A 72,089-nucleotide genomic window follows, 5' to 3' on the forward strand; every position below is an offset into this window, starting at 1 on the left:
AGATCACTTGAGTTCAGGAGGTCGAGGCTGCAGTGAGCCATGATCAGGCCACTGCACTCCAGCCTGGGTGACAGAATAAGATGCTGTCTCAATAAATAAATAAGTAACCAAATGAATGAATAGGTGGCCTTTGAGTAAAGTGGATTGCCCTCCATAATGTGGGTAGGCCTCGTTCGGTTAAAGGCCTTAATAGAACGAAAGGCTGACCTCCCCCAACAAGAGGGAATTCTCTAGTAGATGGTCTTCGGGCTTCAACGGCAACATCAACTCTTCCTGGGTCTTCAGCCTGCCAGCCCACCCTATAGATTTTGGACTTGCTAGCCTTTTATAATCATGTGAGGCAATTTCTTAAAAAAAAAAAAATCTCTTTCTATATACACACACATCCTATTGCTTCTGTTTCTCTGGAGAACTCTAACACATTACCTCACCAATTTATACCTTGTCCCATGTTTTCTTAAAATGTAATGCTGAGTCTGAGCACTATGGCTCACACCTATAATCCCAGCACTTTCCAAGGCCAAGGCGGAAGAATTGCTTAACTCAGGAGTTCAAAACCAGCCTGGGCAACATAGTGAGACCTTGTCTCTAAAAAAAAATAAAAAAATTAGCCAGGTACGGTGGTGCAAACCTGTAGTCCCAGCTACTTGGGAGGCTGAGGCAGGAGGACAGCTTGAGCCTGGGAGATCGCGACTGCCGTGCATCATGATTGCAGCACTGCACTCCAGCCTGGGAGACAGAGCAAGACCCTGTCTCAAAAAGAAAAAGAAAATGTAATGTTGACGCTCCTCCTTCAAGTGGTGGCATCTATGATCCCCCCTTTGAATCTGAGCAACCTTGTAATTATCTTAATGGATAAAATGAGAAGGAAATGACACCACTTGACTTCTGAAGCTTGGTCATTGAAGGCCACACGGCCCTGGGGATGCTCACCTTTGGAATAAAGCCACGGCATTATGGAAAAGCCCAGGCTGCAGCTGGCCAACAGTCCCAGCTGGGTCTCATCCCAGCTAGGATGAGCGTTAACTGAGTCATGTGAGTGATGACCTTGTCATGATTCCAGCCCCTGGACAAGGTGAGTATTGTGGAACAGAGATAAGCCATCCCTGCTGCGCCCAGGTTCCTCACCCTTAAAATCTATGAGTGAAGCAAACACATGTTTTAAGACAAAAACATATTGGGGTAATTTGTTATGCAGCCATAGTAACTGGACCACCACCATTCAGATCTACAGTGGAAGCAGCCTTCACAAATTCCCATTTTTATTATTGTATCATAGGAAACAGGCAGTATAAATTCTTATAGTTAGAATTGCTTTTTCCAGGCATTTTGAAGATTCATGACCATCTTTTTTACTACCTGCCCCTCTTTTTCATATGGCAAGTGGTTTTGTTTCAGTCTACTAAAAAAAAAAAAAAGAAGAAAGAAAAAAAAAATCACAGATCTTGTTAACAAGAAAACCTGAGATCAATTTTACAGACAGGAAGGAGGTGCAGCAAAGCAAGGAACCTGGGCGGGAGGCTGAGAAAGCGAGTCTGAGCTCTGTGTGCAGGTGCAAAATGGCTCTGCTGCAGGTGATGGAATTTGGGGATCCTGGCAGATTCTGAGCTGCTGGATTTGGAACATATGTCTGATGTACATTCTGTTCTTAAACACCCATAAGTTCAGACTCCAAATGTGGCACCATCTCCCCTAGGGCTGACAGTGTCACTCACAGGGGCCGATGAACATTCAAGATGGCTGGCATGGGAGACAGGGCCATTCATGCCTGCTGGCCAGTCGGCACCCTACCATGAATTGTGTCCCTGCCTGGCTTGCGTATGCAGAGAGTGAGGCAGTTAGTGAGATCTCTTTTTCTGTTTTACAGTCCCTCTGAAACTCATCCGGGTTGCCCTTTGTCTCCTTCTCCCCATATATCTGGAGTGATGGACTTTATGGCCACTTCTTCAGGGGATACAGAATTATAGATCTCTGGATTTATGTCTGTTTGCCAGGCCCCCTCTGGTCCCTGCACCATAAGGTGAATGCCGGGGCAGTGAGAATGATGTTGCATTCTAATAGATCTAGACCAGTTGCTGACAGCTTATTTTGACAAAAGCATAAAATTCAATGATTGTTGCTCAACTCAGAAGTTACAGGAAATACGGGGCGGGGAAAGGATGTTTAAATGTGAGCCTCCCTGTCTTCAAACTGCTCTGTGAGTCTGGTAAATTGTGAAAAACACAGAAAGCTAAGCCAACAAATTTAATGGCGATGGTGAGTCTAGAAGCAACATAATTTACCCCAGAGAACGTGATATGAACATAGTTTTTCCTGAGACTGAGGGATCACCACCTGCCACGTGAACAAATAAGGGGGTCTGTTAGGGAAGCAGGGATATGGTAGCCAGCCTCTGGGTTGCTTGCCCCGCAAAAGATCCTTGTCTACTGGAATTCACACCTTTGTGTGTATTAGTCCTCTTCCATGCTGAATAGGCCTGTGTGACCACTAAGATATCACAGAAGTGATAGTGTGACTTTGATGGCTATGCCATAAAAGATAATATTCATTCTGCTTTGTTGTCTAGGATGGGTTGCCTTGGTGGGGAAGGGTGAGGGGGCCCCAGCTGCAATATCATGAGAACACTGAAGTGGCCCAGGGAGAGATCTACATGGAGGAAAGCAGAGGCCTCCCACTCACTGCCAGCACAGACAAGGGAGTGACCAAGCTTTAAAAACTGATCTTTCAGCCCTAGCGAAGCCTTGGGATGACTGCAGTCCCAGCTTGCAGCTTGGCTACTACTGTAAGAGTGACGCCAAGTGGAACCTGCCTAGCCAAGCTGCTCCTGAATTCCTGTTCCACAGAAGCTGGGAGTAGTAATAAATGTTTATTGTTTTAAGTTACTAGATTTTGGGGCAACTTGTTTTGTAGCAGTAGATAACTAATGAGAGCATACAAATTAGGATTAGGTTTGGCTGCATGAGAAAGACCGCCCCCATTTCCCCTTCCTGCAAAGAAAGAAGATAGATGTTTATTTCTCTCTCATTTAAGAAATCTAGAGTCACAATTTTTGGCTGCTATGGTGCTCCAAAGGTGTCAGAGATGCAAGCTATTTCTCTCTTATTGTTCTCAATATATGGCTCTCATTTCATGGTCCAAAATGGCTGCTCAAACCCCAGCCATCACATCCTAATTCCATCCAACAGGAAGGAAGAAATGAGGAAGAACACAACACCTCCATTATGGGAATTTCCCAGAAGTCACATTTGACACCTCTGTTTATGTACCACTGGTCAGAACATGGGCATATGGGCAAATCTAGCTACCAGGAAGGCTGGCAAATAGAGTCTTTATTCTGAGCAGCCATATGTCCAGCTAAGTCAGAAATTTAAGGAAAAAGAGAAATAAACATTGGGGAAGCAGGATTTGCTGCAAGTTGCTAGCTTAGCTGAATCTGAATGATAATTAGGAGTTTTCCAAGAAGATGGGTGTTACTATAGGTAGTTATATTGTAAATGCACATACTATGTTATAGAAGATGGTATATTATAAATGGCTGCAAACTCTTTGCTATTTACTGCATTGAATTGTAGAGTCTGTTTCTCCTCCCCATGAAACTGGGCTGGTCATATGACTTGTGTTGGCTGACAGAATGTAATAGAAGTGGCACTGTATTACTTCCAAGGCTGGCTTAAGAGATATACAGCTTTTGCTTTCTACTTTTGAGACACATCTTTGTGGCACTATGTAGGAAGTCTGTCTTTCCTAATACTAATCCTGCTGTGAGAAGGTCCAAGCTGGCCACATGGACAGAGCAAGATCATGTAGAGGAGTAATGGGTGACCACACATGGGAGTGAAGTCTTCTTTGACCTCCCAGCCCAGCCAAGGCACCAGCTGAATGTGACCTAGTGAGTGACCACAGGGAATGCCACATGGAGAAGAAGAACAAGCCAGCTAAGCCCTGCCCAAATTCCTGACCCCCCAAATTATAAGTGAATATATTGGCTGTTGTAGTATGCCTCTAAGTTTTGGTGTAGTTGTTCACAGCAACAGATAGCCAAAACTAAAAAGGGAAAGCTATTCTAGGGAGAGGGAACAGCATTTTAAAAACTATAGTGGTGAGAGGCAATGTGGTGTATGCAAGGAATTCTACACAGTTTGATCTGCTGGAAAGTAAAATTTGTGGAGGAAAGTGGCAGGTAATAAGTCTGGAAGTAAGCAGGAAGCTGGACATGGAAGACCATCCTATAGAGGGTGGATTCAGGAGCCTTATCAACTAAGAGCTGTGTCAAAGGGGAGAGGGTTTATTAATGGAAAGACTGACCATAGCAAGATTCAAGATCCAGTGCAAGTACTCCTGAGTCGTTTTTTTTTCTCCTAACAGGTAGATCTGGGGCAACCTACACAGACAGCATTTATGGAGGGAGAGGGTTACTGTTACTTGTGTGAAATGATGGGCGAGTTTGAATCTTATATTGTGAGGAAGGACTTTGTGAGGGAGGGAGTTTATGTATGATGATATTATGTTTTCTACTCAACTTCTTTTAGATTAAAACAAATTCTCTCTCTAGCTGCTTCCTCCTTCTTGGTGGCAAGATCCTCAGAAACTAAGCAGCTGGCTTTATCTTGTTCCAGAAGGAGCTGGGAATAGGAACTGAGGAGTAGGATGGATGTCAATGAAAGGACAAACTAAACAACCTAATTTGACTTATGTTCCCTAGGCTGGGTTCAGAGTCACATTCTCCCCTGTATATGTCACATTTCACCTTCATTTTCATTGTGAGGAAATGGCCATATATTCAGGGATAATTTTGGATGTTTCCCTCGCAACTCAGGCCAAATGTCTCCTCCTCCTTGTAGACAGAATAGATTGATTATTGCTACATTATGAAACATTCAAAAAATTTTCCTGAAAGATAGATTACACGATGTCCATAACGACATGTGTTTTATTTCCTTTCTTTTCTGTACCTCTTAGCAATGTGTTGGGCTGCAGAAAAAGAAATTTTAAAGTGGCTTAACTGGAACATTCTCAAGCTGCAAGCGAGGTCTAGAGATAGACAGACCTGGGCTTACCATCATTAAAGAGCCAGCCTTTTATTTCTGCTTCAGTTCTTCTTAGTGTGCAGTTTTTGTCTTCAGGACTCATTGCTGACTTTCCAGGCATCATATTAATGTTCCAAAAGGAAAAAGGGTGCAGGCCAGTCAGATCTTTCCCTTTTGAAAAGCATCCCTGGAAGTCCCAACCTGGCACTGCCAGTTATATCTCTCCAGGCAGAGCTGAGTCTCTGAGCTGTCTCTCTACAAAGGAATCTGGAAAGGTGAATGTTTTCTTCTTCTTCCAAGTTGCTTTTTTTGTTTTGCTTTTTCAGAAGGGTCTGGCTCTGTCACCCAGGCTAGAGTGCAGTGGTGTGATCACAGCTAACTGCATCCTCGACCTCCTGGGCTCAAAAATGATCCTTCATCACGAGGTCAGGAGATTGAGACCATCCTGGCTAACACGGTGAAACCTCGTCTCTGCTAAAAATACAAAAAAATTAGCCAGGCATGGTGGCAGGCGCCTGTAGTCCCAGCTACTCAGGAGGCTGAGGCAGGAAAATGGCATCAACCTGGGAGGCAGAGCTTGCAATGAGCCGAGATCACGCCACTGTACTTCAGCCTGGGTGACAGAGTGAGACTCCATCTCAAAAAAAAAAAAAAAAAAATAGATCCACCCCCGGCCAGCTGCCCAAATAGGTGGGACGACCACAGGTGCGTGCCACCATGCTTGGTTAATTTTTTAAAACTTTTGTTAGAGAAAGGGACTCTCTATGTTGCCCAGGATGGTCTCAAACTCTTGGGCTTAAGTGATACTCCCACCTTGTCCTCCAAAAGTGCTGGAACTAAAGGCCTAAGCCACTATGTCCAGCCTTTTTCAGATTTATATAATAAAGAAAGGCAATGGGAAAGGGGACTACTATGGTTTGTACGTTCCCTCCAAACTTCACATGTTGCCAATGTAATGTTAAGAGGGGGGCCTTTAAGAGGTGATTGGCCCATGAAGGTTCTGCTCTCATGAATGGGATTAAAGCCCTTGTAAAAACAGCTTCATGGAGCATTTGGTCTCTTGCCCTTTTACCTTCTGCCATGTAAGGACATAGAGCTCCTCCCTGCTGGAGGACACGGTGTTCAAGGCACCATCTTAAAAGCAGAAACCAAACCCTCACCAGACTACGAACCTACCGCGCCTTAATCTTGGACTTCCCAACCTCCAGAACTGGGGAAAATACTTTTTGTTCCTTATAAATTATCCAGTCTCAGGTATTATAGCAGCACAAATGAGCTAACCTAGGAACTGTATGTGGCTTTTGGGTGGTCCATCTACAGAGGCCTTCACAGGGCCCATCCTCTCTACACTTTCCTAGCTATCTGAAGGCATTTTTTTAGGTCTGCCTTAGTAGTTGCAAAACCATTTGCTCTACAGTGGGATATAATTATAATATAGCTTACTTGAAAATACATAGCATAATATCTTGGGCCCAGGATAATATAGTAAAACTTCCCTATTACATGATTAGCGGGGCCCAAACAACCCAATTACAGAAAATATGGGGTTATTCTGAGGGTAAAAACATAAATATTGGGGGCAAGCCCAGGCTGGGAGGGGTGGGTGTGTGTGTGTGTGTGTGTGTGTTTGAGACAGAGTCTCGCTCTGTCACCTAGGCTGGAGTGCAGTGGCACGATCTCAGGTTCAAGTGATTCTCCTGCCTCAGCCTCCGGAGTAGCTGGGATTACAGGCGCCAACCACCAGGCATGGCCATTTTTTTTTTTTTTTTTTTTTTTTTTTTGTATTTTTAGTAGAGACAGGGTTTCACCATGTTGGTCAGGCTGGTCTCGAACTCCTGACCTCTCGAACTCCTAATCCACCCACCTCAGCCTCCCAAAGTTCTGGGATTATAGGCATGAGACACTGCGCCCAGCCGTATGTGTCTTCTAATTATAATTTCTTAAACAGCTTTATTAAGGTATAATTTAAATACCATAAAATTCACTAAGTATACAATTCAATGATTTACAGAGCTGTGCAACCAGCACCACAATCCAATTGTTGAAGACTTCCATCAACCCCCTTAAATGTCTCACGTCCATTTGTATAAATGGAGACAAATGAACAAAAGCCCAGACTGGGAGTTTTTAGGGTCGAGTCCAATCAGTTCTCGGTTTGGCTACAGTTTGGTGCCACCTGGTGGTGTCTGTCTGGCTTTCTGGGACGAGGCCAGGGTTCCCAGGAATCTCCCAGTTAATAGGCAACCATTTAATCAACCTATTCTTGGGGAGACTAGACCAGCAAAATACCGGACTGAAAGACACCCATCCTCTATCTTTTGGTTTAGTGAAGGACCTGGCTACTGTTTCTCTGCCTGGTGTTATTCTACCTGCTAAGGAGAGGAGTCAATCACATACCCCAATTCACATATCCCAGTTTGCATTACTGAGGGCATTGCAACACACACATACACGTATCTATAATTATTAAAGCAGTATATTAAGTGAGCACAAACAGAAAACATTATCCGTTATCTTGAAATCATCTCTATGGGTTATTTCTTCCCCTGACCTAGATGAAGTCTCTGGCATCTTCCAGAGCTTTTCTGGTCACTCTGAGACAATGAAAAGTTGTCTGGTTACTTTCATCTAATTATACCCTCATTTCTGTAAACTGTCATGTCCAGTATCATGATCAAAATTCACAACTTCAACCAACATTATGGCTTGCTCCTCTCCTGCTTGTCCTATTCCATGCCAGAAGCCTGCAGTGGGATGGGAGGGTGGGGTCAATCTCTTTTCTGCACTCCCATTAGCTGTTGTTTCTGACTCCTGGGAAGGATAAAGTCTAGGGGATGGGGTAGGGGGTGGGTACACACCTTTATCTGGCTGGGGCTATGGTGATCTGATTCTGGTGCTCTCTGGCTTAGACGTGCTCAAGACTGACTGTTTCTCTCAGAGGGAACTTTTTGTGGTATCTTGGAGATTCCCCCTGCTTGCATCCTCCACATGCCACTCCCATAAGACAAGGAATATCTCTTCTCCAGTTTGGAAGGTAAGGATACCACTGTGTTCTTTGGGGGTCTGTGTGCTGAATCATTTAGCTCCTCCAGGCAGTCTCTTGGGCACATTCCCTTTGAAGAAAACTTCCAGTCCACTCTCCACAGATCTATTTATCCCTTGGGGAAAAAATGTCACACAATTCTCCCACAGTCGCTGGAAACACAGTTAGCTCCTGCAGCAGGCTTCTCTCTTCTCTCTGTCTCTTTTTCTGCACTGCCACCTCAGGTCCTCCTAGGGACAGCTTCTCAGAGCGGTCCTTATGCTTCCCAAACTCTCAGATCAAAAGTTCTCAGAGTAGTTTCCTGAAAACGCGTTCTTTTCACAGAAATCTTTTCTCTTAATTTGCATCTTTAATTTTTTCATACTTTATTTCTTCCTTGAGACAGGGTCTTGCTCTGCCACCCAGGCTGCAGTGCAGTGGCACCATCATGGCTCACTGCAGCCTCCATCTCCTAGGCTCAAGAGATCCTCCCACCTTAGCCTCCCAAGTAGCTGAGACTACAGGTGTGCACCATGCTCAGCTAATTTTTAATTTTTTTTTTTTTTTTTTTTTGTAGAGATGGGGGTCTCATTATGTTGCCCAGGCTGCTCTTGAACTCCTGGGCTCAAGTGATCCCCTTGCCTCAGCGTCCCAAGGTGTTGGGATTATAGACATGAGCCATCATGCCCAGCCAATTTTTCATACTTTAAAGGTGGGCATTGGCTAAAGGCACAAAAATTAGATTTCAGATTTCCCTTTGGCAAGTCCTACATAATATGGGTCTTGTATCTCTCCTTGGAATGTGGGGGTACTTGGTATCCACTCAAAATTGCTACATTGCATAACTCTCAGGGTATTATTTAGATAAAATATAACAAGAATAGAGAATATAATGTGATAGTGCCCCCTGGAAGTGTGAAGCTGCAGGGCTGAGTGTATTGTCCTGGACCTTTGGAGCCTCAAGTGAATCCTATTACATGAGTAAACTGAAGAGAGAAGCCTCATGACTTGTTCAAGGTTACACAGCAAGCAAGTGTCGAGCTAGAATCCCAACTCAGAATATGGTTCCCAATTCTGTACTTCTAACCCCATTCTATCTTTTTTTTTTTTTTTTTTTTGAGAGGAGTCTGGCTCTGTGGCCCAGGCTAGAGTGCAGTGGCTCGATCTCAGCTCACTGCAAGCTCCGCCTCCGGGGTTCACGCCATTCTCAGACTCCCCAGTAGCTGGGACTGCAGGCGCCCGCCACCACGCCCTGCTAATTCTTTTGTATTTTTAGTAGAGAGGGGGTTTCACCATGTTAGCCAGGATGGTCTCGATCTCCTGACCTCGTGATCCGCCCGCCTCGGCCTCCCAAAGTGCTGAGATTACAGGAGTGAGACACCGCGCCCAACCATCTTTTTATTTTTTTTCTTTTTTTTTTTTCTTTTTTTTTTTTTTTTTTTTTTTTTTTTTTTTTTTTTTTTTTTGAGGCGGAGTCTCGCTCTGTCGCCCAGGCTGGAGTGCAGTGGCCAGATCTCAGCTCACTGCAAGCTCCGCCTCCTGGGTTTACGCCATTCTCCTGCCTCAGCCTCCCGAGTAGCTGGGACTACAAGCGCCCGCCACCTCGCCCGGCTAGTTTTTTGTATTTTTAGTAGAGACGGGGTTTCACCGTGTTAGCCAGGATGGTCTTGATCTCCTGACCTCGTGATCCGCCCGTCTCGGCCTCCCAATTTGAGACAGACTCTTCCTCTGTCGCCCAGACTGGAGTGCAGTGGCACGATCTCGTCTCACTGCAGCTTTCGCCTCCCAGGTTCAAATGATTCTCATGCTTCAACCTCCCGAGTAGTTGCAACCCTTTTTTATTTTTTATTTATTTTTATCTTTTTTTATTTTCAGTAGAGAAGGGGTTTCACCATGTTAGCTAGGATGGTCTCGACCTCCTGACTTCGTGATCCGCCCGCCTCGGCCTCCCAAAGTGCTGGGATTACAGGTGTGAGCCACCGCGCCCGGCCGCTGCAACCCTATTCTATCTTGCCTGAGGGTTCCGCTTTTCTCTAAGACACTCTGGGGCAGGCTACAGATAGTACAGCACTCGCCCTCGCGTTGGGCAGATGTGACTCAAATCCCACGCTACCATTCGGTAGATGTGTGTCTTTAGATAAGTGACTTAACTTTCCTGAATCTTAGAGTCCTCGTCTAAAGATTCTAATACCTTCCTGACAGAGTGTCTGGTTGGGAGGATTCCTCATTTACTTTCCCCATCTCTTTGCAAAGAGAAAGGAGTGAAAATTGCATGGAAGTCAAACTCGAAATTATAAAAGCGACGTCAAACATGGGTGAAGGGAGACCTAAATCATTACTTATTTCAGTAAAATACAAAAAACAAATACCTACTGGTTGCCAGGCACCCACTAGTGCTCGGAGCAATGAATCCAGTCCATCTCTCCAGGTCATTCATACACCAAGGCCCTGCTCATCTTTGTAAAGTTGGGGGACTGAGTGGGGACGACACGGTGTGGTGTCAGCCTGAGCCCACTGGATGACCCTAATTACCAAATGTCTGCTTCCTTCTCTGTGGCAGTGACCCTGATACCGCATGGTGTGCTCCAAACACATGGTGCCCAGGACGAAGGCGGGGTCCCGAGGCCCTGGGTCCCAGCGGTCCGCTCAGCGGCAGGTGCATAAGGCGGGGCTGGTGCGGGCCTTTCCTTCCATCGGAACCGTTCTCCCGGGGCTGAGTCCCTGCCCGGACTCCGAACGCCAAAGGCCGGGGGCCGGAAGCGCGCGGAGCCACTGCCGCGCTGTGTCAGTCGGGAGGGAGGGAGCGAGCGGGCGAAGCCGCGGAGGACGGGGTGAAGATGGCGGCCTTCTCCGGTGCGTTTGTGGAAGCTCTGGGGGTAGTGGGGCGGCTTGTTGCATGCCTCGACCCTGGGGCGGCCCGCGGGGAGCTAAAGGGATCAGGGAGACCGAAGGGCGCTGTCCGCTGCAGCCCCTGATGGACCCGCGTTGCGGGATCGGGGGCGGCCGTGGCTCGGGTTCGGAGAACAGTTCTTTTCAGGAGCGGGCCAGGACGTCCCTCCCCGTACCCTTTCCCTTCTACCAATCTCCACTTGGCTTTCCTGCCAGTGCACCTTCGGCTGCAAAATCCAGGCGGCGGCGTTGCTCTGGCGGTTCCCAGACGCCTGCACCTCCTGCCTCTTAACGTGGCAGTGACCCTTTGGGAACCCTTTTCTGCCCGCGGCTCATCTGGGCTTGGCCAGGCAGAGAAGCGAGTCGGCGTGGGGTGGAGTGATTGGGGAAAATGACGATCCTGCCTCTGTCCAGTTTTTTCAGGCCCTTCCAAAACGTCCCAGGCATAAACCTGATCTTTATTTGTTAAACGCTATTATATCAACATTAATGTTCAGTGTTGAAGCCAAAGGGAAAGCATTTTGATTAACGTACGCACCAGCCCAACGTAAGTTTGGAAAATTTACATTTATTTGCCGCCTGATACTGTCCTTTATGCCAAACATGATTTGATGTGGCTTATCGAAACCTACAGTTGATATTTTCCCCTCTTAATCATCCTCCTATTAGGGATCCAGTTTTAGGAAGCTGTAATCAGCCTTAAATGTGCTAAACGTGATGCATTTATGTAGCACTTATGTAGCGTTTATTGCTATGTGAATGTATCACGTTAGGCCTGGTGTCCTTTAATGTTCTTAACTTAGTACATTTTATATTATATTTATAACTTAGTAGTATTTTATATTTTTTAGTTTTCTTCTGTAAGAATATTAGGAATTCCAAATCTTCAGTCATGTAAGATTTTTTTTTCTTTTTCTTTTTCTTTTTTTTTTTTTTTTGGCGGGGGGCGGGGGGTGGGAGGTGAGGGATGTAGGCTTACTCTGTCGCCCCAGCTGTAGTGCAGTGGTGTGATATTGGCTCACTGCTGCCTCCATCTCCCAGGTTCAAGCAATTCTCCTGCCTCAGCCTCCTGAGTAGCTGGGATTACAGGCACCTACCACCATGCCCTGCTCATTTTTGTATTATTAGTATAGACAGGGTTTCACTATGTTGGCCAGGCTGGTCTCAAACTCCTGACCTCAGGTGATCCGCCCACCTTGGCCTCCCAAAGTGCAACAGTCATGTAAGATTTCTGACTGTTTCAGTTACATCTTCTAATAGGATTCAGTTGGAAATCTGCTCAGAGTTGTTGCTGTTTTTTGTCTCCCAACATTTTCCTAAAACAGGATTTTAGAGCCAAGGTCTGTAGGATAGTTCTAGGTAGTCATTTTATAGGTACACATCTTTGGGAGTCATACACAAATTTCATGAAAGTTAGAGGTAAATGACTGGAAAAAGAGTCTGTGATATGAAATAAAGACAAAACTGGAATTTCATGAATGTTTCTAATTTTTCCTTAACTGTTAAAAGTATTATACTTAAGGTCTGGTTTCAAAGAAAACTTGCAGGGAACATGACCAGAATGGTACAACAGGTTGTCTGGAATTTACTGAAAGTGATATGTTGTTTCTTGTTGTAAAACAGTTTTGCAAACGGCTTCAGCTTGCAGTATTCCGTATGCAGTAAGAACCCACCACTCCTTTGTTTCAAGCAGTTTGCATTTTAGGAGAGAGAACATAGACTGTAATACAGGTTAATTCTTAGGAAGGTCTGCCTGGATATTCAACTTTAGATCTTCATTAGTTTATCTGTGGATTTTTTTTTTTTTTCTGAGGAGATTAACAGTTAGGAGAGTTGCCAGGCACAGTGGCTCATGCCTGTAATCCCAGCACTTTGGGAGGCCAAAGTGGGCAGATCATGAGGTCAGGAGATTGAGACCATCCCGGCTAACATGGTAAAACCCCGTCTCTACTAAAAATACGCAAAAGAATTAGCCGAGCATGGTGACATGTGCCTGTAGCCCCAGTTACTTGGGAGGCTGAGGCAGGAGAATTGCTTGAATCTGGAAGACGGAGTTTGTAGTGAGCCGAGATCATGCCACTGCACTCCAGCCTGGGTGACAGAACGAGACTCTGTCTCAAAAAAAAAAAAAGAGTTAGGAGAGCCTTCTTTTTTGAAAATGATGATCCTTCTCATCTGATGCAACGAAAAAGCTACATAATTTTATAAATAGTATTTTCAGTCTGTACGTTTGCTTTATGCCTTTTCACAATGGCAAGAAATACAGAATTTCAAAATTGGTATTTCTGGGGCTTGTGAATATTTGACTTTTTTTTTTTATAGGAATACGTATTTTTATAATAAAAGCTATATTTTATAAATACAGACTTAAAAGTCACTTCTCATTTGGAAGGAAATTTTAAGTAATCCAACTACTCCATATGTTAATTACCCTCTAGAGTTCATATGAGAAATGATAAAATGACAAAACCCAGTTAGAAACAACTCATCTCTATTCATTTAGGATGGGTCTTGAAGTAGAATTATTGAAATATGTATACAGTTCAGAGCAGTTCTTCAGCTGACATTTCCAGATGCCCATGTTTTTACCGCTGGCCCCTCCCTCTTCAGTTAGTCAGTTAATCAGGCTGCCAATAAATGCGGGTGCTCTCCACTTGTCTATTCATTTTTCTCTAATTGCTGAAGGTATTCACATGGTCCTGGAGTAGCCAAGGTACATAATATCTAATGTAAAGAGATTATCTCTAAATGCGCACATTATCTCTAAATCATCGCTAAATGCAACAACCCTGTCTACGCTTCGCAGACTTTTCACGAGTCATAAGAGGTAAATAAGCACTATAGTGGCTACAGTTTATTAGGTGACAGCCATGCTCCAGTTGCATTACATTATTATCTCTGGTCTTCATATAGCCCTCCAAGGTAGGCAATATCAGCCCTGTTTTGTGTGGAGAAAACAGATTTATAGCCTTGCCTAAGGTCACTTGCTAATAAGTGAGAACTTAGATTTGAACTCAAGTCTTTCTCCAGAACCTGTGCTCTTTCAACAGTGCCGCGCTCAGTAGATTCGATGTAACTGAGCTATCCTTCAAAATCTTTACCCTGTTTTTGAATAGTAATTTTGAGAGCACTGCAATTTATGATTTCAATTCAGTATATGTGATTTTTAAAATCAATGTTTACTTTCAGAGATGGGTGTTATGCCTGAGATTGCACAAGCTGTGGAAGAGATGGATTGGCTGTAAGTACATAAAGCTTAAATGTACCTGGGAGAGGATGTTTTATAATTTAAACAGTTGTTAGTGATTTTATCCAATATTTTTGTGTCTAGTTGGATAAGTGAAATTCAGTTCTTTTGTGTGATTTTCTAAATTATGGAAAGTTTCCTTTTTTCAACCTTGACGTATTTCTAGTGGAATAGGATGGATCATATTTACCACATAAAATTTTCTTTTAGGCTTAAAGTTTAACATGACTTAATTTGCTTAGGTGATTTTTTTTTCCAATAACTAAAATTCTTCAAATATGATTCTTTTAGCCTCCCAACTGATATCCAGGCTGAATCTATCCCATTGATACTAGGAGGAGGTGATGTACTTATGGTAAGTTTAAATTTGGTGAGGTGATTGGGAGCTGGGGACACACTCTAAGAATTGCATAGGCTTAAATATGATACTTTAACTTTATTCACAAACATTTATGATACATATACTGTATTCAGAGCATTAGGTAAAAGCTTCAAACAGATAAATATTTACCCTTGAGAAGCTTAAACCAACTAGGGCAATAAGACATGTGTAAGAATGAATCTCATATCAGAGAGAATGTGGCTTCTTCATAAGAGATGCAGAGTAGTGCGGAATTTGAGTGGGACTCCAGTTATCCTTTTGCTTTAGGGATCATAGGGACTGCTTAGAGGAAGTAGATTTCTTTTATTTATTTATTTTTTTAAAAAGGCCAAGCTCTGTTGCCCAAGCTGGAGTGCAATGGTGTGTTTATAGTTCACTGCAGCCTCAAACTCCTGGGTTCAAGCAATCTTCCTATTTCGGCCTCCCAATTAGGTGGGACTACAGGTACACACCACCACATCCAGCTAATTTATTGTATTTTTTGTAGAGACAGGGTCTCACTATGTTGCCCAGTCTGTTCTCCAACTCCCAGCCTCAAGCAATCCTCCTGTCTTGACCTTCCAAAGTGCTGGAGTTATAAGCGTGGGCCAGATTTTTGACAAGGCAAGATAAAAGGGAAATGCTTTTTAGATAGAAAGAATACCAACAAAACAGCGAATGGTAGAATGTACGATATGACTCTGGAATACTTCAGTTGGATGGTAGCATAAAATATGTGTCTGAGCAGGGATAAACTTGAAATAAAATGGTAGAGAGATAATGGGTCAGATTATTTGGGCTCTTTCTCAAGTGTCCTGTTAAAGAATTTGAGTATTAAGGCCGGGCGCGGTGGCTCAAGCCTGTAATCCCAGCACTTTGGGAGGCCGAGACGGGCGGATCACGAGGTCAGGAGATCGAGACCATCCTGGTGAACACGGTGAAACCCCGTCTCTACTAAAAAATACAAAAAAACTAGCCGGGCGAGGTGGCGGGCGCCTGTAGTCCCAGCTACTCCGGAGGCTGAGGCAGGAGAATGGTGGGAACCCGGGAGGCGGAGCTTGCAGTGAGCTGAGATCCGGCCACAGCACTCCAGCCTGGGTGACAGAGCAAGACTCCGTCTCAAAAAAAAAAAAAAAAAAAAAGAATTTGAGTATTAGTCTTCCCATGAAGACTAATTTGAGTAGCAGATTGTAGTATAGTTCTGGGATTAGATGTTGTTTGGATACTTTTATAATAATCTAGATTAGAATGATGAGAGCTTCCATTTGAATGATAGCAATGGGAAAGGAAAGGGAAGAGAAGATTCTTAACGGTATGGGAAAGGTAACAAAATGGGCTGTAGTCGGAGTTGACAGAGGAAGCCTGGATAATCTGGAGGCACTGTGAAAACAAAGGTAGCTGGTCAAATGTTAAAGATTTCTACATATTATAGTGTTAATTTGATCTGTTTAATAGACAACTTAATCTGTAAAATCAACTTTTTTCCCCTCATTCAGGCTGCAGAAACAGGAAGTGGCAAAACTGGTGTAAGTAATAAATTATATTTACTTACTCTCTAAAAGTTGAATTTTAAAGTAGCTTTGAATAGTAGTTTTTACTTTGAAGTATTTAATAAAATAGCAACCTCCAAAAGGTAAGAAATTAATTACTTGCCACTGAAAATGATATTTTTGTTGCCAGCTAATTATGAAGAGCTACAAAAAAGTATGACCTTAAGAATATAGTTTTAAATGGGTGTTAGGGAGTTACAGTAACTTTAGTGTTTATACTCACTTCTGAATTTTAATATGATGACACCTAAAATATAAAGGTTACATACAGGAGTTGATCTCCTATTGGCCTAGACTAGAGAAATAATTTGTCGGACTGGATGATATTTTTCCTCTTTAGTGTAGGTTCATTCTGCTGTTCTCCATTGTTTTATCATTTTGTGCTGTTAGCTGCATCCTATTTCCTTCATTCAGTCCACTCTGTTGTCTGACTGGTATTTTTTTTTTTTTTTTGGGCAAATGAAATTGTAGTACCAATCTGGAATATGTATAATTATTTGATGTGCATAACTTTTGTCATTTATGTTGGTTATTAAACTGTTGTTAGTATCTGAATACTAATATAGAAACCTTTTGTTTCTTTGATAGGCTTTTAGTATTCCAGTTATCCAGATAGTTTATGAAACTCTGAAAGACCAACAGGAAGGCAAAAAAGGAAAAACAACAATTAAAACTGGTGCTTCAGGTAATTTTTATAAATTGATATTTCCTTTTATATAAATCATCGATTCTCATCACTGGCAGTTAGGAATGTGAGATTTGGGTATGCAGTTTTAAAATATTGTCAATATCTGAGGGGTGGCATTGGGGTCTGGAACCCTGGAAACCAGGGATGCTAAATGTCATTGAGAGCCTAAACACTGCAAGGTTGTCCCTCCTAAAATACTAGTAGTGTTCCCTTTGAGAAAACACTGGCATTTTGGAGATTACATTTCGATATTTTAGTGTTTTTAACTTTATAACTTTCTATGCTTAATACTAAAGGAAAATAGGTACATATTGCAAAAATATTAAGGAAAGATTTTACAAATAATTTTTGGAGTAAAATCCCATGCTGGTGGGAAGTATTGCCTGAGAGGGAATAGAGGCGTTTTTTTTCCTCTAAGATAAGAAGGGAATCACCTAGGAAGGTAAAATATAAATTTTAAAGTTGTTTCTTATGTGCAATCCTATCTACATGGAAATTGGTCTTTTTATTAGGTTTCTGATACTGTCTCTACCATAAACAATCTTACCGCAGTTTCTTTATCTTTAAATGGTGTTGCTTCTGTTGAATGGTTTCTAAATTTCGTTCTATCTTAATTAATCTTTTGTTTTGTTATAATTTAATCATATTTATTCCATATTTTAAGTCACTCTTGTTTCATTATACAAAACAGGATTCTTACAAAATAGCAAGTTGAAGACCAGTGAACCTGGCATATTAACATATTCTTTTCAGTTGTTTGAGAGTAATGTTATACATAAGATGTATAAAGTAGAATCTATGAACTCCTGTAAATTAATTATGAGATAGATAATTGATGTAACTTTTTACACTATTGGCCTATTCTAAAATAGTTTCAGAACTTGTAACAACTGTGCCATCATTTATGAGAAATGGTGGTAAAACAAAACACTCCTAAAGAAGAATAACCATAGTGATAATGGTTCTAAAAGTCACATCCTGTGAGGAATAAAGAAAGTAGAAAGTTAAACATGGAGAAGAAGTAAAAATGGAGATGGGATAATTGTTAAATTATTGAAGAGAACTAGAGAGAAAATAATTATTCTAGAAAGTAGGACCAGGATCAATTAGAAATAGTTTAGATGAAGATGTCTGTTTAACTTAAAGTACTTCCTAATAGCTACATTGAGCCACAATGCAAGGGAGAACCTCAAAGTTATTTCTCCAATGTTCAAAGTGTTTAAGCTGATGATGGATATCTTTTGACCAGAAATAATTTAGGAAGGATTTCTACCCCGAATGGAAAGTTGGGCTAGAAAGCACGTAGGGCTCTCTTTATTACAATTCTTAGTTTATATATATACATACATCTTAACAGACTATTAAGATGTGTCAGAAAAGGAAAATGCCAATCCTATAAAAGGGAGGATGAAAAAAATGTGTTTCTTTTGAATGTGGTATTGAATTAAGATAAACGACTTGCTTTTCTTTTGATAGTTACAAGATAATTAGATTCTGAAATGTTGATCAGTTATTTCCTTTGTAATTGAAGTCAACTTGTTTAGTTACCTAAACTTCATTTTAGTAGTGACCTAGGAGTAAGGACAGAGATCAGTATCATCTGATACGGAGCACACTGAAGCAAGCAAGTGAGGAAATAAGGTTTTAGGTCCGAATAGACCAGTGATGATTATCTTCAACGTGTCTGATTTTTCAATTGCGTTTTTGCTTTTAATAAAAACAGGTTTTAGGCTGGGCATGGTGGCTCAAGCCTGTAATCCCAGCACTTTGGGAGGCCGAGATGGGCGGATCACGAGGTCAGGAGATCGAGACCATCCTGGCTAACACGGTGAAACCCCGTCTCTACTAAAAAATACAAAAAACTGGCCGGGCGAGGTGGCAGGCGCCTGTGGTCCCGGCTACTCGGGAGGCCGAGGCAGGAGAATGGCGTAAACCCGGGAGGTAGAGCTTGCAGTGAGCAGAGATCCAGCCACTGCACTCCAGCCTGGGCGACAGAGCAAGACTCCGTCTCAAAAAAAAAATAAAAATAAAAACAGGTTTTACGTGTGTATTCTAAATATATAAAACCATATTGAATCTAGAGGAATTAAGGTATATAAAATACTTGCTTTTTTTAATAGAGGATTTTATTTATTTATTTATTTTTTTTTTTTTTTGAGATAGAGTCTCACTCTGTCGCCCAAGCTGGAGTGCAGTGGCACAATCTCGGCTCACTGCAACCTCCGCCTCCTGGGTTCAAGCGATTCTCGTGCCTCAGAATCCTGAGTAGCTGGGATTACAGTCACATGCCACCATGCCTGGCTAATTTTTGTATTTTTTTAGTAGAGGCGAGGTTTCACCATGTTGGCCAGGCTGGTCTTGAACTCCTGACCTCATATGAACCACCCACCTCAGCTTCCCAGAGTGCTGAGATTGCAGGCGTGAGTCAGCGCACCCAGCCAAGCATTTTAAATTTTATGTATCTGGGGGTAACTTTTCTTATTTTAATTTGTTTAGTGCTCAACAAATGGCAGATGAACCCATATGACAGAGGATCTGCTTTCGGTAAGTGGATAGGCTTTCCACCAGCTTATTTGTAATTCAGAAACTTAAAAAAATAATACATGAGAACACCAAGTAAATAAAATTAAGATTTAATTTACCAGATATTAGAATGTAGTCACTATCATTAAACAGTATAGAACTGACATAGGAATAGACAGTGGAATATAATGGAAATAAATCCCAGTATATATGAGAAGTTATATGCAGGAAAAATAATTATATTTCATTTCAATGAGAAAAAAGGATGATTTATTAGGTAAAGGGTGCTGGCACAATTGATGATCCATCTGGCGCAATATAAAATTGACTTCTATCTCATATCATAATTAGAAATTCCATATGTATTTAGGACTTAAATATATATGTATGAATTTGAATACGGAAAACTACATGTATAATTTAGCAGTGGCAAAACTTCCCTAACCCAAATAGAAAATGCAGAAATTATAAAAGAAAGTATTTATAGGGTGGAGTTGGACAGTCCTCCTTCTTGGGGTTAACAGACCTTACAGTGGCTTTTATCCAATCCACCAGGCTGGCTGTTTGCCTGGGAATAACCTCTATCATGCATAGAGCCTTCTGTGGTTGTTCCATAGTGAGCAATGAGACCTGCATCAACCCAAACATGCCCTTCTATTCTGCTGCATTTAAAACCAAAGACACTTTCCTAAAGGAGTTACTCTCAGAGTACATTTTTGTAAAGGCTCCTCAGGAAGCTTATGATACTGATCTACAAAATGAAACAGTTCCTTCACACTATCCCCTCCAATTTCAGAGTTTTTTGGTTTTGCTCTTCCCCACATTGACTGCCTTCTTGGAGACCACAGGTTTTAGAAGTACTTTTTGTTGGCCCTGCATAATTTTTCCCTTGGGGTTCAGCTTTGAAGCTGGTGACCAAAGCTCAGATGGACTGAAATCGGAATGTGGCCTCACATCAAGGGCTGACCCAGCACTCTTTTACTTCATTTTAGCTATTACAGATAATAGCAACCAAAAGACTGTATACTTTTTTCTTTCTTACTTGCATTTTCTTTTCTTTTTTTTTTTTTGAGAAGGATTCTCGCTCTGTCGCCCAGACTGGAGTGCAGTGGCGCGATCTCGGCTCATTGCAAGCTCCACCTCACGGGTTCTTATTTGTGTTTTCTTATGCATCCAGTGAACCAGCTCCTTGGAGTTGGATCCAACTCTAAATTCCACTGATAACTTTTACCATTAGTAACTGAGTGTAGCACAGCTGTGGCTCCATACCGTAGGTGATCTTTTGGCCACCAAGAAACCAAAAGTTCCTCATCCCCTACCCTTTTATCCTTTTCTTTTCAAACCACATTTCTGTGATCCAAGGCAGTTCTAGCAAACCCTGATTCTGACACCAGCTCTGAGAATATAGAGAAATAAATAAACTCCCTTTTTCCCTATATACTCTCACAGCATGCTTCTGACAGCAGATGTGTGGGGTTTTTCCCCACAAGTCAAGCAAGCAGTCAGTGAGAACTGATGGAGTAAGTAACAGACACATGTTTGTTTATTCATGGTTTCCTCTACTTTCCCATTATGGTTTCTTCCAGCTGAGAACTGTAATTCAATTCAATTCTGACACCATCTCCATGAAGACAGCATCATATCCCACAGGTTGAGGGCTCAGTCACATAAGACTGTCCCCCACATCTGATGTCCGGGTTGTGGCTTATGCTTCTAACCGATTGGCTATAAATCAGCGTTCCTACAACTCCTTCCTCAGGTTCAATAAATTTGCTAGAGTGGCTCACAGAACTTGGGAAAATTTGTTTACTGGTTTATTTTTAAAGCTATTACAAAGGTTACTGATGAAGAGATGCATAGGTTGAAGTACCGGAGGGGGCTTGGAGCTTCTCCCCTCCCTGGGCGTGCCACCGTTCGTGAACCCTCATGTGTTCGGCTATCCTGGAAGCTCCTAGATAACTTTTATTTAAAAGTTCAGTTTTACATAATTCAGTACCTATATGGGTAAGAATTCATACTTTGAATAATTTCTGAAAAGTGTAGGAAGATGTGTGTTGAGGTGCTTAACAGTTTGTTCTACTTTCAAGTACAGAATATGAGTTGGAAAGATGAACCAGGACGGAAGTTATAGTTTTTTTCCAGTACAGACAAAAGCTGAATCTTTACTTAAAACCATTTAGCACCTACTATGTGGACATCACTCAGACTGATCGTGATGTATAATATAGAATATACCTCATCTTTTAGAGCCCTTATAATATTAGCAAGTAACAAACATCATGCTTTCCCCTACTTTCCCATTATGGTTTCTTCCATGGATTGAGGAACAAGCTAGAGACAGTTCTGTTATCTTTTAGTTACATAGTCGCTCAAGCTCTAAGTATAAAATCAGGATAACAAATATTGGTGAGGGGTGGTGCATCATCCTTGAGTATGTTTCTTTAAATGACTCTAGAGAATAGTTATCTAAGCACATTTGTATTCATGGTGCAACTACTATTAGTGCACATCAGGTTAAGAGCTGTGTTGAATCCTTTCTAGACTTGCTGTAAAGTCTTACCTTAGTTAACAGATGGCAGCATAGAAAATAGCCCCCAACATAGCCAAGGACACCCAGGGAATGAAATGGCTAATTACACTTGGTAAATACTATCACTCAAGAATCAGTAAGTCTCAGTCTCTGGAACATTGCAACAAGAAAGGAATTATCTTGTTAGGGAGACTGAATGATTTTTTTTTGGTTGGGGGGGCGGGTGGGAATGTATGATTTATAAAACCTTTACTGACGTGTTTTTCTGTATTTTCTTCTCAAATCCAGCAATTGGGTCAGATGGTCTTTGTTGTCAAAGCAGAGAAGTAAAGGAATGGCATGGGTGTAGAGCTACTAAAGGATTAATGAAAGGTATTTGAACAGCGTCTGCACTTGTGTAAACTTTTGAGGCAATGTATTAATACATGAGGGTTTGTTGTTGTTGTTTGTTGGTTGGTTGGTTTTTGAGACAGAGTCTCACACTGTCGCCCGGACTGGAGGGCAATAGCACCATCTTGGCTCACTGCAACCTTCATCTCCTGGGTTCAAGTGATTCTCCTACCGCACCTTCCCGAGTAGCTGGGATTACAGGCGCCCACCACCATGCCTGGCTAATTTTTGTACTTTTAGTAGAGATGGGGCTTCACCCTGTTGGCCAGACTGGTTTTGAACTCCTAACCTCAGGTGATCTGCTTGCCTTGGCCTCCCACAGTACTGGCCACAGGCATGAGCCACTGCGCCTGGCCCATGAGTTTTTAAAAATAGCTTTAAGTCAAGGATCTGGGAAGGTGTTTGATGGTACAAATATACCTATAATTCTTCATTTGGTACATAACAGTGTAATTCAGAAACATTGGGAAGGTGGCTTCATGGTAAATGAATTATGCGTGTGTGATTTATGTAAATCTCAATGTATCCTACCCTTGTAGGGAAACACTACTATGAAGTATCCTGTCATGACCAAGGGTTATGCAGGGTCGGGTGGTCTACCATGCAGGCCTCTTTGGACCTAGGTAAGTGCTTCTAAAATAACTGAATTGATTGAGTTACATTTGGGGGTTAATATTTTATTATTTGGGGAAGCAAAATCATAAATTTAACCATAAAAAGTTTTTATTTTAAAGATATGGAAATAATATTTGTCTGTACCCCACCCTGTCCCAAAAAAGATTTGAAGGAACTTACAAAAAGTACAGATATTATAGCAGTATGAAATGAAGGTTAAGACTGAATGGAGTCAGGGTAAAGTTAGTGTGTGTGAATCTGTACCACACGGTCCCGTATAGATGCTTCACGTTATTGTAAACTTGCATCTGAATTTCTTACTGGCCAAAGCAGAAAGGGATGCAGTATCACTGGTGTCCCTAGTCTCACACAAGCTGTGTGACCTAAGCACTGTTTAGTTTTTTGTAGGATTCAGAAACTTAAGGAATAGTTTTCCTGTGGGTTCATGAAATGGACATACTTTGTGAATAAAATTGCTTCTTTTACAGGTCTTTTAATTTTACATTTTCTCTTGTCAGAAAAGTAAAATATTTTTTAAATTTAGGTACTGACAAGTTTGGATTTGGCTTTGGTGGAACAGGAAAGAAATCCCATAATAAACAGTTTGATAATTATGGAGAGGTAAGCAATTATGTTATCAACTCCAACATAGCATAAGTAAGTTTTCTTGCAAACTTAATCACTCATGACAGAATGAGGGTGTAATCAGCAGATTTTCTGTATATTTTCCACAGAAAGTTTGGATTTGGACTTTAGTGAAGAAATATTGTCAAGCTAGATAAATACGTAGTAGTTATAATTTTTCTTTTATGCCATTTGTTATCCCCTCCAAAATACATTACATTGTCTTCTCTTTTCACCTCATTTTGATTTTGGTTTTGATACCTGTTATTCTCTTTTCTTATTTTTGATCATGATGAATCTAAATATAGTTCATCTGGTGAGCTGAAATCTACAGTAATGTGAATCAGCCTAAATATGTTGATTCTCACAAGCCTGTCAAATGCTTATACTATTGTATTGTCATATGCTCTAATAGGCATTTTTGATTTAAATAATTATTTTGAAACACACATACTTTTGATGCAGCTATATTTTAACTTTATTTAAGAATGTGCTTTCTATTAATAGCATTTGACTTTCCGGTATTCTAGGAATTCACTATGCATGATACCATTGGATGTTACCTAGATATAGATAAAGGACATGTCAAGTTCTCCAAAAATGGTAAGCTCTGTAGGAATCTTAGTAGTGAAAAGATATATGATATTCAATAATTGTAATTTTTAAAAATCCCCCCACCCTCTTTTTCAAATCCCTGTCCCTCCCTCCCTGCCTTCATTTGAACAAATATTTATTGAACATTGACTATGTTTGAGGTACCCTGGTAAGTACTGGAGGCACAGAAGAAAATGGAATAGACATTTGGGGCTTACACACTAGTGGTGAAAGACAGACATATAATACCATGTTAGGTGGTAATAAGTGCTGTGAAGGAGGGTATAAAGCAGGGGAAGGAAGTGGAGAGCCATAGCGGTTTGGGGGTTTGTGCTTTTGTGTAGGGCAGCCAGAAGGCTTGATAAGGTGACATTTAAGTAGAGATCCGAATGAGTTGGGTGGTGGGCCGGGCAGATATCTGCAAAGAACATTTCAGACCGAGGGAATAGTAAATGTGGATGCCCTGAGATGGAAGCGTGCTTGACGTGTCTGAGTCACAGCGAGGAAGCCACTGGATCTGGAGTACTCTGGGGATAAAGGACGGTGGTAGAATGTTAGATCAGTGAGGTGGTGAGGCCAGGCCATGGAGAGCCATATGGGCCATGATCTAAACTTTGGTTTTTATTTTGAGTAAAATGGAAAGCCATGAGGGTTTTGAGCAGAGGAGTGGCATCATCTATCTTTAGTTTAACAGTACTATTCTGGCTACTTTGTTGAAGACACATTGGAGGGTGGGGTGAGATTGCCTAGGGAATGAGGGTAGATAAAGAGAAGAAGAGATCTGAGGCCTGGGTTCCTGTGGTTAGGGATCAGCAAATTGAGGAGAATGCAGCAGAGGGGAATGCGGAGGAAGGCCAGGAGGAGAACCAAGAAAGCATGGGTCCTGCAGTCCCGGTGAAGGAAGTGTTTGAAGGATCAGGGAGCAATCACTGTGTCCAGTGCTGTGGGTGGACCTAGTCTAGCAAGATGAAGAATGTGCATTAACTACTGCATTTGACAAGTGGAAAGCATTAGAGAGCTGTTTTGGTGGAGCGAAGGGGTGAGGGTGGGAGGCCTCCTAATAAGGAGCCAGGTCAATAGAGAATGAGGTGAAAGGAAGTGGATGAAGTGTAAATGGAAATTGGAGTTTCACTACAAAAGGGAGAAGAAAAATGGAAGGTAAATGGAGGGAGAGGTGGATTCAAGGGAGATTTTCTTGTGTATTTTACTGTGAGAGTATGTTTATATGCTTTGGAATGTCTAATGGAAATGATCTTGTAGACAGAGAATAATGAAAAATGTAGAGGGGTAGAGGTGACAGTTTCAGGAGTAAAGTGAAAAAATGAAGAAGCTGGCCTTAGGCAGCACAGTTTATCCATGGTGACAGGAGAGAGGCATGAATGCAGGTAAGCTGGTAGATTTGACAGTGTCAGCATGAGGAAGGTCTTTTCTGATTGTTTCAATCTCTCTCTCTCTCTCTTTTTTTTTTTTTGTTTGTTTTTTAAGGAAAAGATCTTGGTCTGGCATTTGAAATACCACCACATATGAAAAACCAAGCCCTCTTTCCTGCCTGTGTTTTGAAGGTAATTAGGAATCTAGTTAGAAAAAATTTGCTGTGGTTATAAGCTGCTTGCTCTTCATTATTTTGTATACGATGGTTTCAATTAGGGGAAGAATTATAATTTTCTCTTTTATTCAATGCTAGAATGCTGAACTGAAATTTAACTTCGGTGAAGAGGAATTTAAGTTTCCACCAAAAGATGGCTTTGTTGCTCTTTCCAAGGCACCGGATGGTTACATTGTCAAATCGCAGCACTCAGGTATTATACCTGCAAGGGTAAGGATTTCTAGAATAGTGAAAATAATTGGTGAGAACTCCAGTAAGTAAGGCTTCTCATAGTGAGTTACATATACTTTCCTTGCTGGTTTGGTCACATATCTTTTTTTAACTCACCAGTAAAATTCATTTTTAAAACCTAATTCATAAACTCTTAAGTATTCGGTTTCAGTGTAGGCATTTTGGGATCCCAATCATAATGGTAATGATATCTAATATTTATAGAATGTGTGCTTATTCAGTGCCAGGGCACCACGCTAAGTGCTTTACATGGTTTAGTCTTCACAATAACTGTATAAGGTAGTAGTTTTCCCATTTTACAGGCAAAGAACCTAAAGAATAGGGACTTTAAGTGACTTGCCCAAGGTCACAGAGCAAATAAGTGGTAGAACTGAATTCAAATCTAAGCAGTCTGACTTCAAAATTTATACTCTTATCCATTGTATATTTAATATATTTCAATTATTTAAAGTATATTTCATAACCTGTTTACTTTGTCACAAGTGAGTCATTTTTTTTTTAGACATATCAATCAATTAGAATTATTTTAAGTAGATTTTTGTTGTTTTAAGAGAGGGAATCTCACTGTGTCACACAGGCTAGAGTGTAGAGTGCTGTGTCACCATCATAGCTTGCTGCAGCCTTGAATACCTGGGCTTAAGTGATTGTCCCACCTCGGGCTGCCCAAAGTGCTAGGATTACAGGTGTCAGTCACCCCAGTGGCCCAAATAGTTTTAATTTAAAGTAGGCTTCATTTGTTTTAGAAATCCGAGCTTTATTTTGTTTGACTGTCTTCTCTACTTTTTGACAATTATTATTTAAAATGTTGATATTAGAGTATTTGTCCTAATGTTCCGTAAGTAACAGTGTTATAAAGCGTGATTTGAATGTGTTCTTGTCTTTTTTATTCCCTAAGGTAATGCACAGGTGACACAAACAAAGTTTCTCCCCAATGCTCCGAAAGCTCTCATTGTTGAACCTTCCCGGGAGTTAGCCGAACAAACTTTGAATAACATCAAGCAGTTTAAGAAATATATTGATAATCCTAAATTAAGGTAAATCTTCCTTTTGTGCTGAAATGCTTATTGTCTTTTGGTTTGAAGTTTTTTGGAAGAAGAATAAGGTAGAGAAAAATGAAGTAGAAATTCAGTGTGTATACGTAATACACGTGTGTGAGTATGTAAATATACTTTAATAATTTCTGTATAAAACTCCTGTTTATTTGCTAAATGATAAATATGTTTTTTCCCCCGTGTCTCTTATATGAAAAGTCATGGTTACTAAACAGCATTGGAGTAAAAATCTAATTTTTTTTTTTTTCTGAGATGGGGATCTCAGTCTGTCGCCCAGGCTGGAGTGTAGTGATGTGATTGTGGCTCACTGCAACCTTGACCTCCTGGGTTCAAGCACTCCTCCCACCTGAGTAGTTGGGACTGCAGGCACATGCCACCTTTGTAGAGACAGGGTTTCACTATGTTGCTTAGGCTAGTCTCAAACTCCTGGGTGCAAGTGATCCTCCTGCTTCAGCCTCCGAGAGTGCTGGGATTACAGGCATGAGCCACTGCACCTGGCCCTAACAGTTTTTTGAAGAAAGGATTTCATTCAACGTTCAATTTATTTTTGCCCTAAATCTGTATAGAAAGTGTGCCGCTCTATTTCTAGCGTGTTAGTAAACTTGGCGAGGTTTATTCTAGACTGCATCACGGTGGTGGCTTTCTTCCATTTGGGCATTCAGATTGGTCACTGTCTAGTTATAGGACTCTTTCTACCATTGGAAGGATTAAGTGACAAATTCAGGACCTTGCTCAGTAGCACTCCCTTTGACTTTGAAGAAGGCCATACCATATAAGTAAAACACTCTGTTAGTCAATTGGACACTTGATTTTTGTTAATTTTGCCTTTAATTCCTTTTTAAACTTGAAACATTCACACACCATAAAACTCATTATTTGAAGTCTACAATTCAGCCAGCTGCAGTGACTCATTCATGCCTGTATTCCCAATACTTTGCGGGGGCTGAGGTAGGCGGATCACCTGAGGTCAGGAGTTCAAGACCAGCCCAGCCAACACGGTGAAACCCTGTCTCTACTAAAAATACAAAAAGTAGCTGGGCTTGGTGGCAGAGGCCTGTAATCCCGGCTACTCAGGAGGCCGAGGCATGAGAACTGCTTGAACTTGGGAGGCAGAGGTTGCAGTGAGCCAAGATTGCGTCATTGCACTCTAGCCTGGGCAACAGAGCAAGACTCCGCCTCAAAAAAAAAAAAGGGTGTACAATTCACTGGTTTTTAGTATATTCACAAGGTTGTGTAACTCATCACTGTCAAATTTCAGAAGCTTTGAATGTTTCGACATCACAAAAGCCTGTCTTTTTTTTTTTTTAAGTTTTTTTTTGAGATGAAGTCTCACTATGTTGCCCAGGCTGAAGTGAATGGCTGTTCATGGTGCGATCTTCCTACACTGTAGCCTTGAACTCCTAGACTCAAGGAATTCTGTCTCTCAGCCTCCTGAGTAGCTAAGACTACAGGCATGTGCCACTGTGCCAGGCAGGCCTGTCTTTTTAATATTGATCTTATTTACAGGTTGAACAAACTTACTTAGGGATAAATTATACAAGGTAAAATAATTTATAATTTAGTTTTGAGGATTGATGCATGTTCCTCATTCAGCAAATGTTCATCTACCTTCTATGTGTGACGTTTTAGGCTGGGCGGGCTTCAACAATGAGAATCAATCTTCCTTTCACAGAATGAAGTGTGAAAGTGTGGGGTTAGTATGGAGGGGAGAGAAGCAAAACAAATACGATAAATGCCTTGAGCATACCATGTAACCAGGGCATCTGCTTAGTATAAGACACTCAGGGACCTCTTTATAAAAGGATTTGGGAAGAATGTAAAATGCTAGTGTGAATTGATTTTTGTGCTGTGATTATGTATAAAAATGAACATGATTATAGACAAAAGTTAGAGGGGAAGATGAATAATAAAATCAATTTATTGGTTAAGATGGTGAAGTCATGGGCTACTCGTTTGGTATTCGGTACAAATGCACATTTTCCTTCTTAAAACCCAGCTGAAGTCGTGATCTTTGAATGAAGCTAAGCTAACTGTCCCAGCCCAGCCCTCTGCCCCTCCTCTGATACACTGACTGTACATGCCTTTCCCTGATCCTTACATACTGTCATGTGTTAGTTTTTCTTACTTTTTAATTTTCTTAATTTTTATTCCTTTTTAAAGCTATATTTGCTTTAAGTTTCTTGCTTTGAATATGCAAAACTTTTCTCTTTCTAACTCAGTTTTACATTCCTTAGAGCAGGAGTGGTTCTTTTATATTCCTCAACCCTATAGTGCTTTGCATACGAGCATAAATTATCATGTATATGTGTGTTTACTTCTGCCAAGTTTATAGGGATAAATATATTTGATTATAAATGTGGATAAAAGTAGAAGTATTAGTACAATAGTCCAAACCTAGGAACTTGAGGACCTTATTTAAAAATATAAAATGTATTGGTTCCCTCCCCTGGATATACTGAATCAGAGTTTCCAGAGAATAGGAATTAGAATCTTTTTTTAATTTGTTTGTTTTTTTAAGAAAAGCAACTCCTCCAGGTGATTTTTTTGGTTTTGGTTTTATTTTTAAGATGAGGGCTCATGGTGTCATCTAGGCTGGAGTATGGTGGTGCCTCATAGCTCACTGCAGCCTCAAACTCTCAGGCTCAAGCAGTCCTCCCACCTCAGCCTCCAGACTAGCTGGGACTGTAAGCAAGTGCCACAGTGCTTGGCTAATTTTAGTTTGTGTGGAGACATGGTCTTGCTATGTTGTGCAGGCTGGTCTCGAACTCCTGGCCTCAAGCAATCCTTGTGTCTCAGTCTCCCAAAGTGCTGGATTATAGGTGTGAGCTACTGCGTCTGGCCTTTACTCTCCTGATACTATCCTTTGGAAGTCTTAATTTTGATGAAATCCAATTTATCTATTTTTCTCTTTTGTCATGGTGTTTTGATGTTGTAGTTAAGGTAGACTAGGCCTAACCCAAGGTCATGAACATTTTATTTTGTGTTGTCTTCTGAGTTTTATGATTTTAGGTTCTACATTTAGGTCTGTGATACATTTAGAGTTAATTTCTGTGTGTGGCATGAGGAAGGGTTTTAACTTCAGTCTTTTGCATGTGCATTTCCATGTGTCCCAGTGCCAGTGGGCCAGTTGTTGAAATGAGAAACATTCAAACACAAAAGGGTACTGTGAAAAGTGAGTCTTCTTTCACTCCATTCCCCAATTTCTAGTTATCCTTTCTGGAGGCAACGTTTTAAATTGATTTTTGCATTACGTTTTAAATTGATTTTCCTTCAGGGCATTTTATATACATACAAGTATATATGTCTGAAAACGCAGATTGAAACCAGGTTTTAAAAGACCTTGAATTATCTTAATATAGAAGAATATGTAGATGAGGATTAATTTTTTCCACGTTACAAGCTCACACATTGTCTTTCGTGACTTTACCACACTTCAGCAATGGATACAGCTATGGAGATTTAACTGCTTTGTTTCCCACCTTCCCCAGACTTGTTTTATTGTAGGCTTTTTTCCTCAGTTCCTTTCTCAGCCTTAATTTCCACCTAAAATAAGTGGATGCAGATCAAACAATGAAAAGCAGACTTTAATTTTTTTTTTCTTACATTATCATCTTAATATTTATTTCAGGGAGCTTCTGATAATTGGAGGTGTTGCGGCCCGGGATCAGCTCTCTGTTTTGGAAAATGGAGTAAGTTGTAGTTTTAATTTTTAAAACATAATGTCATGGGCTGTTGTTTTGGCAATACAGCTCTATTTTGTTTCAAGAAAATTTAAGTGAGGCTGAAATTAGTGCAAGATCAGAAGAGTATATTTGTTCAAAGACATCTTGCAAGTGTGCCTTTTCTTCTCCCAGAAGTATACAAAGCAGTAGTCTCTCCCAAACCTCTCAGGCAAAATTCCAGCATACATGATTTTTTGTTGTTTACCCTCTGAACGTTTGAGAATTTCTTTCCGGCCTTCATGGGTAAAGAGTCATTCTTTTTGGGGAGATAAGTGAAAAAGAAGAAACTGGAGTTAAGAACAAAAGAAGAGGTAAAATAGATTGCAGATAAGGATAGAAGTTCCTGCAGTGGCCCTTGGGAAGGATGAATAACGATAAGACAGTGGGTAGTAGTTCCAGTGAGGAGAGAGATGAGTTCAGTTATGTGTAAGGGGAAGGCGCAAAGGCTGTGCTCAGGCATGCCATTGTGAAGGACAAAGCTAAGAGGATGTAATCTCCAGTGATCTCCACTATTGGAGAAGAAGTTTAGGATTTTTTTTTGAGAAGAGTTTCACTCTTGTCACCCAGGCTGGAGTGCCATGGCACGTTCTTGGCTCACTGCAATCTCTGCCTCTTGGGTTCAAGCAATTCTCCTGCCTCAGCCTCCTGTGTAGCTGGGATTACAGGCATCCACCACCACACTCACTAATTTTTTTGTATTTTTAGTAGAGACAGGGTTTCACCATGTTGGCCAGGCTGGTCTTGAACTCCTGACCTCAGGTGATCCGCCTGCCCTAGCCTCCCAAAGTGCTGGGATTACAGGAGTGAACCACCGTGCCCGACTGAAGTTTGGGAAATTTTTAACCGTTTATCAATTCTGTGAAGGTAGGACTTCATGAAATATTTTTCGTATGTGAAATAACTTACAGCTTATAAATTTCTCTTTTATTTCCTTTCCTAAATATTTAATCATTTAAGCTAAACCATCCAATATTGAGTCATGACAAGCAATTATGTCCTTTCTCCAATTTCATTGGTGCTCCTGTCAATCTAAATTTTGTGCCACATGGACTTTACATTTGACCTGGTATGCCATATTAAGAGCAAGGAATCATATTACCATACTTGTTAATACTATTCTGAGTAATATTGCTTTGATACGTTTTTATTTAGTGCTATGGTTTTAATGTCCCCACCAAAACTCATGTTGAAATTTAATTGCCAATGTAATAGTATTGGAAGGTGGGGGCCTTTAAGAGATGATTAGACCGTGCGGGCTTTGTCCTCATGACTGGGTTAATGCCTTTGCTGTAGGAGCGGGTTAGTTATTGCAGAAGTTTGGGCCTGTTTCTTTCTTGCTCCCTTCTGCCATGGGATGACCCTCACTAGTTGCTGCTGACACTATGCTCTTGAACTTGCCAAGCCTCCAGAAATGTGAGAAATATTCTTTTCTTTATAAGTTATCTACTTTGTGATATTCTTTTAAAGCAACAGAAGATAAGCTGAAACATTTAGTGTGTTTTATTTTGTTTTAGTGGTTGTAAGAGAGATTTAAAAAGTTTATTCTCAATCTTGCTTCCTCAAACCCATTTTTCCCATAAGATAATATGTTTCTCAATTCCTATTTTCCTAAAGCTTATAGAGTTTTTAGGGAATTAAATCTGCTTTCATCAGGATGTCTTAAAATTTGGTACTAACTTGAAGCAATTGGAAAGGCAGTGTTATTCCAGAGCATTCTTCGCAGAATTCAATTCTACTCTACTTCTTAGCGGATCTAATATGATCTTTTTCTGTTCTTCTATCTTACATTCTCTGCTTCTATTATCTTCCACCACGCTCTGATTCAGCCTTAGCCCTGTGTTGGGTATTATGCTGGGGCAGAAGTCAGCTTGGCAGTGAGAGAGTGGAAGCATTTTAGTTTTCTAATCTTTTAGACTTGCAATATTATGCAAGATGTGCCATTGAGGCCTGATAAAGGTAGGTAGTGGTATCATAAAAATGATATAAATGAAGATGTCTCACAGGCTTTTCTGATCTAACTGACTTAAAACAAAACCCTGAGAGGCCTTGTCTGTTTTCATGCCCACTTTACCTGCTGAAATTAGGAAGGAGGAAACTCACATGGTTAGAATACTGTACTAAACTGATGTCATAGAACCAGATGGTATTTTGTTCACTGCTGTGTACAGCACCTGTCTCAGTGCTTGGCACATAGTAGATTCTTAATACATTGGACAGATTTTATCTTCACGTTTTCAGACAATATTTTCTAGGTTGAACTTGCTTGTAATTATCAGTGCAGATGAAACAATAGCGTCAGAAATGTCTGCTTTATTTTTCATGGGATAGTAAGTGTCTCCTATTGGATCAAGTTAAAAGTTCATTCAGCACAATGTTCTGTTTATTTGAGGAGTGAGATATTGAAGTAATGGAACTAGAGGAATAACTTTGCTAATAGAAACCAATATTTTTAGTACAGGGTGGAGAAAACAGGTAAAAAAGAATGGAAGTGTTGTTTTTTAATGCCTGTCAATTAAAGAGTAGAGGTTTTGAATTGCCTAATTTACTGAATGATCTTATGTAATACCTTATTTGTGCTCACATGAATACATCATATACACACTTTGTTTATTTTTATTTATTTTTTTATTTCTGGAGATAGAGTCTTGTTCTGTCACCCAGGCTGGAGAGCAGTGGTGTGATCTCGGCTCACTGCAATGTCTGCCTCCTGGGTTCAAGCAATTCTGCCTCAGCCTCCTGAGTAGCTGGGACTACAGGCACAGGCCGCCATGCCTGGCTAGTTCTTTTGTGTGTGTGTTTTAGTAGAGACGGGGTTTCACCATTTTGCCCAGCCTGGTCTCAAACTCCTGAGCTCAGGCAATCTGCCTGCCTCAGCCTCCCAAAGTGCTAGGATTACAGGCATAAGCCACTGCGCTGGCCCATATACACACTTGAAAAATACCTTATCTTGCCAGGCGCAGTGGCTCACGCCTGTAATCCCAGCACTTTGGGAGGCCAAGGCGGGCGGATCACGAGGTCAGGGGATCGAGACCATCCTGGCTAATATGGTGAAACCCCGTCTCTACTAAAAATACAAAACAATTAGCCGGGCATGGTGGCAGGCGCCTGTAGTCCCAGCTACTTGGGAGGCTGAGGCAGGGGAATGGTGTGAACCCAGGAGGTGGAAATCACACCACTGCACTCCAACCTGGGCATCAGAACGACACTCCATCTCAAAAAAAAAAAAAAAAACAACACTTCATCTTTATTGACTGCTTTCTAGAAATGGGTCAGGCACTGTACTAAAACCATAACATGTTCTTACTCAGTACTTACAATAATCCTCTGAGATGGTACTCTTCCCTATTTTTGAAGAGGGCTTATATCAAATATTAAGTTGCCTAAGATCGTATAACTCAGAACTTTACTCTGAAACCTATGTGTCTAATCACCATACCTATGGACTTGACTACAAGATATGTGTGGGAGAATGCAAAATGTTAATTGTTTGGGTACTGGCACCGAGGCTCACTGTTCTCTTCTATGTATGTTTGAAAATATTTAGTATTCTAAACTTCCGTTTTCTCATTGAATAGGAATAATTATAGTAGTATTTACCTTAGTGGTAACATGAAATAAAACGTGTACTTGTAAAACATTTCACAGAGTGCCGGTTCATTATAAGCACTTGACAAATAGTAACTATTACTGTTTTCCTGGACAGTCTGATCACCATTACTATTAACTATAACCAAATTTATTGAGCACCTGGGACACTCTGCATCTGGTGCCTTACGCATCTTATCTCTTAATTATCACAACCATGTTGAAAAGGAGAAGGTATTTCCCCAATTCAAAAATGGAAAAATTGGTACTAGAGGAGATTAAGTAAATTAAGGTCACAGAGCAGAGTAATGGTGGAACTAGGACTTGAGTTCTAGGTTCCATTGAGTTCCAGTAAATTCATCTGATTTTTGCTTGGAAAATATAAATTTTATACATTAGAATGTATATCAGTTAAGGATGTCAAAATCAATTTTGGTCAAAATACCAAAATCTTCACATTAATTTCAAACCAATTATCAGTTTAACATATGCCATTATCTGTAACTCCTTTTTTTTTTTAAATAAATTTAGAGTTGACATATGCATGTTTTTATTTAAAAGTAGACAGTTATTGGTTGCTATTTTAAGGTAATTATACTGTTTCTTTAGTTTTCATTAAGTAGTTGTTTTGCTATTTTTCAGGTAGATATAGTTGTAGGTACTCCGGGAAGACTAGATGACTTGGTGTCAACTGGAAAGCTGAACTTATCTCAAGTTAGATTCCTGGTCCTGGATGAAGCTGTATGTTGAAAGATAAGCATGCTTTTTTAAAAGTTTATTTACATTTTTTGAGATAAAATATATAAAATGAAGAAGAAATATAATTCAGTCATGATCCTACTACCTAATCATTGTTATCAGTTTGGTATATTTTCATATACTCTTTTTATTTATATATTATTTCGTGGAGTTGAAATCAAGATATGAGGAATCTGGGAAAATTTTTTAAAATTTTATGTAATATCATAAGTATTTCCTGTAATTGTTTGTAAATACTTTATAAATGCTGTCTAGTGGTCTATCATATGGCTACTTCAGGTCTATTATATAGCTACTTCATGGTATATTTAATTACTCTTATTACTAGGTATGTAGGTAGGTATGATTTTTACTCCAAATAATCAGCTTTGTTTATACATACATTTTCTACATACTATAAATTTGTTCCTTGTGTCAGAGATATAAAATGTAGACCATCTGGAAGGACGTAAATGTGTTTGAGGCTCTTAGACATACTTCCAAATCATTTTCAAGTTGGGTTTAACTAGTTCCTCAGCACTGAGGGTTTTTAATTTTTTATATGAAAAGTCTGTTGAAGGATATATGTTAGAAGCTGTTGACTGGCATTTTCATTCTAGATTATTAGATTATGGTTTTGGATTATTTGTTGTCACCTCTTCATATTTTAGTCACAAGGAACTTAAAATTGAATTTATAATTTATCTTTAAATATCCAACAAAATAGTTTTGAAAATATAGGACTATGTATATATATGAATTAGTTTCCTTATATTTTGTTTGATTTAGCAAAAAATATTTTTGATACTGATTAAAACTTATTTTCTATACTGATTAAAAATTTAATTTATTCTTTGCTTCTCATACAGGATGGGCTTCTTACTCAAGGTTATTCTGATTTTATAAATAGGATGCACAATCAGATTCCTCAGGTTACCTCTGATGGAAAAAGACTTCAGGTATAAAATTATCAATGCATCTTAAAATACATGTAAACAATTGTTATGTATTAACGTTACGGGATCCTAGGGGGTGTTGATTTTCTGGCTGGAAACCTCTGCAGCCAGTGGTGCCTTAGGCCGAGTTTTACTCAGTTCCGCCCACTTGGCCTGGCAGGCTGTGCTCAGCTCTCACTACCAGCCTGGACCCCATGCCTCCCAAGGGTGAGCCAGGCGCAGAGTGGCGAGGGATGTATGAGCGAACGTGGGGTCTGGCCACTGCGCACAGCCAGGTACACTGGGTAGCTCCAGGCATTGGCATGGGCACCGGCTCTCTGTGGGACTGGTGGCCTGGCCCCCGGGCTTCAGGACTTCCCCAGTTTGAAGGTGGGGCTTCACCAGGGACTAGCCCCCTTCCACCCAGGAGCCTGTCTGCCTCCTGCCGCTGTTGATGGTGCCCAGGCTGTTCATGCCAAGGGGCATCTGTAGGCCAGCACTGGGCTGTCCTCAGCCTGCCTTGGCCATGCTCCCATGTTCGCTGTTACTCAAAGGCTGGAGGCAGCCAGGGTGGCAGTGGGTTGGTGTATCAGTGCTGCCTCAAGTGTGCACACCCAGCTGGGTTGTGACAGCGCCCAAGCTCGGCCTTAACTTTGTTCTGTCATCAGAGTGGGTGTTGACAGCAGAGAGAGGCCAGGCAGCGGGAGCAGACATCTCTGAACCTATTGGGGCAAGGGAGGGCCTTTTAGGGGCCCCCGAGTGCAGAGATGCCTGGGTCCGCAGCTACAACTTGGGCGGCTGCAGCCATGCCTGGGATGGTGGGGCTCCTGCATGCTCCTGGCTCCCACCACTACTCTGGGCCCAGCTCCATCTCAGGGCTCCTCTCTGTCTGCCCCTCTGTGCCCAACCTCGCTGCTCCCCCTGTGGCAGGCGACTCGGCCCAGCCCCATTGAGGTGACTCCCAGGGCAGCGGGCTCCAGGGCCCTACCAGGGGTGGACTCTGGGGACTGTCCTCCTCCTCTCTGTGCCCTCCCCGCAGCAGTGGCAGGCAAGAACGGCAACACAGGGCCCGGGTCCAGAGTGGTGGAGACTCTGGGCCTGGGAGTGAGTCCTGCCCAGCTTCGCGAAGGTTGGGGTGGCCCAGTCAGCTGCCTTGGGGATGTGGGGCACAGGGGACCCACCGCCACCACTGCAGCTTCCACAGCCGCTCTTGCTGCCACTGCTCGTGGCGCCCCACTGCAGCCAACATGATGGCAGCAGCCACTTCTGATGACCTGCCACTGCCATCATTAATGCTTATGAGCAGGGTCAAAGCGTTTTTGTTTGGTGCCCTCTCGTGAAGTTTATTACTATGTAAAATGTTTTCTTTTTGTTACTGGATGAAATAGTATACTCAAAGGTAACATTCTTAAAAGCTGCTTTTAGAAATAGAAGGAAATCTGTTGGGTGTTGCAGAAAACTGTAAGTATAAATTCTTAGTTATTTTGTCCTATAGAACATTTAGGGTTTGTATTCCAGATCATTAGTACTGCTTCCTGTTCGAAGGAAAAATAACTTCAGCTATTGAAAAATTGTTATCTTCTCTTAGTTATATCCTTCTTTCTTAGGAAATGTTTAAGAAGGACAAGCTTTTGAGAGAAGGGGACTGATAGTAATATAGGATTTTTGGTTTACAAAAACATCTCATTTTACTCAGTTTTGTAGGAACTTGAGGAAGAGATGGCATGATTTCTATGTGACAGTGAGGGGACTGAACCTCAGAGATATCAACCCGCCCAAAGTCATACCTCCAGTTGTCGCTGCATAGAGTAAAGTGTTGAACTTATCTTTGGAGTCCAGGCTAGCACACTTTGTGTTTCATATCAGTGTTTGTGTGATTTAATAATTATTATAAAAGTTCATCTCAATTTGGGGTTTCCTCTTCTTAGGTGATTGTTTGCTCTGCCACTTTGCATTCTTTCGATGTAAAGAAACTGTCGGAGAAGATAATGCATTTTCCTACCTGGGTTGACTTAAAAGGAGAAGACTCTGTTCCAGATACTGTACACCATGTCGTTGTCCCAGTAAATCCCAAAACTGACAGACTCTGGGAAAGGCTTGGAAAGAACCACATTAGAGTAAGTGATTTATAATATTAACATTTATGTAGAATAAAACAATTTATAAACTAGTTTAGCCTTGGGCTCTTAGTGATGCTTAAGGCAGTCAGTTATTGTATCAAAGAAAAGTCCAATACATTGTAGACCCTTAGACCTTTAAAAAGCACTGAATAAGTGATGGACTCCATCTTTTATTTTTCTCTCTTCATAATATTGCTTTTGTGATCAGCTTCCTTGATATAATTTTTATAAGTAAATAACATATATATACCTAATTTCAGATACAGTGATTTCCATTTTTAGTAGTATTTTAGTAGGAGCCCTCATAGGTGTCCTCTTGATGTACTTTTTTCTAAAAACCAATTTCATGTGGTCATCTTGTCACTTTCTTCACTGTGATTAGATTTGCCTTTATATAGTAAGGTTATGTTTATTATAAATATGCGATATTTTAGAAACCACATTTTCAATATTATTATTACCTTTAAAAGTGAACTTAGACCTATAGTTAATGAAGGGTTTTTCCAAATCTGAAGAATGATTTTGCCTACAGATTGTGTTATAAAGACATATATCTGAAATGCAGTGTAAAGACAAATATAATTCTCCCTTTTAAAAAATGACATCTATTCTGAATCATTATTTAACGACTCCTCTATCCTGTTTTTATTCTTTGTTTTTGATAGACTGACGATGTACATGCAAAAGATAACACAAGACCTGGTGCTAATAGTCCAGGTGAGTTAAAAAGAGTCAAACGTGTTGAAAGATTTTGAAAATGAAATTTATACCTTACCTATTCTCATGAAGAATGTGAGGTGACCTGCAAAATTAGAACAGGAAATTTGGAAATAAAGACAATAAAAATGATAAAAAAGAAATGGGAAAAAAGCTGATACTAGTCAACTTAGAGGAATATGAATCATTGAATTTATTTATTTTTTGTTTTTTAATTTTTTGAGACAGAGTCTCGCTCTTGTCACCCAGGCTGGAGTGTAATGGCACGACCTCAGCTCAAGGTAACCTCCTCCACCTGGGTTCAAGTAGTTCTCGTGCCTCAGTCTCCCAAGTAGCTGGGATCTCCTGCCACCACGCCTGGCTAATTTTTTTGTATTTTTAATAGAGCTGGGGTTTCACCATGTTGGCCAGGCTGGTCTTGAACTCCTGACCTCAGGTGATCCTCCCACCTCGATCTCCCAAAATGCTGGGATTACAGGTATGAGCCACTGTGCCTGGCCTTAATCATTGAATTTAGATATTAGTCTCCTGGCATCTAAATCACAATTTTTTTTTTTTTTTTTGAGAGAGAGTCTCACTCTGTCACCCAGACTAGAGTGCAGTGGTGCGATCTCGGCTCGCCGCAACCTCTGCCTCCCAGGCTTAAGCAGTTCTCCTGCCTCAGCTTCCCGAGTAGCTGGGATTACAGGCATGCGGCACTACCACCCGGCTAATTGTATTTTTAGTAGAGACAAGGTTTCACCATGTTGGCCAGGCTGGTCTTGAACTCCTGACCTCAAATGATCTACCCGCCTTGGCCTCCCAAAGTGCTGCGATTACAGGCATGAGCCACTGCATCCAGCCACAAATATTTTTGATTATCTAAATCTCATTGATCATAGGAAACCAGCAAATTTTTCTAGAGAGATTATTTTATACTGACCCTGAATTCAAGAAGAAATAATCATGTAAGTTTCTCATATCAGTGATATTGCATAACAAAGAAAAATTTCTTTAGCTACAGCTTTGCAAAAGATACTGAAATGATTTTGAAATAGTTGTTTGTGGACTTTTTTGTGTGGTAGAATATACATAACATAAAACTTTGCATTTTAACTATTAGTGTACAGTTCATTGGCATTAAGTACATTTGTATTGTTGTACAATCATCACCACTATCCATCTCCAGAACTTTTTCATCTTCTTAAACTGCAAATCTGTACCATTAAATATTTGGCAATTTTTAAAAAGCCTAACATTAAATTCTGCCTCAATGAAGATTCTTCTGTGCAGAGCTGAGACACGCTGTTTCAGGTTAAATAGTGTTTTGAAAGTATAGGAAGGTACATCATGATACAAGGATGGTGCTTAGAAAACTTGGAAGAATGAATCTTAAACCCATTAGGCTGCATGTCTGACATCAGATGTTTCAGGTGGATCATTCATTGGTGAGGGTCAGACTCTGTTTGCTTCATGGTTGAATTCACGGGCAGGTTTTCAACTATATCAAAAAGGTGAATTATCTGAAATCTTGATTAAAGATTTGAACTCAGGTTTATGTGTAGCTCTAAATTAACTGGACACATACTTAGTTATCCTTATTGTTGGAGAAGAACAGAGACAGTATTTGAAAATCTGTCATCCCACTGTTTGAGAATGCATTTTATAAAATTCCAGTTTTTATTCCTTCTTATATTTTTCTTGCAAAAGTTTTGCTTAGTTTAGACTACAATTAGAGATGATCAGAGAGACCTTAGAAATACTTTGGGTCACAGAATTAACGTCTTAACATTCAGTGGTTGAGGAATAACAATTGTAGCACAGCTTCACACTGAAAAATAGAGTTGGAGGATGGTGACGAAGAAATTACTAGATTTTTGTGTTGAGGTTTTTACTGCGTAGAGTGAAGTATGAACTTTCTGGTATTTAGATTGATTTAGAAAGTACCTTATTTTTAAAAGGAGTTAAAATAATTGTATAAAGCATTTATTGAGCATTTAGGGAAGTTCATGCAAGGCAGAGTATGACTTGTTCTTCATGAGGGATGAGAACAGTGTTGCTGTGAGTATGTATTTCTGTTAATTTGTACATATGTGTGAGTATGTTCCCTCATAAGAGGTATGGTTATAGATGTTTGTATACTACATAAAGTAGCACAAAAATATTAACAGAAACAAAAATAAATGAATGAATGGATTAACTTACTGTTTTACTCTATCTTTACTTCTTGTCTTTGTCTATATATAATACTTTTATTAGAACAGGTATTCTTTTTTAGGAAAATTAAGCAGTCAGTCTATGACTATAATTATGTGTATTCATGACAAATTCAGATTGAAATTCTGTTGGTTTTTGTTGTTGTTATGGTATTCAAGAGATGTGGTCTGAAGCTATTAAAATCCTGAAGGGGGAGTATGCTGTCCGGGCAATCAAGGAACATAAGATGGATCAAGCAATTATCTTCTGTAGAACCAAAATTGACTGTGATAACTTGGAGCAGTACTTTATGCAACAAGGAGGAGGTAATTTTTTCTCACTTGAAATAAATTATGTTTATTTCCTCTTGTGATAGATTATTAATCTCATGTTGATGCAATCTAGAATACATGTACAGAATTTAAAGCAGTGATGGCATATTTTAAGTATCTATGCTTATTCAGTACTTTTCCCTGTGATAAGCCCTAGAAAAAACAAGAGAGAATTTTCCACATAGGTACATTTTCATTACAGTGAACTTGAATCACAGCATTCTAAGGGTTTTATATCATTTGGAAGAAGGATAAAGTTGTTTATTAGTCTTAAAATTTAAAATGTAATCACTGAAATAATAGAATGTATGTCTTTTAAACCAGTAGATGGGGAAAAGCGAATGAGGAAAAAATCCTAATCTAAGCAAGAGCAAGAAAGGAAGGGGAATAAAATGAGAAAAATTATGGTTAGAAATTATAGAATAAGATCAATGTTGGAAAAATCTGAATGTATGAGTAAACACTGTAAGTATCAGTGGACAAAGTCTTCTCTTACAAGGCATGGATTGTTGGACTGGATGAAATCTAGCAATATGCTGTTTACATGGAGCATACCCAAAATCTGAGGACACGGAAAGATGGAAAGGAAAAGGAATGAAAAAATATTGTGCATGTGTCAGCTAAAATATTAACCAAAAGAAAGCCAGTTTAGCTATATTATTAAGAGATGCAGTAGACTTTAAGACAAATATTACTAGAAATAAAGAGTCACTATGTAATAAAATATTCAAGCTATAATGAAACTGTAAGGGTTCAGATTTTATGCTTCTTATAACTTCGAGTGTGTAAACTGTATTAGTGTGTTCTTACGCTGCTATGAAGAACTGCCTGAGACTAGGTAATTTGTAAAGGAAAGAGGTTTAATTGACTCACAGTTCTGCAGAGCTGGGGAAGCAAACATGTCCTTCTTCACATGGCAGCAGGAAGGAAAAGTGCTGAGCAAAGTAGGAAAAGCCCCTTATAAAACCATCAGATTTCATGAGAACTCAGTCACTATCATGAGAACAGCATGAGGGTAACCACTCTCATGATTCCATTATCTCCCACCATTCCATTACCTCCCACATATGCGGGTTATGGGAACTACAATTCAAGATGAGATTTGGGTGGAGACCCAGCCAAATTACATCATAAACCAACATGGAAAAATTCTCAATCAGTTGTTATGGAAATGCAAAATAAAATGACAGTATAATACCATTGTACATGCTAAACTAAAAATACAACACCGAATTTTGGCTATGGAGCAACTGCATACAGTTGGTGAGAATAGATTGTTGATGAGAATATAAAATGGTATAAGCACTTTAGCAAAGGGTCTTGCAGTCTTTTGTAAAACTAAAAATGTTGTCTTATGGCCTAGCAATTAAACTCCTAGATGTTTACCCAGGATAAATGAAAACACATATTGACAAAAAGGTGCTAGAATGGCCATAGCAGCTTTATTTATAATATTCTAAAACTGAAAACACACTAAGTGTCCATCAGTAGGAGAATGGATAAACAAAGTGTGAAATACAATGGAATACTACTCAGCAGTGAAAAGGAACAGACTTTTCCTTGCTGAGTAGACACAGCAACCATGGATGAATCTCAGAAACGTTATGCCAAATTGAAGAATTCTTACACAAGAATATATACTGTATGAATCTATTTATATGACATTTTTTAAAAGTCAAAACTAATCTATGATAGAAAAAATATCAGAACAGTAGTAGTCCCCACAAGGGTGGCAGCAGGGAAGGCTGGGAAAGGATATGAGGGTATTCTTTGGTGTGATAATGATGTTCTGTATCCTAATGGGACTTCCTCAGCAAATCTACTTAAGATTTGTAGATTTTCTTGAATACAGCTTTTACCTCAAAAGAAAAAACTAAACAAATATTGAATTCTAGTTAATTATATGCATGCTGAACTGTGTACTGATGTCTGCAATTTACATTGAAATGTACAAAAATATAAAGATGAATTGATGGATGGACACAGGTATAGGTAGATATGTGGTTAAAGCAAGTATAGTAAAATGTTAATTGTTGAATCTAGGTGGTGGGTATACAACTGTTCATCGTTAAAATTATTTCAATGTCACTACATGTTTGAAAATATAAATGTTGGAAAAATGTAAAAAGTAAAAATTGGCAGATATACAAGGTAACATACAAATCCCATTGTACTGAGGAAAGATTAACACATCTTGTTATAACTGATGTACATCAAGGAGATAGAAAACTCAAGAAGGATATAGAATATTTGAACTAATAGTCATATAAAGAACACATTACACTGTTCATTATAGTGAGCACTTAAGTAACACTTTTTTTTTTTTTTTCCAAGTCCTGGCAAACAGACTTGCTTGGTTGTTATAGTGACTGTTTTGTAATACTTATTTTCTTCCTATCAATGTTTTGAATGGAGGAGTTGATTACGTAGTAAGGAGTACTGTTGATTAAGTAGTAATATCCCTTAGTTACTTTGATCCTCCTTCCCTAAATATTCTGGATGTGGATGTTACTTCTGCCTAGAAAACAAGTTTACCACACCATCACTAACACTCAAACACAATATATACCAGATTATAGGGGTTTAAAAGAAGGGATTAAAGCATCCGTGTCCCCTTCACACATACCCTAACCAGAGAGTTGCAGTGTGTATTTGATACTTCCCTAAACCACTTGAATTCAGGATGCAATAAAATCTCAGGTGTATGCCTCTAGAAGTTCTGGTTAGCTGTTATTTCACTCTGCATAATTGATTTTTGTGTTATTCATTTTGAATAGATATCTTTCAAAAGGTATTGTTTCCTTGAATTTTCAGTATACTTACTGAACTTAATTTACCTTGGAGAACAGTTAAGTGGCATAATTGTTATTTTGTTACCTCCCAGTGGTTACTCTTTTTGTTACTGTGTCTATTTGAAGAGTTTTCTTTTGGGGGGTTGGCTACCACTGCACCTGCCTCTAAAATAGCACCTCTCCATCTTTACAGTTTGCTGCTTTGAATCTTCTGTGGCCATGAAACTAGATAACTATGTTGCTTAAAACACCTTGAGAAGAGAGCAGGCTTATGGGCATGGCCTTTTAGGAAGCACATTAACTTGATGAAGCTTAATTTTGGTTCCTCCAAGAATGATCTCTTTTCCCTACTTTTTGAGTCTTAGTTTTATGGAGGATAGTGAGGTTCCTGGTATACACATCGGCATTTTAGTTGGCACACTGCTTGATCCACTCCTCCTACAGATTGCGAAGGGTAACTTAAGATGCCCTTAAAAGCAGGACGACTTTAACGCTCCATAGAGTTCCTTTTAATGGTACTTCATTTGTGACAGAAATTGTGTTAACCATGGTTTATAGCAAGTTGGGGCATAGATTTTTATGGAATTGTGTGACACTATTGTAGTCTCAATTTTATTGGTTTTTTTACATAGTCTTAGGCAGAAGATTTTCCAAGGTTAAATGCTTAATATGCTTTTCACTAGGACCTGATAAAAAAGGACACCAGTTCTCATGTGTTTGTCTTCATGGTGACAGAAAACCTCATGAGAGAAAGCAAAACTTGGAAAGATTTAAGGTACTGATATATATAGTTGATTGTTTCCTTAATACTTAAGAGGGGCATTATATCTAGTTTTAAGTAGTTCCAGTTAATATTATTAAAGCAGTTATTGTCCTAGAAATTTCAAAATGTTTCTACCCTAACTAATGCGTCATCATCATGACAGGGATTAGTGATTGTTGACACTCAAATGGTAAATTACACATTCTCTATCAGCACAACACTACTATAACAAGAATTTTCAATTTTAGAAATTTTAGTTAAATTATTTCAGGTAGCTATGTTTAGGAGAAGTATCATTGGATAGCTAAGCCATGTCTATAAGCCTTAAAAATAGTCTCCAGCAATAGCCATAAGGAACTCAATTTGTAAATTAATTAAGACAGGTATCAGAATATGGTTATGTAGAATTAAAGTTATTTTGATACTGTTTGGGGCAGACCTTTCCGGTTATGTGCTTGCAGCACGTGAACGGGTCATACAGCTCTTGGTGTAGGTGGGTGGGGCTTGAGCCATTTAGAACTAAAGGTCAGTAACCTCTCTACATCCAAGCAGTCTCATTAATTTAATAGACCCCAGTGTATAGTACAAGTATCATTTTCTAAGAAAAAAGATTGGAAGTATTGGGTTGAAGAACTTTGACTTATGTTTCCATGCTGGGTGTAATCGATGCAGATGTGAAAACACATCACATGGCCTCGTTTGAATGTGTGCTACCCTTCTCGACCTTAGGCATTTTTCCGGACCATAAGTCAGTATACCCTTTTTCCACCCCCCAGATCTCTAATTTTGCTGTGTCTTGAGGCACAAATGACATCGAAAGGCTAATTTGTATTTCTTGGTGAGCACCAGGGGCCTACCCTCATTTTCCTCCCCTTGAGAATTTTGTCTGTTACAAAAAGTGTAGCCTCCAGGTAAAATATCTAGTATTCTGGGTTTATTTGAATGCAAGAGTAAGATAATGCTTATGTCTGTACATTGTGTTCTGTTTTATCTTTCTCTTCAATTTCTGAAGATATTTCTAAAGATTAAGCCAAGTTTTAGCAATGGTTTAATATCTTTGAGTAGAAAAAGAAAAGCAAAATGAACCCAATCTCTGATTTAATCACCTTAAATGTCATGTTTCAGCAGATCATGACATACAACTTCAAGACTTGGTCCAGTAAATTAGGAGTATGTGGACCTCTAATCCGATAGTAACACTTGAGTTTTTAGAGGTCTCATTTAGTGGAAGGATAGCATTTATTTTTATTGTTTAGTATATGTGCTAACAAACTCCTTTCTCTCTTCTCTGTTCTCTTTAGAAAGGAGATGTAAGATTCTTGATTTGCACAGATGTAGCTGCTAGAGGAATTGATATCCATGGTGTTCCTTATGGTAAAAAGCAACTTTTTATGCTTGCAGTGTGATTGTTATGGAATCTAAAGTAAAGCCTTCTAATATGTTTGAAAAATTTAGAAACTAATGGCAATTGTTAAGAATTGTTTTTATTTACAGTTATAAATGTCACTCTGCCCGATGAAAAGCAAAACTACGTACATCGAATTGGCAGAGTAGGAAGAGCTGAAAGGTACTTCTGTAATTTTTTCTCCGCCATTTTTAAGCTTGTACGCTTTAGGAATAAAGTCTAATAGAATGCTTTTATCATCTTTCAGGATGGGTCTGGCAATTTCCCTGGTGGCAACAGAAAAAGAAAAGGTAATCTTTGTAGGGCTCTATTATATTCATTGTGTGCGTTATGATTTCAGATGTTGGAAATAAAAACAGTTTGATTTTCCTATTTAAATTTAATTCAGCTGCATGTGGAATACAAATGAACTTTTTAATGGCATTTTTTTCTGTATTCAAGAATGGACAAATAATAGGGTGAAATTTAGAAAGGAAATATGCAAAATACAATTTTTCCTACTAGCTTTATTGTAGTCATTTCCACCAAAAACTATTTAAACATCGTCTGACATGGTGCCATGGAAGACTTTTCATGGTGAGGGCAGATTGATTTTGATATAATTGCTAATTTATAGAAAAGTTGTAGTCATAAGGAGCTCCCATATACTCTGCATATGGGAGTTTTATACACTGCAAAAATTTACTAGTTGTACATTTTGCGTTATTTGCTTTATTATTCTATTATATAAAACATTTGAACTTATTTTTCTTTTGAACTTTATTTTTTATGTTAATCTTGACATAGTATGCCTTAATATTTACTTTTTCATCCTACTTTGAGAATTCCTTTTGATACCTGACACCCATTTTAGGAAAACTTTTGGATTATTCTCAAAAAGAACTTTTTCAGAAGACCTATTTATTTAATGAGCTACTGAATAGTAGTAGTCATACTACAATAGTAGTAGTCAAGTAGTAGTCACTTCACCTATAATCTATTTTTCTAGTGCCTTGAGGACAGAAAATACTTAAAAACAAATTTAGAATAAGATATTTAGTATGTCTCTATCTCCATGCCTGTTAATATTTTTTCCTTTTTAAATTTAGGTTTGGTACCACGTATGTAGCAGCCGTGGAAAAGGGTGTTATAACACAAGACTCAAGGAAGATGGAGGCTGTACCATATGGTACAATGAGATGCAAGTAAGACTTGGAGTCAGGCTCACAAATAATGTATTAAAATGGTAAAATAGACAGCATTTATCTTCAAAAATTATATCTGGAAATTTTGTCTCCCTTACTTAGTTACTATCTGAGATAGAAGAACACCTGAACTGTACCATTTCTCAGGTTGAGCCGGATATAAAGGTACCAGTGGATGAATTTGATGGGAAAGTTACCTACGGTCAAAAAAGGGCTGCTGGTGGTAAGCTTTGAATTATTTTAAATACTATTTTAAATGTAAATGTACCTGTTTTGAACTTCAGTTTGGGAAGGCAGTAGTTTCATTTCATTAGGGTAAGAGTATATTTTTAACATGTTAATCGTTCCCTTGTTACCCTCATAGTACTTTGTCCATACCTGCCTGGTAGCATTTTTTAATTGTGTCATCTTTATGTGAATGAAAGACTTCAGCTTAGCTCTTTCTCTTGAAGTGTTAATATCATAAGAGTAGTTGAACATTTTGTGGAATTATTAGGAAACAAGAGCATAATAGGTGATTTTGAACAAGGAATTAGAAGCCTTTGACTTAATTCAGGTGATAATTCAGCATATTATTTCCTCTGCCTGGGATGCCCTTTTGTTAGCTTGTTCCTGGAAAATTTTAAGACTCAGGCCTAACTAGTTGTTTCCAAGCCAAGGGTGGGTAGGGGTATTGGGACAGCTGTTAGTGAGGCCTAATTATTTATTTATATTGAAATAATTGATTTAACATTTTTTAAAGTCAAAGTTCTGGAGATAACTTGCCCAGTAGTACATTTTATTGCTACAAGCAATGTTTAAAGTGATATAATTGAGCCAAAGTATTGCTGACAAGTTATTTCAAGCATGTCATTTACATTACTTTGTTATTTGTGTGTGATGCAGGTGGAAGCTATAAAGGCCATGTGGATATTTTGGCACCTACCGTTCAAGAGTTGGCTGCCCTTGAAAAGGAGGCGCAGACATCTTTCCTGCATCTTGGCTACCTTCCTAACCAGCTGTTCAGAACCTTCTGATTTTTACATTTACTGAATAAGATTTGAGTAATGAAAGTCTGTAGTCTTAAAACTCTAAAACAGTTGTACTGCTTCCAAGCAGCAGTATTTATAGTAACGTAAGCTATTAATGCTAACTCTTGCATGTCAGGAAACATTAGTCTTAGGAATTCTTCAAAAAATGGCATCCCAATGAAAATAAATTTGATGACTATATTTTCATGAAGGTTTGTGTCTTATTTTAAAGTTATATTGATACTTTTTTTCTGTTTCTTTTTTAAGAACAGTATGGGCTTATGAAGTAGAATTTATGGGTATGTGAATCTGGCAGAGGACTTACATGGAACCACTAGGGAATATTCTAAAAGTAGGTTTTCAGATGGTTAAGGTTGTCTATGTGTATATTGAAGCTAGAGGAGAGTTGGAACATGAAGGAAAATTGGATGATCCCAACGTAGAAGAACTGCTTGTTAGTTTGGAAGCTTGGAAGTTTTGAGGGAGTCAGTAAAGGTTCTGTGTCTAAGGATTGATGACTGATGTGATGGTGACAGTGAAGATGTATCTTCTTTTTATGAACCTTTCTTTCCAGATGATGCATACCCATTGAAGTAGAACTAATCTGCTGTCCCTCCAGGTCTTAAAATCAAACTCAAACTCAGGTTTTTGTTTGTTTTTATTATTTTAATTTTAATTTTATTTTTTATTTTTATTTTATTTTTTATTTTTTTTGAGACGGGGTCTTGCTTTGTCACCTAGGCTGGAGTCCAGTGGTGTGAACACAGCTCACTGCAACCTCAACCTCCCAGGCTCAAGCAATCCTCTTGCCTCAGCCCCCCAGGTAGCTGGGACTACAGGCGCACACCACCATGCCTGGCTAATTTTTTTGTATTTATTTTGTAGAGACAGGGTTTCACCATGTTGCCCAGGGTGCTCTCGAACTCCTGAGCTCAAGTGATCTACTCACCTTGGCCTCTGAAAGTGTGGGGATTATAGACATCAGCCACCATGCCTGGCCCTGGAATATATTTTCTTAAACACTGGCTCTTGCCTAAAATATCAGAAGGAAAGGGAAAAATGTGAATACATATAATTGAATTGTTCCTTTGTGCCTTTTGACTCTTAGTCTATAAGGTAGTTTTTTGGGGGAAATTATTCTTGTCCGAGAGTTTCCTTAAGAGCACAGGGTGTTATAATTTCTTATACAATGGTTTTCAAACCTTTTAGCATTGAAAAACCTTGAGTGAAACTATATATAAACAGAAAAGCTGTAGTGAGATAATCATTATCTCATGTATTTGAGTTTATAGTTTGTGTGAAATGATTATGAGGATACCATGCTTTCACTTATCTCTAGACCACTTGCTTTGGAGATGTCCTAGAACTTCTATAACCAATCTCAGAGCTATGTGATGACCGCTCTGTGCAGTCTTCACACATTAATCACTGGTTTAGGAATTAACTTTTAATTGATGTGATAGCAAAGACAAGACTGAATTTCAGACATTTAAATGTTAGAATGGAGGGGATCTTTCTAATTACCTTGTTCATGCCCTTGTTTTATGAGAGAGAAAGCTGAGTTTAGAGGAATGCGCATTCGCATGGCCTGGTAGGTAGAACTGGAAATAGAACTTGCGTTTCTTCAGTTTCAGCTTTTACTCTTTGGGCTGGCTACCTTTGGAGGATGACTCTCAGGTCCAAATTGCGAGGCCAGAGAGGAATGCTGGATAGAGCTTAGCAATGGTAAGGATGTTGTTTTTTCTCTTTAATTACTTACTGTTCAACTGGAATTACCCAGGGAACAAGAGTTTTCAAAGGAAGAAGCCACATGCAACCAGACCAGCAGAGGAGTTGCTTGGAGATCTGACTTGCTCTTTTTTCCTACTCATATCACCATTAATTCTTCCCTTTACTCTCAGTCTTGCTTCCAGATGCTAAGTCCTTCAGGTCATCGTATTGATGCCACGAATGCAAGTAACTGTTAAAAGTCGGGTTAAGACGTGGTCACTGGGCCTGAGAGATGCTAATTGCCTGCCTCCTTCAGGACTGCCTTTCCCAGGTTCTGGTTACAACAGGGTATGATTCAAAATGATGTGTACAACTTCTGGGCCTTGTCCTGCCCACCCTGTCCCTCTTCTCTCAGACTGGAACTTGAATGTGGTATTAGTGAGCCTATTGCCACCATTAGAAAAGTGTAATACTTGGGGAATGGCAGAACAAGACAGAGGAACCTGGTGGCCTTGGGAAAGACAGATGCCCACCCTCTCCAAACTGCCCATTATAATAACTTGATGTTATCTGAGCTGCTCATGTTTAGGGCTCTTTGTTATAGAACTTTAGCCTCTACCTCAACTAATATATAAAACAGTAGAGGCCCTTCAAAGTCCAGAAAATGCTAAATATTAACCTTCATATGATAGTATTTGTGATTCAGAGCTTCCACTTGTCCATTCTTTAGTGCAGGAATTTTTAAGTGTACTCACAGATCTGGTGTCTGTAGTTGTATGTCAGTCTTAGAACCTCTGTAAACAGAAATGTCAAGACTTGCCCCAACTTCAACACATGATAGACATGGCTTGAGATCTTAGGAGCCTCGGCGCATTCCTTCTTACTCACAATCTAGTCTTTTCCCTGCTCATTCTCTTCAAAGCTACCTTCAAGCTTTGATTGCTTCAAGCTTTGATTGCTAGAACTTGACTTTCATAGTGACTGAAGTGGTTTAGCGGAAAGGCTGTTTCAAATCTTAATAAACTGAAGTGTTCTGCTCTAACTCAGGTTTATGTCTTTATTACTAATTTGAGTCCCTTACTAGGACAGACTCATTTAAGCACAAGTTATATTTCATTTAAGAGAGCATAGAAAACCAAATAAAGGGACCAAATGCTTTCATTGCCTCGGGATGTTTGCCTTAAGATAATTGATTCTAAAGGATTCTAACTAGTGGTCTCAGTTATGAGATTGCTAAAACCTTTCTGTACCTTGTTCTTCTTTTTTTTTCTTTTGTTTTGCTTTTTGAGACAGGGTCTCACTCTGTTGCCCAGACTGGAATGCAGTGGCATGATCTCAGCTCACTGCAATTTCTGCCTCCTGGCCTCAAGCTATCCTCCCACCTCAGCCTCCTGAGTAGCTGGGACTACAGGCATGCACCACCACGCGTGGCTAATTTATACCTCATTCTTAACATATCTTTTCCTGTTAGATACGTGGAAATTTCAGACTAGAGTAATCCCCACTCCTCCTTACTTTTTATTTATCGTCCGACTTCCAGAGAAAGTCATCGCTAACATTTTGGTTCATTTCTTTTTTCTGTAAATGTTTTGGTCTATGTATGATTCTGTATTTTTATTTAATATAAGCATTTTTCTTAAAAATACTTTAGTGGCTACATAATGCATTGAATGTACTATTATTTGTGGAGCCATTGCACTCTTACTACTCACGAGCATTGAGGGGAGTTGGAAAGGATGTGAACTTTATAATATTAGTCTTGGATTTGAATCTGGCTCTAACTCATACTAGAAATACGACAGAAGGCAAGGTCCGTTAAGCTTTGATTTCTTTATGAAAACGGTGAAGATAATTCACATCATTCAGGATCATGTTCAGCATTCAGCAAAATATCTAGTAGATGAGGGTGGCATGTGTACTGTATAGTTACATTTTTTGTGTTACACAGAATAAACATCTTCTGTCTTTTGAAATATCTTAAACTAGATTCCTAGAAATTGGATTATTGAATTAAAGAGTCTAAATGTTATGAACATTTTTCAGAGTCATCATATTGCTTTCTGAAAGGGTTGAGCTGGTTGACGTTAACACTAACAATATAGGAGGAAGGCTGTACAATTTATTTTACAAACTGAAATAAGCTTGTTGCGCTCACAGTTTACTTTCCTGATGTCTCTTCATATGGTGTGTCAATTAGTGTGGTGAGTAGAGGTAGTCTCACATCTTACATGCAACTTCTTGCCTCCCATGGGCTCCCACTCCTGGTCCCACCATCATCAGATAAACAGGGACCTAGACTAGACTTGTTTTAAATAAGGTTGCAGGCTTTTTTTTTTCATTTCCCAATTTTTGTCTTTAAAGGTAGAAGTGCATGTGGCAATGACTGTGAACTGCCCAGATTAAAAAAAAAAAAAAATCTTAGTTCCTGGCCAATTCCAAATGGGCAAAGCTATTTAATCACATTCCTCTCCTTGTTCTGACTTAAAAGGGAACTACATACTTTATTTCGTTTGAATGAGATGTGTAAAATATCAAAAAAATATAGATAAATATAAAATGAGATCCCTGGTAGGTTCTCTTGCAGTAATTTTATCATTTCTCTATAGATGTGGACAGTTTCTAAAGTACTACCAGGAATTTTGTCTAAGTGACCTTATTTGGGAGGAAAAAGGAATATGTGTCAGAAGGGAAAAAATGTAGTGGAACAGGAAGGAAAGGGAGGGATGCTATTTTGCTACTCCAAAGTAATTGATAGAGGATTCCTTTGGAGGGAGGAGTGGAGGGGGAATTTTTGCAGTTGTTTTCCATTCTACTGCTTTAAATCTTTACCTTTCATTTAAACTCATTTAAATGTCTACTGTTTTCTGATAGATTCCACTCTTTCTGGTCAAAAGTATTGAGGGAAATTTGAAAGACAAGTCATCAGGTAGGCCTGGATTTGATCCCGACAATAGTTACTGACTTCTAGAGCTAAATCGCATGCAGAAATCATTAGGTATAAGGTGGGAACCAGGAATCTGCATTTTAACACATTCCTCAAATAATTGTGCTTATGCAGATGGACCTTGAACCACAATTCAAGACACACTGTTATAAGAGAAATGGCTCTTAGAGCTTTTATTCTCGCTGCAATCTTTTACTTGAGGATTTGGATAAGATCGAAAATGACATCTGAAAGACAGATGCTTGCTGTGTTAGAATCATGTCTCCTAGTCCACTGCCTTTGGACCCAGGATGTCCACCTCGAGTTCTGCTTCCTTAGCTTAGTGGTTCTCAACCCCAGCTGCACATTAAGGTCACCTAGGGCACTTTCAGAGAAAATACCAGTGTCTGCACTTCACCTCCAGAAATTCTGACTTCATTGTTCTGGAGTGGGGCCTGGGTGGCCTCAGTGATGTTAATGTGCTTCCAGTCTTGGGAGCAGCTGCCTTAAACTGAGTCTGACTCTAGATGTTTCTTAGTCCTGTTGCAAATCCTTGTGTCGTCTGCACCCACCCAAGCTAATGTGTCTTAAGGTTACATATAGTTAGACTCAAGCTGGAGCCCTTGCTGAAATATTATGTGGTGAGGATTATTGTAGAGAAATGATAGAAATTGTAACATACGTCATTTTTCAAGAAACTGGTAAGATTACCCACCACCTGTAGCCTACTCAGAGGCTACTCACCTGTAGCCAAGTGAGTTTAATTCCCTTCAAAATAGTTGCTTTGGGGGTTGAGGCAAGTCTTTTTAAGGATGCTTCAATTTTTCAAAATCCATTTGGCCTTTTCTCTCTTTTTGTTTTAGACGTTGCTACTTTGTTTTTATTTAAAGCATTGCCATTGCTTTAGACAGGACCAGTTTATACTCTAAAAATCACTGGTTTTACCCAGTATTTTACCTCACATCTTGTTCTCCAGCTGGGTAACTCATTCTGTTCACCAGAAAAGACTCTGGTTGGTTGCTAGTTTTGTGTTTCCTTGAATTGAATCCCAATCTAAGGATAAATATTTGCTGCTGCCGAAGTAGGACTTTGAAGAGGCAGCCAGAGGATGTTTCTCTGCAGGGCAATAATTGGGTGTGAAGGGCTTCCAGTTTTTTGTGGTGGATTAGAGTCTCGGGGAAGACACTCGGAGATAGAAAATCCTGATCAGAACAGGGGGTTGGAGTCAAGAGAGAGAGGCCAGTAGGGACAGGGTCAGTTGAATGTTGGAGCAATGATGTTTGATAATGAGTTTCAATTTTCCTTTTCTACATCGTGATTTTCTTAATACCTTCAGATGTTTGCTACCAAGGTCGGCAAGCAGGTCTGTCAGTATGACTTGGGTATGAAAAGGAAAGCTCTTTCTGTGTTTAGACAAAGTAATGCTAGGAACAGAGTGTGGGAACTGGTTAGGATCCTGTTCTGTGGGAAATTGTTCCCTAATGGTAAGGGGACCAGCAACTTCTCTGGAGTAGTAGTCGAAAGCTCAGAAGAGTGACAGTCTTCGTGGCAATCAGGCTTTGTAAGCATTCTCAAGAATCCTTAGATGTGTTGGGGAGAGAACTGGCTAACTTACAGACACACAGGCTGAAAGCTTGAGGTATTTTGTTTGGCTCTTAGAGGCTAGCAATTTGGAGACATTGGCTTATACCCATATCATGAAATTCTGTTCACTTAAAATATTGATGTTAATTCTATTGGTTGTAATAAAGTCTACCGTATACTTCTATCCATAAATTATTAATCGTTTTCCCACTGTTGCACCAAGAGAATACTTACAAAATAACGCAAACGCTTGGGGCCCTCAACGCCAGCCTTCATGGGGTGGTGATTCATTATTTCCCAGTTGAGTGCACCAGGTGGCGCCGGTGTCACAGGAATACCCACAAAGAACACGGTCCTGGTGTATTTTTACCACTTGGGGTCACTTAAGGACTACCCGACTTCCTTTTTTTTTTCATCTGAGCAAATCACAGATTCAAAGGAATTATTTCCCATTTCATTTGACAGAGGCTGTGGTCTTTTTTTTCCTGGATCCTGAAGGCCAAGAAATGAGCATGAGGGTTTTGTTTTCCTGTGAGTTGGCCCCATGCAGTTTGTGCTCCAGTGTGTTCTCCTGTCACAAAGCACTTGCACATCCACCACACCAGCTTGCTCCTGGGTTCAGCACTGGGGACTTCTCTGTACAAAGAACGTCCACACTTGTCAAAATTGCCTTTATGCTAATTGCTGTGCTCATTAACATCTCCAGAACTTGGAATGCTTTTTCTCAGTCATTTCCTTTGATTCTGCCTGTCTCTGAAAGCCCAGATTGAATGAAATCAGGTGGAGGATCATGTCAACAAATCGCTGCTGCCTGCTAGTCTTTCTGCCACTTACACAGTGGATCAGGCATTACGGCATTGCCCTTCAAGAGCATGTTGGAGATTTGTGGAATGGTCTTCAACTGACTTTGCCTGCTTGGGGGTGGGTTTGGGTGGGGGGTGAGGGCAGGATGTGTGGGCTTAGATCAAATAATGAACCCCATCACTTCAAGTAGTAGCTCATGGCTGCTTATTTGAAAAGCATAAGTGATGATTGGACATCCCAAGTGATAGTCTGCCACAATCTCCCCGCTAGCCAAACAGGGAGATTTGGGATTTTGGATTAAGAGATACTAAGTGGAAAAACAGCCAGACGTGATCTGTCCTTCTGCCTTCTGCTTTTCTCCAAAAAATAGCTTCTTGGGTGGGAGCAGGAGAAGACTTGAGTCACTGTTCAAGAGCAGCCTCTTCTGGTATAATTTATCCCTATGACAGGAGCCCATTTGGCCTCTACCATTTAAGATTTGTTATTAATCCATGTCAACCCCCATTCAAGAGCCTGTGATGGGCCTGGACTGTGTTTAAGTCCAGACTAATTTGGGCACTCAGGGCCCTCTAAAATCTAGTCCCAGCCTTCCTATTCCTATTTCCCATATTCCTCAGTTCATATCAAATCTGGACTCCTTACTCCCCTCCATATATAACAATGGATAAAATGTATTACCCTTTGCTATATCAGGTACTGTTCTAAGTGTTTACCCATCCTAACTCAATCCTCACACCAACCCCAGAAGACAAATTTTATTGGTGTTCCCATTTTCATAGATAAGGAAACTGATGCACCAAGAAATTAGTGATTTGCTAAAGATCACGTGACTAGGAAGCAGTGGAGCCTGAATTAGAATCCCGGCACTTGTCCACTACTCCCTGCTCAGTCCTGCTGTTGCTCAAAGACCTCCCTGCCTTCTCCTGCCTGTCGAAATTTCACCCATCCTTAGGGACCTGAGTCACTGCCACCTTCCTTGTGGGGGCATGAGAACATCATGCTTTTGAGTAGCAGCCACAAGCCAGATATTTTGTATTTTGTCTCATGTAAGAGCCAATGCTATCATTTTTTGCAGATAAGGAATCCAAGGCCCAGAGTAGTTAAGTCTAAGAACCCCAGGTTGAGGGGTTTTTTTGTTTTGTTTTGTTTTGTTTTGAGACGGAGTTTTCCTCTTGTTGCCCAGGCTAAAGTATAATGGCATGATCTCGGCTCACTGCAACCTCTGCCTCCTGGGTTCAAACTGTTCTCCTGCCTTAGCCTCCCGAGTAGCTGGGATTACAGTCATGTGCCACCATGCCCAGCTAATTTTTTGTATTTTTAGTAGAGATGGGGTTTCACTATGTTGGCCAGGCTGGTCTCGAATTCCTGACCTCAGGTGATCCATCCTCCTCGGCTTCCCAAAGTATAGGGATTACAGGTGTGAGCCACCATGCCTGGCCCTAGGTTGAGTTTTTTAGGCCCCAGAGCCTGTGTGTTTCTGCTCTGTTGCTCTCTCTCTAGGAAAGCCTTCTAGTACATCACCCTTTGTCTCATCATTATACTTTATAATGCAACTTTTAATTTTTTTCATTTTTCTTTTTCTTTTTTTTTTTTTTTTTTTTTTTGAGATGGTGTCTCACTCTGTTGCTCAGACTGGAGTGCAGTGGTGAGATCATGGCTCACTGCAGCCTGGACTTCCTGGGCTCAAGTGACCCTCCCACCACAGCCTCCCAAGTAGCTAGGACTACAGGTGCATGCCACCGCACCCAGACTAATTTTTAAAATTTTTGGTAGAGACAGGGTCTCTCTATGTTGCCCAGGCTGGTCTCAAACTCCTGGAGGCTCAAGTGATTCTCCTGCCTTGGCCTCTCAAAGTGTTGGGATTATAGGTGTGAGCCACTGTGCCCAGCCTGCAGCTCTTCATTTTTAAAAACCACTGTATGACTTCCCCCCTACCCACCACCGTGTTTCCAGGTGGGTTAAATGCTGCTTCGGTGAAGGGTTTCTGAGTGGGCTTCTTTTTCTCTCCCTACAGTGTGCACAGTGGGTGTACAACAAATGCTATGATTAGCTTTTCATAAAATGGGGAGGGTCTATCAACTTAACCTGGAAGAAATGAAAGTTCCTATGTGGATGCTGAGACCTAAAACAGAAAAACACCTGGTGACTTTTAACCCTGAGCAGGAATCACTATTCCATGGTCCTATCCAGGACAGGATGGAAGACCAGGATGACTTTCAATGGGAAAATACAGGTTTTGGCTTCTTCAAGAAAACCTTGACCAAAGCCTGAGCCTGATTTTGAGCATATGGGCCCAAAGCTCCAGTTTGCTATGACTGAGTATTCAGTGTTATGGTGGACCGACACTTGCACAGAAATATGTGAATTCATCATGGTTATTTTTGCAGCATTGGAATTGGCAAACTTCCAAGTCAAGAACTTTCTGCCTTTGCAGCTCTTGGTTATTTGAGGCTGGATGACTCACTTTGTGTAACATCCTCTTGTTTTCCTCCTTTTCCTCCCCGGGGCCCCCTCCTACCTGAGGAGATCGACAGGGGCAGGGAGGGTTGTGGAACTCAAGCCACTGTTGGCGGCTTCTTTTCAGTTAACATTTTTCGGGGAAGCCATCTTCACCCTCCTCTTGCTCCTACCAGGCAGGTCACTTCCCTCTTCTGTATCCTCAGAACCTTTTGTTCCTCCTTTTGTTAGAGTGTTTATCTTCCGATATTTTATTTAACTGCTTAAATAATAAATAACAAATACATAATAAAATTTCCCTCAGTGTCTCTTTCTGGATAGAGTAGGGTGTTTAGGACAGGTCTGGTTTCAGTATCCTCAGTACCTGGGGCAGATCTGGCTGAGAAAAGGTGATTTGGTAAATGTTTGTTGAGTTGGAAGGAAGTTTAGATGAGTTGACAGGTAAATTACCACCAGAAACTTTTGTGAAGGGATTTTAGACACCAGCCAGCATAATTAGGGTAAGAAGTTATGATTTGTTAGGTAGTTAATTTTTCTTTTTTGGGCAGGAGATCTGCACATCCTGAAAATTAGGCCACAGAAGTAGACAGGTTCTAAGCCTTGTCTTTCTCTTTAAGCAGGGTTTGTGTTTTTCAGGCTGAAGTAATGCTGGCTTAAGCCAGGACAACCTGGTTACTTTAGAAGGAAATCTCCTCACCACCACGGTCCTGCACTCTCGTCAATTCATTCTGAGACACAGTAGTAGCAGCACCCACAGGTGGAAGGCTGTGCCTCGGGGCTTTGCGCTCTTCATCTCCTCTGTAAGTCAGGAATATTTATTTTACTTGATGGAAACAGATTCAAAGAGATGAGGTAACAATTGAATAGTAATACTTGGAGACTTCAATACACTGCTTTCAATAATGGATAGAACAACCAGATGGAAGATCAGTAAGAAAAGAGAAGACGTGACCAACTCTATGGACTGACTAGACCTAACAGACATCTATAGAACACACCACCCAGGAGCAGCAGAACACATATCCTTCCCAAGTGTACATGGAACATTCTCCAGATAGACCCTATGTATAGAAGTCAATAACAGAAAGAACTTTGGGAAATTTACAAATATGTGAAAACTAACAGCATACTACTAAACAACCAGTGAGTCAAAGAAGAAATCACAAGGGAAATTAGGAAATACTTTCAGATAAATGAAAAGGGAAACACAACATAGGAAATCTTATGGGAAGTAGGTAAAGCAGTGCTTAGAGGGAAATGTATAGCTATGAATGACTATATTACAAAGAAAGAAAGATCCCAAATCAATAACCTAACCTTCTGCCTTAAAGCATTGGGGGAAAGAAAAAAGAACAAACTAAACCCAAAGCAAGCAGAAGGAAGGAAATAATAAAGATTAGAGCAAACATTAATGCAATAGAGAATAGAAAAACAGTTGAGAAAATCAACAGAACCAAAGGTTGGTATGTTGAGAAGATCAACAAAGCTGACAAACCTTTAGCTAGAAAGAGGTGAGGTAATTTTCCCAAGGTGACTCCAATAGCAAATGGCAGAGCCAAGATTCCAAAGCAGGACTGTCTGATGTCAAATCTGGGGTTGTAGCTTTGTCTCCCACCTGGACTAGGAGTGTCTCGAGGATCAGGAGCTTGTCTTACTCATCTGTACATCCCCTGTGCTTTGCTCTGTGCCTGGCACACGTAGGGGCTCAGGAAATATTTGCTGAAGTAAAATGAAAAGTAAACCTCCTCCCCACCCTTAGCAACCATCTGTGTGAGATGATAAATTATGCTTCCAATGCAGATCGAGCTGAATTGCACTATTTCTGATGAGAAAAGCTGAAAACAGCAAACTGCTTGTCCTTAAAAATAAACCCTTCAGCTTCAGAAATTTGGCCCAGAAATGAACCGTGTTATAGCTCAAGCCCTGAGAATGAGTTTATTACCCTGGAGCCAGGGGTGATGGAGTTTGTGACTGGAGAGAGAAACTCGATCACCTCGACCTGGCCCCTGGATGCACAGTGCAGGCTGGTCTGCCCTTGTTCCCCGTCCTGGGCCCCGGAGGCTGAACACCACTCACGGGAGGGTAAGCGGTGTTTCATATCATAACCACTCACCCTCTGACTCCGCTCAGAGGGACAGCTGATCCCACAGAGCTCAAGACACTGAATCTTGTCCACAGACCGATAGAACAAGGGTTCAGCGATGGCTTCCCAGCTGAGTCAGACCAAGCCAGACCACATGGAGCCTAGCTTCCTGATATTTCATAAGGGGTGAAATGTAAAGAATGTTGACTTTCGTTAACCCAAGGACATGTCGATATGTCCTGAAAGGCTGGGAGGAGAAGGTGATCCCAGGTAGATTCTAGAGCAGGATGCTACCACATGTTCAGGCTGGAGTGACATGGTCAGCTGTCCTGGGGGGCAGGGGAGGACACAGACCCTTCACCAAACGCCATCTCTTCTTGACCTCACAATGGCTCTGTGAGGAAGGCAGGGTGCAGGCGGCTTGCCCATTTTTCAGAAGGACAAGATGAGGCCCTTAAAAGTTGCCCTACTCACAGCTGGTAGAAAAACGAATCCAGTTTTTTGGACTCCAGCATCTTTCTGCCCCCTCCCCACCCGCCTCCCACCTCTTTGGAGGCTTACGGGGCTTTGTATACGTTTCCCACAAAAAATCTGGGCTGCTGGGTGGGACGCGGGTGCTGTTCACATTTGTGTGTGGTTTTCCCCGGCTTATATGCAACAGCTTCTTTTTCTCTTTTCTTAATTTAAAGGTGACTCTTCTGGAAGCCCCCAAAGAGGAATTGACCCTAAATTGAAAAGAAGATCTTTCTAGGGCAAGAGCTTTGTTCTTGTGAATTTTCTGCCTCACCAACCATGGGGAATGTGAGCTAGGGGGGAAAGTCTGTTAAAGCTGGTCATTCATTTCAGGGGGCCGAGGAGCTGTTCTGAAGGAGCAAAGTCTCCTCATGCTCTTGGCCTTTTGATCTACTCAGGTTCTGTGGCAGGAAGACAGGCAGGGATCCCTGATCACCCACAGCCCTCCCTGCTGCTGTTGAGGCAGCATGATGATGCGGGGTGGAGCTGGAATTAAAAATAAAAAAAATATAAGCTTGAATTCTACTTTAACATGAACAACCTCTAATATCATAAAATGAGTAAAATAATATTTTTTCCCATAGAAAGTGATGAACTGCCACATGTACTTTAACCAGTTGTAAAATCTCTTCTTCCCTGTATATGTGTCTCCAGCTGTATGCTGCCACAATATCTGGCACACCTGCACTGTTCCAAATGTTGGGTTTAAAAATTTCATTTTATGATTAGAATAAAATAGAGAAATATTATCAGTGAATATTAATATAGCATTTAGTGACACAGCAGTTAGGATTAAGTTCAGTTACATACAGCAGTGCACTCAAAATATGGTGGCTCAAATACAAAGGATTTATTTTCTTCTTGATATATAAAAGGTGTATTTGGGAGTTTTCAGATAGGGTATAAACAAAAAGAAAAAAGAAAAAGAAGGTGTAGAGGCAGGCAGTCTGGAGCTAGGAGCTAGTAACGTCAGCCCTCCATCATCAGAGATCCCAGCTCCTGGCTTTCCACTTTTCCATGCTTAGCTCATGAGGTCCATCCTCAGAGATGCCGCATGATCTCGCTTGCTGCTGGAGCACGAGCCATCACATCTGCATTAAGGACAGCAGAAAAGAGGAAAAAAGAGAAAGCCAAAAAGGAGCTCCCTTTCTGGTTGTCTTCCTTTTAAAAAGTCTTCCCAGAAGTCTGATGCGACAACTTCTATATACAGCTCGTTAGCTAGAACTTGGGGCCACATCTCCTCAAGAGAGGCTAGAATATGTAGGGGTTTTTGTTTTGTTTGTTTTAAGTCTGGGAAGATTGGGGTTCTGTGTCTAAGCCAGAACAGAAAGTTGGATGTTGAGGAGGCAACTAAAGGTCTCTGCAGCATACACGTTACGTAAATATGTGATGATGCGTTTGCATGAATCTCATGTCCAGGCATGTGCATTTTTCTCACCAAATTTGTTCATTCATTAGTCATTTACTCTTCATGGAATCTGCTTGCAAAGCACTGGACTGGGTGCCATGCACACATAAATGAAATGAATACCAGGCCCCTTTCTCTCTAGTGCATGGGAGCAGATGGGAGAGAGGGTGCAAGTAAGAGTCGCAAGTGCAGTGACAGAACGAACACAGAGGACCCAGAGCTCCTGGCCCAGCCTGGGGGTTCAGGGAAGGCTTCTAGGTAGAGGTGACAATGGTGAGCCTTGAACGATGAGTAGGAGTTAGTATCTAGAGATAGGAATGCTGGCATAATTAAGCAGGTGTGTGTCAACTAATCCGCTTTGCTAGCATGCACCGTGACAAAAAAAATTCTCAGAAAGACCCTCCGAGCAATTCCTGCTTCACTAAGTTGGTACGAAGAGTAAATGAGAGACTTTGATTTGCATCAATCTAGGGACCTTCTGATTACAAATGACAGAAACTTCAATTCTGTCTTAGGCAAAAAGGGAATGTATTTGCTCACATAATGGAAAAGCCCAGACTCAGGCCTCAGATGGCATTTAATCCAGGGTGTCACGTGGTGACAATGTAGCTTGGTTTTGCTGCCTTCGGGATTCCCTAGTCCACTGCTCTCTGTGTTGGCTTTATTCTAAGTCTCAGGCTCAGAACTTTTGAGTCCAGCAAAAACTGAGAGCTGCTCTTGTAGAAGACCCAGGGTATACTATGACAGTTTGAAGAGTTGGATCATATGCCCAGTCATGATCAATCACTCTGGCTGGGGGAATTAGGTGTGCAATTGGCCAGACCTAGGTCAGATGCTCACTCTGTCTGTAGAGCTGGGAGCCCACTGGAAACTAAAAGAATGAGGCTGGAAGATGGTCCCTGAAAGGGATTTGGAGAGCTGTGGTTAGAGGAAAGGGGTGTGGAGACTGGGTGGCCAAACAACACATATCCACTGCTACTAGATATTGGTCGGTATGGAAGGTATTGGTGTGGACATTTACAGATGAAGATGATAAGGTTCAAAGAGGTTAGATAACCAGCATCCACAGCACTGAGTGGCAAGTGATGACTGGACCCCTGGTTTCTTTGACTGCAAATCTTATGCTCTTGCTACCCACTGCTACCTCCCAGCATCACACTGTTGGATCCCATGCAGTTCCATGACTTGGTGGTAGGGGCTGACCTGCCTGGATTCAACTGAGTTATTTGCCAGGGCAGCCATGGTCAGCCAACTCCTGGCGTGAAATAGACACTTGAGGGCCAGGTGCGGTGGTTCATGCCTATAATCCTAGCACTTTGGGAGGCCAAGGAAGGCGGACAATCAGCCTGGGCAACATGGCGAAAACCCATCTCTACAAAAAATTAGCTGGGGGTGTGAGTGTGGTTGCCCACGCCTGTAGTCCCAGCAGGGCTGAGGTGGGAGAATCACCTGAGCCCGGGAAGTCAAGGCTGAAGTGAGCTATGATCATGCCACTGCCCTTCAGCCTGGGTGATGGAGTGAGACCCTGTCTCAAAAGAGAAAAAGGAAAAAAAGACACTTGATACATCATTTCGGAAGGAATAAATGACTCTGTCCTCAGTCTGTGCTGGAAACTGTAGTACAGAGTGTGGGGCTGAAAATCACGAGCTTGTTTGAATTCCATAACGTCACAAGAGAAACAGGAAAAGTGAAATTTGCCCTTCTTTTCAAGAACAATGGCCATTGCTTGACATTCTTTGAACTGTCAGCAATGCCACTTCACCTCCTTTCTGGGGTGCATTTTGCATGTGCTGCTCAGCAGGGCCACGGTGGCTGCCGATGAGGAGCTGTCGACAAGGGGACTAGCACAACTGGAAACTCCTTTGCATATTTCCATGTCCTGGGCTCTGGCCTTCACGTGGTTGTCACTGGACTTTATTTATAAGACAGCATGAGACAAGCGGCCCTCCCATGCTCACACAGCTGCTAGAGTCCCAGCTCAAATGTGGCATTTGAGACTCTGATCTAGCCCCCGCTAAACTGTCAACTGCCATTCACTCGGTCATTCTGATTTTTTTTTTTTTTTTTTTTTTTTGAGATGGAGTCTTGCTCTGTCACCCAGGCTGGAGTGCAGTGGCACGATCTCCACTCACTACAAGCTCCGCCTCCCGGGTTCACGCCATTCTCCTGCTTCAGCCTGCTGAGTAGCTGGGACTACAGGCACCCACCACCATGCCTGGCTAAGTTTTGTTTTTTTTTTTTTTTTTTGTATTTTTAGTAGAGACAGGGTTTCACCGTGTTAGCCAGGATGGTCTTGATATCTTGACCTTGTGATCCACCCACCTCAGCCTCCCAAAGTGCTGAGATTACAGGTGTAAGCCACTGCACCCAGTCATCTTTTTTTGTTTTGTTTTGTTTTGTTTTGTTTTGAGAGACAGAGTCTTACTCTGTCACCCAGGCTGGAGTGCAGTGGCGTCATCTCGGCTCACTGCAACCTCCGCCTCCCGGGTTCAAGCGATTCTCCTGCCTCAGCCTCCTGAGTAGCTGGGACTACAGACCCGTGCCACCACGCCAGTTAACATTTGTATTTTTAGTAGAGAAGGGGTTTCACCATATTGTCCAGACTGGTCTTGAACTCCTGAGCCCAAGTGATCTGCTTGCCTCGGCCTCCCAAAGTACTGGGATTACAGGTGTGAGCCACTGTGCCCCGCCAGTAAATACTTTTTAAAACTCTAGTGTGTATTCAGCAATTCCATTTCTGGATCTCTAACCAAATGAATTGAAAGCAGAGACTCAAACAGATACATGTCCGCTGATGTTCATGACTTTATTCACAATAGCCAAAATATGGAAACAACCCAAATGTCCATTAATGGGTGAATCGATAAACAAAATGTGGTATATTTATACAGTGGAATAATATTCAGCCTTAAACAGGAATTAAATTCTGATGCAGGCTACAACACAGGCGAACCTTGAGGACATTGTGCCATGTGAAATAAGACAGACACAAAAGGACACATATTGCAGATTCTGATTACAGGAGGTACTGTGGTCAAACTTAGAAGGTAGAATAGAAGTTTCAGGGGCTAGGGGCAGGGGGGACGGGGGCTTGATGCTTAATGAGTACAGAATTTCTGCATGGGAAGATAAAAATGTTCTGGAGATGGACATTGGTGATGGTTGCACAACACTGTGAATGTATTTAATGCCACGGAATTGTACTTAAAAATGGCTGCAATGGTTTTGTTTTATTTTATTTTATTTATTTATTTTGAGATGGAGTCTCGCTCTGTCACCCAGGCTGGAGTGCAGTGATATGATCTCGGCTCACTGCAACCTCTCCCTCCCAGGTTCAAGTGATTCTCCTGCCTCTGTCTCCTGAGTAGCTGGGACTACAGGTGTGCGCCACGACACCCAGATAATTTTTTGTATCTTTAGTAGAGAAGGGGTTTCACCACATTGGCCAGGCTGGTCTCGAACTCCTGACCTCAGGTGATCCACCTGCCTTGGCCTCCCAAAGTGCTGGGACTACAGGAGTGAGCCACCATGCCCGGCTGTCTACAATGGTTTTTAAAAAGAAGTTCTAAGAATGAAACGAAAGTTTAAAACAAATCAAAAAACAATCATTGTGATGAAAATATTCCAGTATTGATGGTGGTGACAGTGGCTCTGGGTCTCCATGGTGTCAAAGTCATTCCCAGCTGATCCTAGACACAGAGTCGCCTTCCCCACAGCGGCATCATCCAGCTTGTCCCGGACGGGCAGGGCTCGTCTTTCTTCACTTCTCACCAGCACTAGCCCCGGGACAGCTCTCAGGCTGAGGGTGCGATAGCTCCCGGGTGTCATATGTGCTATCTAGTGGGCATTTCCAGGTCAGATACGGTATCTGTGAATTCACTAAAAACTGCTGAGCTGCACATTTGAGATGGTGAATTGTGTGGTGTATAAATTATATCTCATTAAAACTGTTGCTGGAAAACCCCTGTGTGCTAGGCCCCTTGCCCGGTGGTGGTTAGCTAGACCAGCACCCTGGCTTCTTCTGAGACTTGGAATTTTAAGGCAGTCCTTCTGACCTGAAAATACCCGCTAGGTGGCAAATAGAACACCCAGGAGCAACTGCACCCTCAGCGCCGGGAGCCATCCTGGGGGCTAGTGCTGGTGGGAAGTGAAGAAAGACGAGCCCGGCGCCCTGGGACAAGCTGGATGCTACTGCGGGGAAGGTGACAGGGAAGGCAACTCCATCTCTGGGAACAGACAGGAATGACTTTGACATTGTGGAGACCTGGAGCCATTGAAATGGGCTCTAATGTCAAAGGCAGTGGTTCACACCTGTAATCTCAGCACTTTGGGAGGCTGAGACGGAAGGATCGCTTGAGTTCAGGGGCTTCAGACCAGCATGGGCAACATGACAAGACTCTATCTCTACAAAAAATACAAAAATTATCCAGGCGTGGTGGTGTATGCCTGTGGTCCCGGCTACTTGGGAGGCTGAGGCAGGAGGATCACTTGAACCTGGGAGGCAGAGGTTGCAGTGAGCTGAGATCACGCCACTGCACTCTAGCCTGGGCAACAGAAAAGAAAGAAAGAGAGAAAGAGACAGAGAGAGAGAGGGAGGAAGGGAAAGGGAAAGGGAAAGGGAAAGGGAAGGGAAGGAAGGAAGGAAAAGAAATGGGCTTTCGAGCCTAGAGAATATAGACAATGGAAAAGCTACCTTGACCAGTGCCTCACTTTCCCCACTGAACAAAATTATCTGAACACTGTTACCCACTTTTAGGGCATTTGTGTGTGTGTGTGTGTGTGTGTGTGTTTTGTAATTTTGGTCAGTTCAAGGCCTGTGGCCAGTCAGACCACACATCATGTCCTCAGGTGCTACACTCCCTGAACTCAGCGCTAACAGAACACCAGTTCTTCCTTCAGAAAGGGACTCCAGTGTTGACAAGGCCAACCCGGTGCAGTCCGTTTGGCTTCCTGCTGCTGCTTGCAGACAGCTGTCTGTTTCTCCGTCTGGGGAGAGACACCCTTCCCTGGCCCAGGAACTGAGCCACCTCCACAGACTCCACAGTGCTTCTGAGAGAGCCTGTGTCACCAGCTGCCCTGTAGGGCCCTCCACAGGATTGTGTGGCCTGGCACAGAGGAGTGCTGCGGGAAGTTTCCAGGGCAGCAGTGAACACACCAGGAAAGGGCTTTGTAGCCAGGCATGGTGGTGTGCACCTGTAGTCCCAGCTACCCGGGAGGCTGAGGTGGGAGGATCACTCAAACCCCAGTGGCAGAGGTTGCCGTGAGCCAAGATGGCACCATTGCACTCCAGCCTGGGCAATGGAGCGAGACCCTGTCTCAAAAAAGGGGTTGGGGGCTTTTATAAAATAAGTAGCTGAGGAGGAAGGAGGTGGTGACAAGAGGGCAGGTGACCTTCTCTGGAATCCCACGCCACACCCTGTGCCCTGCTCATCTTTGGAGTATGGGCTGCACCTCCTACTGTTTCCAGAAGCGCTGCACCCCAGGTTGTCCTCAGCGCTGTGCTCCCACTTCCCTGGCTCCCCAGCTTTTCCAAGCACCACTGTTTCTGTGGCCAGCACCAGGGTTCAGAAGCTGAGCAGCCCCCTGCTAGGCTCCAGCAGCCCCGGGGACCACCACAGGATGCCCTGGCAGAGCAGAAACAGGATACCCAGCCAGGGACCCCTGAGAGGAGACCAGGGCCAGGAAATGCTTCTTCCTGCTGCAGGGACAGCTCAGTGACCTGGAAAGGTGTGGGCCGGAATGCTCGTGTTTCCACAGTGACATCACCGCTGGTGGAAATCGAAGGATCAGCACCTTGGATTTACCCGACATGCACAGTCCATGTTGTCCCCAGGGAGACCCCAGCAGCCAACGTTTCCTTAATCTGGAGAGGCTCGTATTGTATTGCTGCCATGTGTGGTTGCACCACTGGCCGAGTTCACATAAACTTGGAATCTCACAGACCCAGAAGAAAAACGAGGGCGTGAACCCTAGACGCCATGCAACACACCCTTTCCAGCCTCCAAGCGGTGCAGGCTCCTCCTGAGCGCACACTCCCAGGGATGAGAGGCTCACTTTGTGTGAGGCCACGATTCCACAGCTGGGCTGACTCTAACACCAGGGACTCCTGTCTTTCTCCACGGTGCCTCATCCCCCGCCCCCCCAGATCAGATAAGTCTCTCAGTGCTCCATGAAGTCCTTCAGAAATATGTCCATCTGGGCTTCTCTCCTGCAGACCAAAAAGCCAGCACCCCTTCAACTCTGCCCCTTTAACATGACTTAAAGACTCTCATCCTCTTGGTCTCTATTCTGTGATTATATTCAAATGGATAAAAGGTGGAAGCCAGGACCGACCCAATGCTTTAAGCAGTAAGTAGGGTCTGGCTGGTGTGGGATGGAGCAGGGTCCTCACCTTCCCACACTTGGACCTTCTCCTTCAATTAATGCAGCCTTCAGTGGCTTTAAGTATGGGCAGCTGCCAAGGCTTAACAGAAGCTCAGCTTCTGTTAAGTCCCACTTCCACGTACCCACCTTCCCAGCTATTCAGCTATCGTGTTCTTAAACAAGAATTGCCTTCTTCATCTGAAATCTGTGCTTACCCTGTGAAAGATTACCTTGCTAGTTCCAGTGCATCAGAGTCTCTGCAGCTCTGATTCTGTCCTTCTTCTCAATGTTTTGTTTTCAACTCATGAAGAACAATGGTTCTCCTAACCCCTACCCCAGTTTCTGACCACCTGATTTTTAGGCGAACACCTCGTCTTTCCTGGGAGATGCCGGCACTTGTGGGCCCTGAGCAGTGGCTGCAGAGCCACACCTGGCAGCTTCCCGCAGGTCACCGCAGCCTCTCTCTTTCCATCCTGCCCCTCGGAGCATGGTGTCACCTTCTTGTGCCCACGTAGGAGGTGAATTCACCTCTCTCATGCTATTCTCTCTCTCTTCTTTATATTTTAGCTCTCTCTCTCCAGGCTCGGTTCCCCATTCACTTCTGTTCTCACCAAGCACTGTCCTTGTGCAGGCCACTCTGCTAGTCCTTGACTAGCTGGATCCCTGCTTCACTCTGTCATCTCCAAGGACTCACCACATAGAAGGAGACATGGAGACATCAGCAACTCATGGGAAAGCACAGAGAGCTGGACCGTCCCTCCTGGAAGGGCCAGGAGGGATGCTCCAGCCCTGTCTCACCTCTGGTGAGAGGGAGCTGAGGGCCAGCTCAGGTTTTGACACACGCTCGGCTATGAACGAGTGCAACAGGAACTCAACTCAGGACCGATGTGCTCTCTTGTGCTGTGTGCCCTGTCCCAGTGCCTGGCCAGGGAGGTGCAGGTGGGAGCAGGTTCCTCCTGCAGAGACGAGTGTCTTCTAATGTTCTCCAAATGGGTAGAAGGGCCCCATTCTCTCTCATCCAATTCAGTGGGTGCTGATTTGATTGTTTGTGGTAGTTTCATGGTACCTACTTTGCCAGAGCTGTTATGCTTTTGCCTTTTTCGTTTTTTTTGAGATGAAGTCTCACTCTGTCACCCAGGCTGGAGTGCAGTGGCACGATCTCAGCTCACTGCAACCTCCACCTCCCAAGTTCAAGTGATTCACCTGCCTCAGCCTCCTCTGTAGCTGGGACTACAGGTGTGTGCACCACACACGGCTAATTTTTTTGTACTTTTAGTAGAGATGGGGTTTCACTATGTTGTCCAGGCTGGTCTCGAATTCCTGACCTCAGGTGATCCGCTTGCCTCGACCTCCCAAAGTGTTGGGATTACAGGCATGAACCACTGTACTCAGCCTTTTTTTCCTTTTTTTTTTTTTTTTTTTTTGAGATGGAGTCCCGCTCTGTTGCCCAGCCTAGAGTGCAGTGGCGCGATCTCGGCTCACTAAGCTCCGCCTCCCAGGTTAGCGCTATTCTCCTGCCTCAGCCTCCCGAGTAGCTGGGACTACAGGCCCCCGCCACCACGCCCGGCTAATTTTTTGTATTTTTAGTAGAGACGGGGTTTCACTGTGTTAGCCAGGATGGTCTCGATCTCCTGACCTCGTGATCCACCTGCCTCAGCCTCCCAAAGTGCTGGGATTACAGGTGTGAGTCACCATGCTTGGCCCTTTTTTTAAAAAAAAATAAAATAAAAAAACTTCCCAGGCAGTTTCCCTGCCAGTTTTCCAGCTTTCCTTGGTGAAGTTGTGCTCCTGTAAATGACTCACATGGGGTATTAAATAAATGCTGATTGTTGAGAACTCTCACATGGGGAGACCAGTGCTCAGACCAGAAGAGTCTCCCTCCAGCCTGAGGTTTGAGGGGCTCCATCTGATTCCTCTTCTTTCCTTCCTTGTCCACCTTCCTGCCTCCGTGCCTCGGCTCAGATGGTTACGTTGTACAGCAGCTGGGAGACAGACTTGGAACCACGAGTTCTCCAGACCCCAACGTGGGTTCTCCCTGCAGCCCCTCCTCCCATCCTGGCTGGCTGGTACAGTTCTAAGTACTGGGACTCGCAGGTCGCCACCTGGAAGAAAAACCCCTGAAGCCCCATTTCATTTAAACAGCGCAAACCTGAAGCACAGGCTGATGTTCAGGGATTGGGCTTTGTCAGAGGCCAGTTTTCCCGACTAAATAACAAAAATTCTAGGCACATTTTATTGAGTGCTCTTTCTACCCCAGGTAGCTCTGGACTCATTATCTGCTTGTATCCTCCCCAAATCTCTTCGAGGTAGGCTACACCACCTCCACTTTACCAATCAGGAAATGGAGGCTCAGAGAAGTTACATAAAATGTCCCAGAGTCTCACAGCTGGTCCATATCACGGGCCTGGGATTCGAACTTTGACACCTGTGACTCAGAGCTCATGTTCTTTCTGCTCCACTGCTCTGCCTCCTTAGAAATAATACTGATGAGCATCCTTCCTCCTCCCAGCTTGGGCCCTCTGCCTGCCCAGTACAGCCATAAGTCAGGCCCCGTCCCAAGGTCCAGCCCGGTCAGGCCACACTAGCCACGGGCTGGTAATGGGACCCCTGTGGGTGGGGGAGGGATGGATGCACTAATGCACTCAGCCCTCAGGCTGGAGATCAAATGGCCCAGCAGAGAGAGATGTAAATCACCCCTCAAAGAGCAGCAGTTCCAAGTGACCAGTGAACTCAAAGATTCCCACAGACACCCAATACCCGCCTCCAAGCCTCCCTGCTGCCCCGTGGGTGGGGGCTTAGCACACCCTGGGAACCCAGGTCCACCGAGGCCTCACAGGCCTCACAGGCCTCACCTCTCCACTTAGGATTCTTCTGTGGCCAACCCCAGGACTGGGGTCCCTGTAGTAATTAACATGCTCACCTTTGTGAAATGGTGTAGAGTAAGCCGATCCCAGATTCAAAATCTCCAGCCACTTCCTGCCTGGGTGATGTGAGGCAAGTGATTTAACCCTGAGTGGTTCTTCATTGATAGCATAGGGAATGAGAAAAACAACCTCGCACTGTTGTTGGGAGACAGACAGATGGCGTGTGAAACCACTGGTGTCTGGTTGACACTAGAAGGTGCTAGCTCCCTTCCTCACTGTAGCCCTCTGCAAAATGTTTTACAACTTGTACCTCATTTAAACATCATAACCTTCAGCAAAATGGGTATTATCATCTCTGGCCTTTGAGGAATTAGAGAGGTTCCATCTTAAGCCAAGAGCACTTGGCCAGTGTCAGGACATGAACCCAGCTCCACCTGACGCCAGTTTCCTCTTCTCTTCCCTACTTGTTTTGAGACACTGGAGACCACATAGTTTTGTAAAAATGCTCTGCCGAGGTGAAGCGTGTCCTTGAAAGGAGACGGCGCCCCTGACAGCCGACAGCCTCAGTGCCCGTGCTGGGTCCCTCTGACAGCGTGGGCAGAAGGTGGTGCTGGCCCTGCACCTTCTCCAGCCCTTTGGTGAAGCACCTGTGGTTGCACATTGGGCGGCCAGGGGTTGCAGCCTTCTCTGGGCTCCCAAGTGGAGGCGACTGAGCAGATAAGCCTAAAGCCTGGGGAGCCCCGGCCCCTTCCGTGGCCTTCACACCTCCCGGCACTGCCCCAGCAGCCTGAGCCCCTGAGCTTGGTGGGAACTGAAGCCCTGGGCCCTGCCCCCGGGGAAGCCTGTGTCTCCAGCAGACCCCGCCTCACCCCAGGGCCTGCTTCTCATCTCCCAGCGCCATGGGCAGGATCCTGCTATCCTGTGAAAGCCGAGGAGGGAGGAATGTCCCATGA

At 41.7% G+C, this 72,089-nt stretch overlaps 1 protein-coding gene across 3 annotated transcripts; it reads left to right on the forward strand.

Moving 5' to 3' along the window:
* The first annotated feature begins 10,163 nt into the window (after positions 1–10,163).
* Positions 10,164–48,638, forward strand: DDX1 (DEAD-box helicase 1). Of its 3 annotated transcripts, XM_025355101.1 has the most exons (27): positions 10,164–10,259; positions 10,610–10,902; positions 14,128–14,179; positions 14,477–14,540; positions 16,043–16,072; positions 16,685–16,781; positions 19,281–19,328; positions 22,126–22,209; positions 22,767–22,850; positions 23,387–23,463; positions 23,997–24,069; positions 25,546–25,622; positions 25,745–25,859; positions 26,793–26,931; positions 30,578–30,638; positions 34,899–34,997; positions 35,864–35,953; positions 37,858–38,046; positions 38,715–38,766; positions 41,121–41,267; positions 44,749–44,840; positions 46,130–46,202; positions 46,323–46,395; positions 46,481–46,523; positions 47,322–47,417; positions 47,520–47,640; positions 48,303–48,638. In XM_025355101.1, the coding sequence occupies exons 2-27, from the start codon at positions 10,887–10,889 to the stop codon at positions 48,431–48,433; spliced, it is 2,223 nt and encodes a 740-aa protein (XP_025210886.1). In that variant the 5' UTR covers positions 10,164–10,259; positions 10,610–10,886; the 3' UTR covers positions 48,434–48,638. The 3 variants fall into 3 exon arrangements, with proteins under 3 accessions (XP_025210886.1, XP_025210885.1, XP_025210887.1); XM_025355100.1 differs by lacking the exon at positions 10,164–10,259 and having other exon boundaries at positions 10,438–10,902; XM_025355102.1 differs by lacking the exons at positions 10,164–10,259; positions 14,128–14,179; positions 14,477–14,540; positions 16,043–16,072; positions 16,685–16,781 and having other exon boundaries at positions 10,810–10,902.
* The last annotated feature ends 23,451 nt before the right edge of the window (positions 48,639–72,089 follow it).

This window comes from Theropithecus gelada, chromosome 13 (assembly GCF_003255815.1).
Source record: "Theropithecus gelada isolate Dixy chromosome 13, Tgel_1.0, whole genome shotgun sequence".
In the NCBI taxonomy this organism is placed as follows: Eukaryota; Metazoa; Chordata; class Mammalia; order Primates; family Cercopithecidae; genus Theropithecus; species Theropithecus gelada.

Coding starts and splice junctions, on each gene's coding strand:
- DDX1 (XM_025355101.1), top strand. Junction 19,329..22,125: donor TGACAGAGGATCTGCTTTCG/GTAAGTGGATAG, acceptor TCTCAAATCCAG/CAATTGGGTCAGATGGTCTT. Junction 47,641..48,302: donor TCAAAAAAGGGCTGCTGGTG/GTAAGCTTTGAA, acceptor TGTGTGATGCAG/GTGGAAGCTATAAAGGCCAT.